Genomic DNA, 72,089 nt, shown 5'->3' with positions numbered 1-72,089 from the left:
ACAGATCAGTGAATTCTGACAGCCGGAACTCGGTTCTTCAAAACCTATCTGAAAATAATTCGAAGACTGTCCTTCCTGAATTACTTTTCAATGCACCTCCCTTTTCAAGTTTATGCATTGATACATTTCCACATTAAATCTTTGCCTTGCATCTAACCTGTGTTACTTTTTGCTCTAAGTGTTGATAGGGACCCTGAGATTCTATCCTCCTGCTTGATCTAGAGGAGCAGCCCTTATAAGGGCCTCCAGAGGATGCTGGTATATAGACGTGGAAATGTAAAGTGCACTCTCAATATCTCCATAATTATTAGTAACTGGGTAACAGACTATTAATTCTTCCCAGTTTAGGTATTTTACAACTAATTCACAAACCATTAATCAAGCATTGCACATTCCTGAGCATCACTCGATGAGTCAACATGCCAGAATAGAAAAAAATAACTCTTAACAACTAATTCAATCTTTTACCCATTAATAAGAAATCTGAAAGTTGCTTCACAAAACAAAGATAGGAGGTGTGGTACAGGAATATATTTGTCAGAATATTGGCTAACAAAAATATTGATCCCTACATATCGTCTACATAAATATTGCCCCATTGAAGTTAATATCAGAAAATCTACAGCCAACAGGTAACCACATCCAGCAAAAGAAATGCATTAAAAACTATGACAAATTAATCAAAAGGGCAGGAAGGCAAAAGCAAAAATATGTCCTCTTCCTATCTGAAAGTCCATCTATTTGATTGCCAGCAAAGCATACAATAACTTTCATCTGAGTCAATTTGCCAGTAACTGTATTAAAAAAGAACAATGAAGAAAACAGGGGCGGCTCCTCCATGTGGGCGGAGGAGCGTGTCCCCACTGCTTTCTCGCAGTGCGAAAAGCAGAAACATAAAATGGTATTATGAATACCATTTTATGCTTCTGATTCTTGGACTGCGAGAAAGCACACAAGTTTGGTTGGGTGAGGGCGGGTGGGTGATCCTGCTCTGGGCAAGGGAGGAGTGGCTTGCCCACTGTTGTGGGTGCTGACTGTTTGGTCGACCCAAGGGCCATCCAAACCAGTTATGCACACTCTCCTTTTTCTCCATGTAGGCTGCATGCAGCCTGCGTCGAGAAAACGGCCTCCCCTTCGATGACTGTGCGGTCAATTTCCAAGCCAATTACAACGCTTCCCCTGTAGTGTTGTGATTGGCTTAGGGGAGGGGAGGAAAGCTTTAGGATCTAAGATCACTCAGGCAATCACACTAGTGTGCCAAGTCTTGAACGATTTTCTTTCACAAAACAAGCATTGGAAAATATGTTGGTGACTTTACACAAGACTAGCCGATTTCATAATTGTGTATAGGAAAAATTATGACTTGTCGGTCGTATGCTCGATTCAAGGACATGTAGTGTAGTACACAGGGCCAGTCACACCTGCAACGAACATATGTTACTGTTCTATGTACCCACTAGACCACAAAGTGTTCACTCACTTTGTCCCATGACACACAGTTGCCTAGTCCAACATTTTAGAACTTTACATTGGGACGTGATTGTTTCACCCTTCTGGATTCAAAATATTAAGTATGTAATCACAAAGGTGTCCTTTGGACAGCACTCAACAACCCACTATGTCTATTAAAGGACCAAGGTCTCCAATTTCATCACTCAATCACATCAATTGCACTCAAAATAGTAGAATATGTCTGTATGCCCAAGACTACTATGATGGACAATACTACTAGGCACAGAAGATTAACATTATGTTATTCGTCATGAGACACAAAATCAGAAAAAAACAAATCAAACAAATGATGACACTGTATCATGAAGCATAAAAAACAAAACGAATTCCAAAAAATGAATTAAAAAAACACAATAAAAACAATAAACAACATAGATTTAAAATGTATGCAAGAGTACATAGAGTAGACGAAAGACTTTGTCTTAAACTGATCACATCCGTAGTAATTATTCCTCAAAGACTGACCGGGTTTCATACACTCTGTAGGCACATAAAAAGTTTCAGTGGTAGTATGGATTGTATTCCTAACAACTCAGGCGTTGATGTGTTTCGATTGGAAAATTATAATGCCAACTTTATCAAGACCAACATTTTATGACACCCTCAAGCTGATAAAAACTGGAACAGTTAAAATCACCTCATTTAAAATAGAGGGTTAGAGGGATATGTATATATCTCTTAAGTACCAGATTGTTGCTATCTCTAGACTTCAGGGGCAAACATCTCCTGTTCTCCAGGATGCAGGTCCATATATTGACCATAGGATGTATCTTTCTCCGATCTTCAAAGTATGAAAATAGTATAGGGCTCAATGATTTGAGGATTCTGTCGGTGGCAAAGGTCATACGTTTGTGGTACTAAGATTTTTCTGGTGGGCAGCAGCCTCACGGACTCCTTCTAGTAACTTCTGTATGGCGCGATATATATATAATCAAAATATTAAGAACACTCCCATCCTCATCCTGAGCAATTTACAGTCACCAGCAGTTTTTCAAACAAGTAATGACCTGAGGATTTCTGCTTGGTTGCTAGTCTGAGTGTTTGGAGCTCTCAGTCCAATTCTCCAATCTCAGTGGAATTCATATTGAGTGTTGTTAGAACTGGCTATTTCTGGTTGGCTAAGGCTGACGCCAAAGCTAGGCAGAAACCACCATTCTAGTCAAGGCAAGGAAGTCACACGCCAAGATAACCCCTGCTCACCCCCTTGGTAGCTTGGCAAGAGCAGTAAGGCTAAACTCGGAGGCAATGTGTAAAGCATTTGCGCCAGCACACAACAGCAACAACATACTAGGCACACCACAAAAGGAACTCCACACAAGGTTATTTATAAAATAACATTTGTATTGTAAAAACACATCAGATAGTATCACACAATATACATGGTGCCAACTGGCACGGGCAATATTCACAAGGGATTATGTACAGGACAGGGCCACATGGGCCACTGTCAGAATCAACACTTTTGGAAATGGAATATAGGATATAAAATCACTTCTAGAACTTAGAATAAGTATAGCACAAAATAACAGTTATAAATCATATCCAGTAACTACTGGGAACAGGTACCAGGACCTCACTAGGACCACCTCTACTAAAAAGAACAACCACCTAAGAATAAAATACATTTAGGGGTATAAACCAGAACACATTACCCATGATGCATGAAACACATTCAGAGGAGTAATAAAGGAAAACACATGATGCCTAAAACATTCAGAGGTGTAAGGACAACCACCTAAGTATCACACAGCGTTTAGGGGTCTAGGAAAGAACATTACCCATGATGCATAAATATACATTCAGAGGAGTAGTAAAGAGAAACACATGATGCATGAACCTACACATTCAGCTGTGTTAAGAATAAAGCACATGATGCAATAAAAATAAATTCAGAGGTGCAGCGCAAGAAGACACATGATGCCTAAAACATTCAGAGGTGCAGCGCAGGGAAAAGGAAGACACATAATGCATAAAAACATTCAGAGGTGCCAGAGCAATACAATAGCGCAAAAATCACATGATGTCTAAAAACATTCAGAGGTGCAGGAATAACACATGATGCAAGAAAACACATTCAGAGGTGCGAGAACCATACAATTGCTCAAATACTCACATAAGCCACTACCTGTGGCAGTCCCTAGGCCAACTGGCCTTCTTGGGGCTCAGACGCCCTGTGTCCAAATGTCAGGGCGCGCTGCCATGCAGCGCCAGTCCAAGCACAAGCCTAAACGTGGCAGGTGCCCACTACTTGCTGGGCACCTGGGAACACTCACAAGGGCCTAAACGCTGTAGCTGGCACTAAGTGCTGCGCAGCTGTGACTGGCCGGGCACCTCTGTGCCATCTCTGTCCCTCTCAATTCAATTCAATTCAATTGATTTATATAGCGCGCTACATACCCAGAGGGTCTCAAGGTGCTTGAAGAAGGGTGGGGAATTACATGACGAAAATCCAGGTTTTAAGTTGCTTTCTGAATGCTAGATGGTTCTGAGTGAGGCGAAGGTGAGCGGGAAGAGAGTTCCAGGTTTTAGCCGCCAGGTAGGAGAAGGATCTTCCTCCCATGGTGGTTTTGTTGATGCGAGGTACAGCAGCAAGGGCTTGATTGGAAGAGCGTAGCTGGCGGGAGGGGGTGTAGAAGGAAAGTGGTGTGTTGAGGCATTCGGGTCCAAGTTCGTAGAGTGCTTTGTGTGCGTGGGTTAGAAGGCGGAATGTTATCCTCTTATTGACGGGGAGCCAGTGGAGATTTTTCAGGTGACCGGAAATGTGGTCTTTACGCGGGATGTCTAGTGTGAGTCTGGCTGATGCGTTCTGGATGCGCTGGAGTTTTTTCTGAAGTTTTGCGGAGGTACCGGCCTATAGGGTGTTTCCGTAGTCCAGGCGGCTTGTAACCAGTGCGTGGGTGACTGTTTTCCTAGTTTCGGTGGGGATCCAGCGAAATGTTTTTTTGAGCATGCGAAGAATATTGAAGCAAGAGGAAGAAACGGCGTTGACTTGTCTGGTCATCGAGAGTGAGGAGTCCAGGATGACGCCCAAGTTCCGTGCGTGGTCCGTCGGGATGGGTGCTTTTCCCAGGGCCTCTGGCCACCAAGAGTCGTCCCAGGCGGAGGGGGAGGTACCTAAGATAAGGACTTCTGTTTTGTCTGAGTTCAGTTTCAGACGGCTGTGCTTCATCCATTCGGCTACTTCTTTCATTCCTGCATGTAGGTTGGTTTTGGCGGTGTTAGGGTCTTTGGTGAGTGAGAGGATCAGTTGAGTGTCATCAGCGTAGGAGATGAGGTTGAGGTTGTGTTGGCGTGCGATGGCCGCGAGGGGGCTCGTGTATACGTTGAAGAGTGTGGGGCTGAGTGAAGATCCTTGTGGCACACCGCAAATTACTTCAGTGGCCTCTGACTTGAATGGTGGGAGGCGGACTCTCTGAGTTCTACCGGCAAGGAATGAGGTGATCCATTCCAGTGCTTTTCCTTGGATTTAATAGGCGTTGTAACAGGGTACTATGACAGACTGTGTCGAAAGCTGCGGAGAGGTCGAGGAGGATGAGGGCAACTGTGTCTCCATTGTCCAGTAAAGTTCGAATGTCGTCTGTTGCTGCGATGAGTGCGGTCTCAGTGCTGTGTTTGGCTCGGAAGCCGGACTGTGAGGAGTCGAGGGATTTGTTGGTTTCGAGGAAGGCGGCGAGCTGGTTGTTGACAGCTTTCTTGATGACTTTGGCCGGGAATGGAAGGAGCGAGATGGGGCGGTAGTTTTTGAGTTCGGTGGGGTCAGCTGTGGGTTTTTTCAGAAGGGCGCTGAGTTCGGCGTGTTTCCAGATTTCCGGGAAGGTGGCGGAGTTGAAGGAGCAGTTGATGACGTCTCGGAGGTGTGGTGCTATGATGGAGTCTGCTTTGTTGTAGATGTGGTGAGGGCATGGGTCTGTGGGGGATCCTGAGTGGATGGAGTTCATCAGGCGGATGGTGTCCTCAGTGGAGATTGGGTTCCAGTTATTAAGGATGTTCAAGGGGGGTGAAGGTATGGTAGAAGGTTGGGTGGCTTGGTCTCCGGGTTGGTTGTCGAAGCTGTTGTGGATGTTTGCGATTTTGTTGTGGAAGAACGAAGCTAAGGAGTCGCAAAGGGTTTGAGAGGGAGTGATGTTGTTGGAGTTGGCGGTAGGGTTGGTAAACTCTTTGATGATGTTGAATAATTTCTTGCTGTTGTGGGCGTTGTTGTCTAGTCGGTCTTTGAATGCGGCTTTCTTGGCAGTCCGGATCAGTTGGTGGAGTATGCGGGTGGCGTTTTTGAAGGCGGCCCTGGTGCAGGTGTTTGGGTCTTTTTTCCAAACCTTCTCAAGGGAGCGACAGAGTTTCTTGGAATTCTTAAGATCATCGTTGAACCAGGGGGCGTTTTTGCTGCCTAGTTTGATTTGACGTTTTTTCAACGGTGCTAGGTTGTCGGCGCTGTTGGTTAGCCATTGAGTGAGGTTAATGGCTGCTTGGTTGGGGTTCGAAGAGTGGGCAGGGGGGCTTTGAAGAAGCGATGAGGAGATCTGGTCGATGGTGATTTTGTTCCAGTTTCTTCGCAGAGTAGGTTGCGGATGGTTGTGGGTTGTGGTCTTTTTGTATACAAAAGTGAACGCAGCTGTGGTGCGTCCAATGGAGAACTGTGGTGTGACTGAAGGAGATATGTTTGCTGGAGGTGAAGATAGGGTCGAGTGTGTGACCTGCATAGTGAGTAGGGGTATTAACAAGTTATTTGAGTCCGAGGTTGGCGAGATTGTCCAGGAGGGTGGTGGTGTTACTGTCGTTGCTGTTTTCCAGGTGAAAGTTGAGGTCTCCCAATAGAATGTCTTCAGAGGGGAGGGCGTGTGGGGTGATAAAGTCAGTGATGTCTTCACTGAATTGTGCACGGTGTCCTGGTGGCCTGTAGAGGAGGTTGCCTCTGAGTGTGGTCTTGGGGTCGGTGTGGATCTGGAAGTGAAGGTGTTCGGCGCTAGGGAGGTTGACGTCTGAGCTGGTTGAGATGCGGATGGAATTCTTATGGACGATAGCGATGCCTCCTCCTGTTTGGATGGTGCGGTCCTTACGGATGATCTTGTAGCCTTCTGGGATGGCAATGGTGATGTCTGGGGCTGAGGAGGCGTTCATCCATGTTTCTGTTAGGAAGGCGACGTCCGGAGAGATGGTGTCTATTAGATTCCAAAGGTTGATGGCGTGTCTGTGGACTGAGCGGGTATTGAGCAGGATGCATTTTAGGTGGTTGGTGTCAGAGCTCTGTTTGGTGTTCGTGGATGAGGAGTTGGTCTTGGTGCCGTCATACTTGCAGGAGTTGCATGTGAAGGGTCCATGGGTGTGTCCAGGCGCGGCTTGGGCGCAGTTGGGGAGTCTACCGGGGTTGAGGGCTAAGAGGGTGGAGGCGTCATATGTAATGCGGGTGGGCTGGGTGGGATGGGAGCCAGGGGGTCTGGCGCTGGGCGCGGTCCAGGCGCGGACGGGCGTAGACGAGCTTACCTTCGGCGCGCATGGGGCACGAACGCTGCGCGTTAACGCTGCGCGGGAATGCCCCTGTCTTATATGGTTGGTGGAGGGGGCGGGGGCAAGGGAGGATCAATCTGGGAGGCAGGGGCGGGGTGGGGAGGCTGGCTGCAGGCACAACAAACAAAATGGCAACGATACCCCTCGTGAAACTGGCCGAGATTGGGGCACAGAGGTGGAGTGTGCTAACGTCTCGGTGCAATCAGGCCAAATTAAATAAATAAGTAGCGTTCCCACGTTCACAAAAGCAGACAAACCCTAAACATGCAGGTTGTGCAAAGCGATCTCGGAATACAGTGCAAAGCGCAAAGCGCTACAATATCTAGGCACAAAGCAGGCAATGGGGGGAGCGCTACGATACCAGAGGCAGGCAGTAATCAGGTAGGCAGTGAGAGCAGCAATTTGGGGCGAGCAGGGAGCGACCGCTTCTCACGGTGCAGCGAGAGGGGTCTCAGGGACTCGCTCTCCATCTTGCGCCTAAACGGTGCAGCTGCCCACTAATTACTGGGCAGCTGGAGACAAACTGCAACGGGGCCCTCTCTGGCCCTTAGGCGCAAACTGCGCCCACTGCTGGAGCCACACAGGCTCTAAAACAAAATACTGCACACGTTGGAGCCACACAGGCTCTGACACTACACATAGTCCAACGTTGGAGCCACAGAGGCTCTGAAACAAATATGCCCGATGGAGCCCTCCCAGGGCTCTACAACGTTGGGGCGACCAGCTGCCAACCGGGGCCGCCCTTAACTGCACCACCATCGTGGAGCGCACAGGCTCCTTAAATCATCGTGGCCCCCGGAGCCTCTCAGGCTCTGACACAAAGCTATGCCCCTGAGCCACCACCGGCGCTTCACACTGGAGGGGAGTGGGCACCGGCAATGTGCCCTGACGCCCCCTGCTGCCCCAAACAGTCCCGGCCCCACTCACCGGCTTGCAGGCTTTCTCTGCGGGGCTCTCCTTCTCATCCCCTCCTCGCTGGGGGTCTGCAGCACTTTCCTTCGGCCACCCAGGAAGGCGGGGTGATCTCCCGACCTCCCCACACAGCACCGCCTTTCCTCCGGGGCTCCCTCCTGGTCATCGGAGCCCCACGGCATTCGGTGCTTGGTCCTGGCGGCCACGGGGACACTCCCCAGCTCACGGGAGCCCCTGGGCGGCCATCACTCTTCTCCGCCTCTTCTCCCCGCCGCCCTCTCTCTCTCTCTCGGGCTGCGAGGGCGGGACTTCCGGCCGGCCGCGCTGCAATTGGCCGGCCGGCCAACCACTTCCGGGTCGCTGCGGGCAGCGCAGTGGCCCCGCTTAGGCAGGCAGGCGGGGAATCATCATCCGAGGGGTGGGCTCCCTTGAGACAAACAAACAAAAAGCGAACTTCGGCGTGGGCAGCCGCGGAAGGCCACAACAGCGCTATCACGGGCTGAGGGGTAAAATCACAGCGCTCCCAGCGCTACAAATGAAATAAAGAGCTCATAAGCGCTCAGCCAGATAAAGCGCCTCCCAAACGCCACAGGCGAAATAGAGCGCTCTCAAGCGCTGGAAGCAGGACAAAGCGCTCCCAGGTGCTAGGGGGAATCAGGAAAAGTCCAGCAAAGTCCCCCCTCAGCCCAGGGAAGGCAGAGGGGTCCCCCAGAAGTCCACCAGGCATCCAGGGGCTGGGCAGCGCCCGCCCCTGGTAGATTCAAGTCAGAAACAAGATCAAATTGGAAGGGGACACAGCCCCTTCTTATACAGGGAAAAGTCTTTGAAGTCTTTGTGCAGGCAGTGTGAGAACCAGCTAGAACTGGTTATAGGGAAGTCCCTTCAGTATCAGGGACAGAGGTGACAGTCGCCCTGCGGGGGGGTGGAGCCAGCATTGTGGTCAGGCAGGCACAGCCCTTCTCTATCAGGTGCCAACTCCTCCCACTTCCCTGGCAGCAGATGCTGCCTTTCATCCATGGGCTGACTCAGACAACCTCCTGGGCTCTCCAGCCCCTGTCACCCTCAAACCAGACAGTCAATCCCCAAGCAGGCCCAGGCACTCCTGGACCAGGCTCACCAGCCAATCACACGCCAGACACAAATTACACAAATATGCCAACTTCTAAAAGTGGCACTTCTAGACTAGACACAATCATGCCACATATACCATTAAGCAGCATTCAATCTCACGAGTTCTCTCATACCAAACTCGCCCCTGCACTCCCCACACATCAGGAACTACCATGGGCATACATATTCCCCATTCATTCCTATGGGAGGGCAGGTCACTCACCACACATACACAGAGAGCTCAAGCACTTTACACTGTACCACAGTGAAAAAGTGCGCAGAGGCCTAAAATCACCACCACCAGGTTCCAGAAACAGGCTAGGAAAAAGCAAAAAGTCTCGGGGTGAACCTGCCAACAAGTGTGCTATTCATTTTCGACTTCAAACCAAGAGTGGCAATTAGCTATTAATATGTCATCCATTTAACTGAAATATCGCCTCTTCAAGGCAGATGTCTTTAGCCATCATTTAAAGCTCTATGGGCATTTGTTAGGGAGCTTAACAAATTGCCTCCTTCCTACCTTCATCTGGTACTACTCTCCTTATGTAAGTATATTCTAATCATTCCCTTATCTACACAATACTTCATTGCTTTCCAACTGGGTTTGTACCGATACATACGTAAATACATATCTATAAAATAAATGGGACTTCAACTGTCGTAATTTTGTTTAAAAATAAGAGTATCTACCATATGTTTATTTTATCTAAGTACTAAAGTACTTTAAACATTACATTGTCTGCTGTAAAGTTGTACTGCTCATCCCAAAAAAATCGACACCCTCATTTAAGGCTTGGTGATCTAGCCAAAAAGGTGCTGAGGCGGTGAGGTGCTATCTCCGTCAGTGGGTTATCGAAACTTGAGGGCCCCCCTGCAATGCGCATGGAGGGGGTCTCCCACACACCGGACCCAGTCAGTGCACAATGCTCAAGGAGGCTCCCTGGAGCTTGGGGCCCCCTATACCACTGGGGCTGCTGGGGCTATTGTTACGCCACTGGTCTACAGTAGTTCAGCCCAGCTGGACATCCATGTTTGCAGCTTCCCCCCGTTATTTGGATGATTAACTTTTCCCACAAATTCTTCTGCCAACATGGTAGAACCGCTTAAAAAATCAATAAAATAGAGTGACAGCCTGTCTGCCGCTCAGTGGAGGCATGGAAACAAATTTCAGTTTTTCCAAGATCAGCACACAATGCATTGGGCACTTATTGAAAAGGAGACAAACATGTTTCTGCCATGCAGGGAGTTTCCATTAGCACATTTCCACATTTCTGCCTTCTGGGCATGTCAGGGTTTATGTGCCACTCATATACAGCAGAAAAGTCGACAGAGATGACGGCAGAGAGGCCACATTAAATAAGTTAATGAGCCAATATCATTATTTCCTGTGTACGAACAGACATCAAAATGTTCCTGACAGTGATTGTTCTACTGAATATTGACCTAAAAAATATTGCAATACAAGAATACTCTCAGGGTTCAGCCATCAAGGACCAACATTACTCATTGCACAACCATCACCAGCAGTCAGGGTCAAGAATGCCTACCTGCTCGTAAGAAACTCAGGATCATTTTGACCGGCTGCAGGGTTTAGGGAAGGGCCCCCAGAAGGTGGGTGAATGCAACCAGGGATGCAGGCCTAGTCTCTCATGGGTGGTTGTACGCGCGAGGACAGACTCGGCTGTGAAGTGCGCCAGCAGAATTCAGAGCAGCGCACTTCACCAACGTTTTCACAGAGCGCGCATCTCCCGCGCCAGTACTTTAATTAGTCAAAAAGGTTAGAGTAGCTATTTTCTCTCAAGCGCAAGCGTAGTTTCTAGCTCAGGGTAGTGTTCGTTTTTAGAAGCGTTGGTCAGTCAGTTAGGTAATTAAGAGATTCGAAGTATTACGAAAGCATTCAAAGAAAAGAAGGAAAAAAGTACTGGAAGTAAAAAAAAAGCTTACCTGAAACCCTGTGGTATCCAGTGGGTACTAGTCTTCTGAAGCAACCTAACTGCAAGTATCAAGCTGTAAAAGAAAAAGGAAACGTTGTAAGACAATGTGTTTAATGCTTAACACCAAGTAAATACATTTACCACTGGGTAATAGGCAAGACATAATAAAAGAGCGCAAATATTTTGGAAGCTATTCCTTACCTGCATGAAAGAAGAGAAGCGAAAGCATTTAGCTTAGAGGATAAGAGAATATAAATTGAATAAGGTACTTGGAGATTCAGTTAAGTTAAGGAAGTGCATTAATGGTTGTCATGACATTGACTTACAGTTCACGAGAAAGAACACAAGAATAGAAACCTACCCAGAAAGGCGTAGAAGAAGGCAGTAGAGTGAACCAAGGAAAGGCGAGGCAGTCTCTTCTTGGTCCCCTCCCCTTTCCCCCGGCAGGGTGCACGTGAGCGCCTGTTGTTCAGGAGTTCGTGGGAAGGCCTGTTTAGGGAATTTGGAAAAAGTCAGCATTCTGCTCCTGGGTGTTTCTTCAAGTAAATCGTGAGTACCACGTTGGGTTCTTGACAAATACAGAGGACTGAATATTGAGAGACACAATATTGAAAGTAAGTACATATAGGGAAGTATAGTTTTTCTATTCAAGCTCCACATCTACATAACTTCAAGATATATGTGCCGCTTTGGTACATATATGTCAAGTTAGGGATAGAAAATCTAGACTTACCCGTCAATATTTATTTTCAATATTTTCTCCTTGATATTGTGTCCCATCAATATTCTTGGCTCGATATTCAGAGTGCACAACCTGACAGTGGAACTGGCAACAGGTCTACAATAGTAACACATCTGCTTCCCAGCCTTTAAATGAGGTGGGATGATAGAGAGTTAGGAGAATGGGACAATGGCTAGTTTTTGGTCAATGCAATGTTACTACCCAGCTGTAAATGAATCCATCTTCAGAAAATGGTATTTCATGTAACAGCTGGCTCAGTTTTTATTCTGCTGGCATAATTGGGAACACTTAGGGCCTAATTATGGGTTTGACGTTCCTACAGTGGATGGTGCAACACATGCCTTCTGCTGTAGGACAACCAATTTGCTGATTCGACCGCCCGCCAGATTAGGAGTTTATTCCTGGTATGGTGGGCGGTCTTGTGATGGTCTGACAGCAGCAGTCTGGCAGGCTCATAGAAGAGCCTACCAATCAGGCCGCCACTCTCAGAGCGCTGCCTGCACCTTCCTGCATGGTGTGGTATACATGCAAGAACTGGGGGGTGCAAATCCAGTGGGGACACCAACTGCCACCTGCACGCCCCCACTTAGTTGCATCACCACCACCCTTTTCAAGGCAGGCTCACCGCCATGAAAAGGGTGGTGGTGAGGCAACTTGAAATATGCTCGGCAGTACCGCTGTGGCACCGCCAGCATATTTCAGACTCTGACCACTGCACGAATGCTGTGGGATCCTGGATTCCTAGCAGTTGCTGGGGTCCTGTGGTGGTCTGACGGCCGTAGTCGCAATACTGCGGGCGGTCCAACAGTGCAACGGGGGTCGGACCGCTAACACAGGTTCGGCGATCCTATGGACCATTCAGGCCCTTAATCTTCGCACTTCAAGAAGTGCCAAAGTTTTGATTATTTTAGCTAAATATACCATGAAGCACTCCCCCACACCATGATGATCTCTGGTCTTATTGTTGTATACTGTATACTGTATATTATTCCTGACACGAGATGACACGTGGCTTCACTCGTGACATCTCGTGTCAATCGCTTTCTGTTATGCACATGCACAAGCCACTGCATCTTTCGAATATGTATGTCTGTGATGGTTTTAGAATGATGTGGCATTAACTGTTAGACTGGACTTACTCCAGACGTGTTTCCATTAAACTCTTCACATCAAGCTTCCTGTGTCCTCCAGTCTTTCCTACACTGGCGACGAGGGAAAAAGGACTTTATCTTTCTACTCTGGGAAAATTTCTTCATTGAATTTTGGAAGGAAAAAGCTAATTTTTGGCGTTTAATTTATTTTGATCTACTGAACGTTTTGATTCTCGCAGCGACACAGCGCAGCGACACAGTGCCTCAAGCGGATCTCAACAACGACTTAAGCAACACTCGCTCCCGCATTCAAGGTATTTTGTTAATTTTCAATTACCTCGATTTCGGAGAGCTTAGCGTCAGCGCGAGTCTCTGCCTGCTCGAGTTTCAGCTTGCACGCGCGCATGCGCGAGCTTCGTGGAATCGTCATACGCCTTCAAAAGAAGGCCATCGCCTGTACAAAGCTACGTTGAATCGTCATACGCCTTCAAAACAAGGCCATCGCCTGTCAAAACAAAGCAATTTCCATGGCGGCCATCTTAGATTGGTAAATTTCATCGAGTTGTGTTATATTTCTTTGTTTTTTTTTCTTTTTTGAAACCTACTTTACACGATCAATTTTCAACTCGATTTCATCAGAGGTATTATTTTGGATTCTACACTTTTTTCATTCATCAACTGTTTCCTGTTAAAGGTATTGTCCTCAATATTTATTTTCTTACACATCTAATAATTTTTTAACATTAAACATTTTGACATGAGTGGAATTGTCCCTCCTCCTTCGTTTTTGGCAAATAAAGGTGACCCTCCCATGGAATGGGAAATATGGGAACCTGTTTTCCTAGCCTATGTTGAGGTGATGGAAGGTACTGAATGCGAACCTGAGAGGAAATTATCTCTTTTAAAACATTGCCTTGGGGGGATTGGACTAAAAGAATTCGTTACTCTTCCACCTTTAACCAATCCTGGTGAAAAAGATGTGTATGAATGTGCAGCAGAAAAATTAAAAATTAGATTCGGAAAGATTTATTTTCTATTCTCGCAAACAATCTGCAGATGAACCAATTGATGATTTTGTATCATCTCTCAGATCTCTTGCCGTAACTTGTGATTTTGAACATATAAACTATGAACAGGTATTAAGAGATCAAATACTGATGAGAACAAATAATAAAAAGGTCAAAGAAAGACTTTGGACAACTTCGGATATGTCTCTAAATGCAGCCATTGACATTGCAAGGTCAATTGAACATTCCGAGAAGTTTGTAAAGGAGATAAGAGGGAGCGAAAAAGGAGATGTCTTTAGCGTTTCCAAAGAAGGAGAGAAATTTAGGAAACTGTTTACTTTTAAAAATGACTTTGCTAACAATAAGAGTGACTCAAAATTTAAGTACACTAAAAGTGATAAGAAGAGCAACACTCAGTGGATTTGCTTCAGATGCGGAAGTTCAAATCATTTAGCAAATTCTAAAGTTTGCCCTGCCCTTGATAAAATGTGTATGAAATGCAATAAGAAAGGGCATCTAACAAAGTTTTGTAAATCTACTACCAAAAAAGTTAATATTGTTCAAGATTTTGATGACTAATGAAAATGATATCAATACTGTCATTAATATTTTTGGTAGTGAAGGTGTAAGTAAATTTCCATCTTGCGAAGTGATTATAGATGGAAAGACAATTAACATTTTTGTAGACACCTGTGCATGGTATACATTATTGGGTTTAGATGTTGTAAAAAAAAATTGGCCAAACAAAATTTTACTTGAATCTGACATTTCCCCAGGGGGTTATACTGGACATAGGATTGAATTAGTAGGTTACTTTTGGGGGAAAATCACCTTTGCCGGTGAATCCACATATGGTAAGATCTATGTCGCTAAGTCTGGGCAACCTCTGTTAGGATGGCCACACCAAGATCAATTGGGCATTACGATAGATCCAAGAGCCAATCCTCCTGTTTACTCCGTTGCTAACACCAGTGATCCTGATCGTAATCTCATGCTTGATAAATTGAAATCTGAGTTCTCTGATGTTTTTAGTGGGAAACTTGGTCAGTTTTTGGGTTTCAAACACACTATTAAACTCAATGATGGTGTTGTTCCTGTTCGGCACAGAGTCAGGAACGTCCCTCTTACCTACAGGGATAAACTTAAAGTTCTGCTCAAAGACTTGTGTGACAAGGACATCATTAAGCCCATTGAGTCCTCCCCGTGGGTTTCCCCGATCGTTATTTCGGTTAAACCTAACGGCGAATTGAGGCTCTGTGTAGATCTTCGCAGTTTAAATAATTCAATTTGGGTAGATGCTCATCCCTTGCCAAATCTGCATGAGATGGTTTCAACATTAGGAGGTGCTGAAATTTTCTCGTGTATAGATTTGGCAAGTGCCTATCATCAAGTCGTTTTGGATGATGATTCCAAAAATCTGACAGCCTTTATTACGCCAGAAGGTCTCTTCAGATATAAACGCATGCCTTTTGGATTGGGTAGTGCCGCTTCTGTCTTTCAAAGGCTAATGAAAGAGACACTTGAAGGGTTGACAGGGGCAATCGCCTTTCAAGACGATATTCTTGTATTTGGGAAAAATGTAGAGGAGCATGATAATAATTTAAGGAATGTTATTTCCGCATTATCCTCTAAAGGTCTTACTCTTCGTCTTGATAAGTGTAAAATTAGAGAAAAAGAAGTTGAATACCTGGGACATTCCATAAGTGGTGCTGGGATCAGACCTAAGCAAAAACACATTGAGAGCATCATTAAAGCCCCGGTCCCAGTTTCAAAAGAACAATTGGTCGCCTTCTTAGGATTAATGGAATTCTATGCCAAATTTATTCCAAATTTTTCTTCCAAAGTTGATTCCTTTAGACCACTTCTAAAGAAGAATGCAAGGTTCTTATGGTCTGACGTAATGACGGAGGCATTTCAGTACCTTAAAGCCTTTGTTGTGAATGCACCCTGTTTAAGACCTTTTGTTATTGGAAAAAAAATGTACCATCATGGTTGATGCAAGTAGCACAGGGTTAGGAGCTGTGCTCATGCAGAATGACTGCGGAAAAGAATGGATAATTGCCTATGCTTCAAGGGCTTTGAGGGATGCTGAAAAACACTATTCAGTCATTGAAAGAGAGTTATTAGCGTCAGTTTGGGCAGCGGAACACTTTAAAACATTCTTGTGGGGAACAAAATTCACTTTTAAGACTGACCATAAGCCTCTTATTTACATGATGGCACCAGGTGGAGGTCGAACTTTATCGGCTCGCCTGGCTTCCAGGCTACAATCTTTTCATTTTGAGATGGTATATGTAAAAGGGAAAACTAACATTCATGCTGATTGCATGTCCAGGTTGCATACTTCTTGTGATGTTCCTTGTGATGATGATGAGTGTGAAGTAGCTTTCACTTCGCAAGACATTATGTTAGTGTTTGGGGAAAAGTTTGATTTGAGTAAGGAGTCCTGGGTAAGAGAAATGGAGAAGAGTATTGAATTGACTCAGGTTAAAAACTACATTTTACAAGGATGGCCAGAACAAAGGAAGTTTTCAGGCGAGATGATGAGCTATGCCAAAGTTCAGGATGAGTTAGCAATCGAAAATGGGGTTCTCATGAGAGGTGATAAATTCATTCCTCCCTTTTCCTTGAGAGATACTATCATTGGTATTGCCCATGAGGGGCATTTAGGAATCTCGTTTACCAGGAGACGCATAAAAGATTTTTTTTGGTGGCCAGGAGTGGACAGTTGTGTGTAACACTATGTCCAAAAATGTTCAGAGTGCGCTAACAGTGATAAGTCTGCTGTTCCTTTACGTCCTGAACCTTGTCCTGTGGAGTGTCCTTTCGGTCCTTGGCAAAAGTTAGGCCTTGACTTCATTGGTCCGTTTTCCGTGTTACCTGAACATGAGAAATTTGGCATGGTTTTGATAGATTATTTCTCAAAATGGCCAGAGGTAAAAATGGTTAGGGAGATAACAACCAGAAATGTAGTGGAGTTTTTGGATGAGGTTTTTTGTAGGGAAGGAATCCCAGAAGAATTAGTGACTGACAACGGACCACAATTTACCAGCAAGGATTTTCAATGTTTTATCACCAAATGTGGTTTTACGCACAACAAGATTGCTGTGTTCCATCCTGAAGCCAATGGCCAGGTTGAAAGATTTAACAGAGTTGTGAAGGAGGCTATCCAACTTTCTGTTAAAGGTCATTTGAATTGGCGTAATGCTCTTCAGTCTATGTTATTGTCTTATAGAACATCTCCTAACTCTGTCACTATGGTTAGTCCATTTGAACTTTTAAGGGGTCGGAAACCCAGTACTCGGTTAACTCCATGGTGGTTAAAAAGAAGTTTGAGTGACCATTGTGGTTTTTCAAAAGTAGATTATGATTTGGTTTGAGACAGGGTTAGCGCATATAAGGATAAGATGAAGGAAAGGATGGAGGCAAAGCAGGGATCAGTTAGTAAACATGTCATTAATGTTGGTGATTTTGTTTGTATAAAAAGAAAGGAAGGTGTTTTGAAAGGTGGTCAAATTTGGTCACGTCCCAAGGAAGTTATTGAAGTTTTCAAGCATGCATTCAGAATTGAGGATGGGAGTGTTTGGAATTTGAACAGAGTTTCCATTTTTAAAGGCAAAGATATGTTTGCGTCTGAGGATGGCAGTAGTTCTTTACTTAAAGGCAAGGATGTTGTTGTGTCAAGCGATGATAGCAACGTTTTTCTTGACTTTGAATCTGACTGTGGGATTCCTGGAAATGCAGAAATCACTTCTGGGGATCTTTTGAATGAGAATACCAATACTAGGGTTGTAAGGACCACTCCACCTATGGTACCCTCAAAAAATTGCCATAGGTCTCACCGTCTTCCTGCAAGATACAAGGATTTTGTCATGAATTAAGATAGAATTGTATGGGATTATTCTTTAAAGTTTTGTTATTATGTTTTTTTTGTTGTTTTCTTTTCATTTACAGAAAGGGAGGTGTGTTGTATACTGTATACTGTATATTATTCCTGACACGAGATGACACGTGGCTTGACTCGTGGCATCTCGTGTCAATCGCTTTCTGTTATGCACATGCACAAGCCACTGCATCTTTCGAATATGTATGTCTGTGATGGTTTTAGAATGATGTGGCATTAACTGTTAGACTGGACTTACTCCAGACGTGTTTCCATTAAACTCTTCACATCAAGCTTCCTGTGTCCTCCAGTCTTTCCTACACTTATCATCACCAAAATCAAATAAGAATGTGCGATTTGTTTCACATATTTTGCTCAAATAAATCTAGAAATGTGTCATTTTCTATGGTCTTCCACCATGAATCCAATTTTGTTGATACTTTTCTCCTCAGTGTGAACAAAACACTATAATCAACCACCTGAAAGTTTACGAGGATACTCACATAAATTCATGGAGTATGTGGAGGCTTAGTGTTACTACTGAACAAACTTCTAAAGTAATGCTGTCTTTAGAGAAGTTTCTGTGAAAGTGTTTCTGCGATTTGTCATGCTATTTAGAATATTTATAACATACCGTATAGATTTATAGATGATAGATGGCCACTCAGAACTCCGACGTGAACATCATCTCCGTAATTCACTTTTTACCCACCTATAATTTTATGTTATGAATGGCACCCAAAATCATCTGCTTCTGTCTTCAAGTAGTCAGGGTCAGAGGATAATGGGAGAGCGATACATAACATGCCCTCTCCTCCCTGACGCAAATATGAAAAATAAATATCTTACCTGCCATCCTTAACCACAAACCACGACATTCCTTGCCTTCCTTCCCACTCCTGCAGCTGTGCTTTCTGCTTTCGGCCATAGCAGATAAGCAGAGCTACTCTGACAGTCTCTCTTGGACACCAGTCAGCCTGGAATAGATGGCCTTTATGACATCACAACAGTTGTTAAACAGTCAACTGTTGTGATGTCATAGCAGGGAGTTATGACTTTCAAAAAGACCCCGATCAATTCCCAGCTATTGCCTCCCTCTGAGGACCTAGTCACCCCACCAAGAAACACGGGGCCTTTTCTTGAGTAACTGTAATGTAAACTGTACATTTGTATCCCTCCATCCCTTATGTATCCAGCACCCCGCCCCCTCCCAATTGATTGTATACTCTTATGATTTCATGCCTTTTATACAACTCTATGATTCTGTAAAGCGCTCTGATACCCTAACGGGTCAAGTTTGCGCCCTATAAAACACAAAAATAAATAAAAAAATAAATACGAAAGAGAAATATATGATAGTGATAACAAGCAAATACAACATTTTCAAAACACATCATGAGAACTCTACCTCTATGATGCTGACATTTCTTACACAGATTTCTCTTTTTAAATATGTTCTGCCCTTTATTCTCTTTTATTTATTTGTTTTTATTCATGTATTTGTATTTTATTACATTTATTTTCTGCTTGTCGAATATAGAATACATGATTTTTAATTTTACACTGCCTGCCTAGGAGACACAGAGAGGCTTCGGGGTTCAACGATTATTTATAATGAATGCATGGCTGATCTTTCTGCACTCCTGTCTTTATTGCCCGATGTAACATTTAGCCTTTTCCATTTTACTTCATTTTTGGATTCCTTTGCATACAATGACAGCAGAGCCTTTGCTATCGCGAATGTATCCGGGAAAGAATGCACAATTAGATTCCATCAGTGGGAAAATGACTGCTTGTGCAGAAACCATCAATTGCACAATGCTTTCTTTATACTGCGGACATTGTCAGCAACAATGGGAGGCGGCACAGAGGCCCAATTATGCCAGCCAGCACCGTGTCTCCCTAAAATAGCGGTTCTGCTCATCTAGCATGTTGTACAAAACCTGTTCACAAGGGAAGAACGCAGTTGATAGGCGAGTAATTGTCCCACTTTATTCTCATTCCAAGTTTTGCACCAAGATTAAAAGAAATATTTCATACTACTTCAGGAATAGCAGGCATGGCTGTTGCTTTCAGCTAACCAGAAAACTGTCATTCCAAGGAACACAGTTACAGTGTAATCTTTCAAACAGATTTCAAACTAAGCCACATTAATTTACACTTCAGCGACTTGTCCTGGGTAATCTGCTCTGTATGGTATACTGTGAAGCCATCTGTGCTATAATGTGATGCAATGGCACCCGATAGATAAGAAGTCCTCTGAAATCTATGGCTTTACTATTCAAGTTCTTGTGAATGGCATTGATTGTTTAGAGAGTGGGCTTTGCTCTGTGACTACACATCACGGCTGCAACAGTAATGTGTCAATGATGCCAAATGACCGGATCCAAGGTAGGAAAATGGCCCCTTTCACTGCTGTTGGGTCAGTAAATACAGGACTTATCAGGGTTCATGTGGACCCCTTAGAGATCGGGGTCCCGGTGTCACTGCAGCTGCTATACCAGTGGTAGCTACGCCCCTGGGCTACAATTGATGAATGACATGCAGCAGAATTTGAGTTTCTTTTACAGGATGATGACCCCAGTTGCTTGAATGAATTTGCCATGCAGTGCTTTCGTTTTACATATTGTCAATTTCAAATTCATGTTGATATCTTCGTGGCCAAAGAGAGTGAGATAATCCATCATGGACTGTTAACACAAGTGCTTGGTATTATGTGTCTACATACATGTATAAGATCATTTATTGCATGCAATGCAGAGGCTTAGAAATCAATATTTCATAGGGACCCATTTAATATTTCTCAATCTTTGTAGAAATGAGGGTCCATTGTTAGCTGCAGTTTGTAGGGTTTAATTAGTTAATTAGCAATCTATTTAGTAAAGATGAAACATTTCATTACAATGAGGGCTCATTGTTATTTTTCTCTTGCTAAAAAGTAGCTCAAACAATCTCTGATTTCAATTGCAGAATGTGTTTTTAAGAAAGCAACACCTGTTTTATCTGAAACCCGGTGTTCTTAACTACATAATTACTTTTCTTTTTGTTTTTTCCGACAGTCAAACAGTGTTGTCAAGTATTACACACTCTTTTCGATAAAAGTTCCTTGTTTTAGAGCACAGCGCTGTTTTCATAAGAATTGCACCAAAATAAACATGTCATATATAGAAAATACATTTCTGTCTTGCTATCTTGCAGTTATAGAGATATTAACAAACCGCTCAGCATTCAGCCTTCTGATTCATGATGGTAATATAGTTCATTTACATGTAGAATACTGAAATAGTGTTCAAATGCAGCATGCATGTATATTTTCATGTATTTATAATTTAATTTAATGTACCACATCATTTAAAAACCTAACAAAATTGAAACACCATCTTATCAATTCTCAGACAAATTAATAGCTCATTCCGAGCTTCTGCTTTGATATTTTTTCTTCAAGGGCACGCTAGAGTTATATTACCCTGGATCAGATCAGAAAATAACGTTTGTGAATGTATGTTATGTGCCATTTGGTCGTGCTGGAGATGTATCTTTTTTTTTTTTTAAATAACTGTGTTTATATGCTTAATTATTGCAATGTGATTTTGCTATGATGTGTTTGTTGTGTTCTTTCAGACTGTTTTGTCAAGTTTTGCCCTGTTCTGTTTTAATTGAGTTACAATGTTGCTTTGCGTGAAAAAATGTGTTTTGTTCTATTTTATCTGAAACCCTGTGTTCTTAGCTACATAATTGCTTTTCTGTTCGTTTAACTGTAGATGGAAAAACAGTGTTGTCCAGTATTACACACTATCTTCAATATAACGTTCCCTGTTTTAGAAAAAAACTGTGTGTTTGTGGACATTGCAGCAAAATAAACATTTAATATATAGAACATACATTCCTGTCTTGCCATCTTCCAATTCTGGCGATATTAACACACCACTCCGCATTCAGTCTTCTTATTCATGATAATAACATAGTTAAAATACATCTAGAATACTAAAATAGAGTACACATACAGCAGTTGTTTATATGTTCATGTATTTATAATTTAATTAATGTACCACATCATCTGAAAGCCTGACTACATTTAAACACTATCTTATTAAATCTCAGACAAATCAATATCTCATTCCGAGTTTCTGCTTCAATATTTTGTCTTTAAAGATGACAATTTGTGGCACACAAGTGTTACAACACCCACATCAATAGAAATGTGTTCATGATTATATGTTATGTGCCATTTGGTTGTGCTCGGCTGGATCACTGCGGTTAAGATGTCCCTGCTCCCCAAGATTTTTTGACTCATGCAAACGTTGCCACTCTTGACCCCACTTCATTGTCGTACAAAAGGGGGGTGGTGATGGACGGAGCATCTGAACCAATCAAACACTCACACCCAGTCAAGAGATCTGGGTTTAATCCATCACCGTTCTTTAGCCCACTCTGCCACCCCAGTTCAGACATGGCCATATGCAAATCAGTGTGACCCTGTGCCTCATGGGAACAGCCCTGCATTGTCTGCAGCTGCTACAGCGACTCCTGAAGACCTTTGTCTGGGGTGGTAAGCGCACACGTATGAATATGAAGCGTTCATATCTGCTTGTGACGAGGGGAGACTGGGCATCATTCACCTGAAGAGACATTACCAGGTGGCACAATTACACTTGCTGGTGGAATGGCAATGTCCTGGTCTCTGTTTAACAACAAGGGGTGGTGATGGACAGAGTTTCTGAATTAAGCAGAATACTCTCACCCAGTCAAGAGATCAGGGCTAGATCCAACACCGTTTTTTAGCTCACTGCACCATCCCAGCTCAGAACCTGGCTATATGCAAATTAGTCTGTTCCTGTCCCAGTGCATGATGGGAACAGGGCAAACCAAACTACCAAGCCAATTCTTACACTGGGAAGGAAACAAGCTTCCGGGGACCGGTTTCTGGCATTTCAGCCGTCGTCGGCCCGGCTTGCTTGAATCCTGATGGTGCAATGAGCAAGGGACTCACATCTGAGTATACCCTTCCACGCTTATGATGGACAAAATATTTAACAACAAGGGGTGGTGATGGACAGAGTTTCTGAATTAAGCAGAATACTCTCACCAAGTCAAGAGATCAGGGCTAGATCCAACACCGTTTTTTAGCTCACTGCACCATCCCAGCTCAGAACCTGGCTATATGCAAATTAGTCTGTTCCTGTCCCAGTGCATGATGGGAACAGGGTAAACCAAACTACCAAGCCAATTCTTACACTGGGAAGGAAACAAGCTTCCGGGGACCGGTTTCTGGCATTTCAGCCGTCGTCGGCCCGGCTTGCTTGAATCCTGATGGTGCAATGAGCAAGGGACTCACATCTGAGTATACCCTTCCACGCTTACGGTGGACAAAATATTTAACAACAAGGGGTGGTGATGGACAGAGTTTCTGAATTAAGCAGAGTACTCTCACCAAGTCAAGAGATCAGGGCTAGATCCAACACCGTTTTTTAGCTCACTGCACCATCCCAGCTCAGAACCTGGCTATATGCAAATTAGTCTGTTCCTGTCCCAGTGCATGATGGGAACAGGGCAAACCAAACTACCAAGCCAATCCTTACACTGGGAAGGAAACAAGCTTCCGGGGACCGGTTTCTGGCATTTTAGCCGTCGTCGGCCCGGCTTGCTTGAATCCTGATGGTGCAATGAGCAAGGGACTCACATCTGAGTATACCCTTCCACGCTCATGGTGGACAAAATATTTAACAACAAGGGGTGGTGATGGACAGAGATTCTGAATTAAGCAGAATACTCTCACCCAGTCAAGAGATCAGGGCTAGATCCAACACCGTTTTTTAGCTCACTGCACCATCCCAACTCAGAACCTGGCTATATGCAAATTAGTCTGTTCCTGTCCCAGTGCATGATGGGAACAGGGCAAACCAAACTACCAAGCCAATTCTTACACTGGGAAGGAAACAAGCTTCCGGGGACCGGTTTCTGGCATTTCAGCCGTCGTCGGCCCGGCTTGCTTGAATCCTGATGGTGCAATGAGCAAGGGACTCACATCTGAGTATACCCTTCCACGCTTATGGTGGACAAAATATTTAACAATAAGGGGTGGTGATGAACAGAGTTTCTGAATTAAGCAGAATACTCTCACCCAGTCAAGAGATCAGGGCTAGATCCAACACCGTTTTTTAGCTCACTGCACCATCCCAGCTCAGAACCTGGCTATATGCAAATTAGTCTGTTCCTGTCCCAGTGCATGATGGGAACAGGGCAAACCAAACTACCAAGCCAATTCTTACACTGGGAAGGAAACAAGCTTCTGGGGACCGGTTTCTGGCATTTCAGCCGTTGTCGGACCGGCTTGCTTGAATCCTGATGGTACAATGAGCAAGGGACTCACATCTGAGTATACCCTTCCACGCTTATGGTGGACAAAATATTTAACAACAAGGGGTGGTGATGGACAGAATTTCTGAATTAAGCAGAATACTCTCACCCAGTCAAGAGATCAGGGCTAGATCCAACACAGTTTTTAAGCTCACTTCACCATCCCAGCTCAGAACCTGGCTATATGCAAATTAGTCTGTTCCTGTCCCAGTGCATGATGGGAACAGGGCAAACCAAACTACCAAGCCAATTCTTACACTGGGAAGGAAACAAGCTTCCGGGGACCGGTTTCTGGCATTTCAGCCGTCGTCGGCCCGGCCTGCTTGAATCCTGATGGTGCAATGAGCAAGGGACTCACATTTGAGTATACCATTCCACGCTTATGGTGGACAAAATATTTAACAACAAGGGGTGGTGATGGACAGAGTTTCTGAATTAAGCAGAATACTCTCACCCAGTCAAGAGATCGGGGCTAGATCCAACACCGTTTTTTAGCTCACTGCACCATCCCAGCTCAGAACCTGGCTATATGCAAATTAGTCTGTTCCTGTCCCAGTGCATGATGGGAACAGGGCAAACCAAACTACCAAGCCAATTCTTACACTGGGAAGGAAACAAGCTTCCGGGGACCGGTTTCTGGCATTTCAGCCATCGTCGGCCCGGCTTGCTTGAATCCTGATGGTGCAATGAGCAAGGTCCCCGGGTATCCTGGTCTCTGTAGCGCAGCGAGCCTTGTAATGTGATTTATATGTTTTAGCGTGCCATAAACCAGAGTGCACGCTCTTGATAAGTTAGTGAAATTTCTATATCCTTGAAAGGAATGTATTCCGCTGCTGCTTCATCTTGTTTGTAGAAGTGAAACACATGTGTTCTTGGATCTGCTTCAGGGAAAATTATCCTTGGTAGAATACCTATGTCTGATGATATTCATGTGCCTCTATCACAAAAACTGCCCTACCACCTCTTGCTGATAGGCCATTTTTTAATAAGTTTTATAGTGATGGTTTTCCTTAAATTTAGAGATATGGTTGTAGCATCCTCGTCGGTTTCGTTAAAACCTGAAATGTTAAGAGCTGCATCGGCTGGATCGGCGGCAGCTCCACCGGTTTCGGTGTTGTTATTCCCGTTTAGGGATTTTTTTTGACTGAAAGTTTGCAAAGCAAGTTTCAAGGAAACAAAGATAAGATGCACCATATTTTGGAACACTGTATCCTTCAACGTTGAACAAACCAAAAAGCTAATATACAGGATTTTTCGTCCTACTCAGCTATGGCGGATATTATCCCTTTACCCACTCCAGACGTCTATTGGAGTATTACAGAAAAAGGGGTCTCTGAGAAAAGCATGACTGAGTTACTTTAGTATCTAGTGTTAAATTAGTGCCTTACCAAATGTTGGGCGTCATGTAGTGTAGTTCCTATATTCCCAATAGTCTCTGCGCATTGGAATAATATATCCAATAGATATGACGTAGGACTTAGGTCAGTAGGTCACTAGAAACTTTCTCGAATTCACAAGAAGGGATTAGTTTCTGACAACCACATAAACATGACAACTTTGTTTCCCTAGGACTGAAATAACTATCTTCAGAGTCGTGGAAACAATAGAAGTATTTCACTCAGTCAATCGTGCATGCTTCATTTCTACAGAGTTTGCAGAGAAATAGTGAGACAGGCATTTTCAATAAAAGGTTTATTGAACAGTCTTCTTTCTCATGCAAAAGAGGTGAATTGCTACAATCGTTAGACAGAATGCAAAGTATAATGCGTACAGCGAGTATAGTATTATAAAATAATACTGTAATAGCATTGTATGGTTTCTAAGCCATATAAAAATACATACATAAATAACACAGGCTGAAATACTCAACTGGTGCTTTTAAACTATACCTACCCCAATGTACCTAACCTAGGTCTAGTACATGGGAAGAAGTAAGTAAGGTATTTAGCATAGGTTTAGTTTTTACCAAGAATCTACCAAAGGTTTCTCTAGGTTCTAATCAGAACCTTAGAATGAAGGAGGTTTGGTATCTTTGTCTCGGTACTCGATTTCCCAACACCCCGCAAGGGGAGTCAGAAACACTGGATTTATCAGCAGAGGAGGGCAGCTTCCTGATCAGTGTGTCAGATGGAGAGTTGGCTTCCTTCGGCACTTGCTGTAGCGAGCTGCGTCGGGCAAGTAGGTCGACGAACTGCTCCAAACCACCCTGCTTTGCTATAGCAAGTGAAGGTATATTTATACCTTGAAGGTGTTTAGGAATGCCATGCTTGACGTAAAGTCGGGCATATGAACATCATGAACGAACCCCTAAGGAATAGATGTTCATTGTAAAACTAACTGCGTTCTTGGAGAAATAAATATTCAAGCAATGCGAAGTCCCTAACGGCTTAAGCTGGTTTTCCAAGAAATCGTTGTGACATTTGGTGAACGGATGGAAGTAGCCATGCCTGTATTTGCATCTTATTTATCAACAATGGTCTGTTCAATCAAATTGATAGCTGATCCAATTACAGTCAAACTATCTAACAACCATATACAAAGGAACCATTCAAATTATATGGTCAGAGTAAAGATGAAAAACACGGGGAATATTTTTTTGAAAAATATTTCTTTTTTTATATAAAATTGGTTGTTAGAATATTTGACTGTAATTTGATCAGATATCAATTTGATTGAATAGACCATTGTTGATAAATAAGATGCAAGTCTGAAATCTGGAAATTATCCTTATAAACAAAATTCCTTGCTGGCATCCTTAACATTAGATTATCAGTATTTGCCCAAGTCCTCAAGGGTATATTGGGTCTCCCACTTTCCTTTTTGCCTGTATTTAGGTTGCTTGGGCTATGCCTAAATAAGGGCTTGATTTCTATGCCTATATAAGGGAAGTGTGAATTGTACCTATATAAGGGCATGATCCGGGAAAATACATTAGGAATCTAAAACGCCTTACAACACCATTAACGTATTCACTAACGTCGAGGAGAGGGAGGGCTATTACCATAGAACTTTGTGCCGCTAAACAAGTCCTGTTATCTAAACGGGGCACTGATACTGTTCCGACAAACATGGATTGGCTACACAAGCTCTGGGCTCTACTCAGTATGTAAAAGCTGACCTCTATTGTAGAACATAAAATCCCTACCTTTGAAAGACACAGGGGACATGCCTGATATTTCTTTCTCACTACTTCGAGGAAATTTCTTGTGAGTATCTCGACTTACTGGTGATGACTTCACACCGCCTTAACCCCCACTGCGCTGAAGGAAAGTTGAAATATAGCTGCTCAACTATCTGCACATCTGTACCTTATTGTTTCTTGCTTCTGGTTCTCTCCCACCCCCTCCTACCTCCTGACCCCTCTACCTCCACCTCCTCCTTCCCACATACCTTTCTCCATCCCTTGTTGTTCCTTGACGGCCATTGGTTGTAGACGAGGGATTTGTTTTCTTGTGCAAAATCAATAACAATCAAGTAATCCTTAATTTGTCAACAAAGGCTTCTACATTACCAGCCAAAATCTCACAAGACTTTTAAGTTCCTCTGTCAAGTAACCATTTACTACTGTTTAAAGCAGTAAAATAGCACTGTTATAGCCAGTGGCGGCTAGCATCTAAGGAGGGTGGTGGCGGAGGGGGCAAAAATAAAAGTAAAAAAATAAAGAAAGAAAAAATAATCCCGCTTATTTTCTATGCTCGACGTTGTCCTCCTCCTCGCTTGGGTCTTCACCAGGCAGGCAGGCTCCAGGAAACTGTAGTAACCAATCCTGCCACTGTTCTCATGCTTCATGAGAGCAGCACCAGGATTTGATGGAGGAGCCTCTCTCGCCGCTCCTGAGGGCACTGGAGCCCTATGCTGTCTGTAACCCACCATCTAAGACAGCTGAGTTAGAGGGGTTTCAACTGCTCATGTGTGGCTGGCCGTCGCAAGATGGTTGGCGAAAAGACATGCACACTTTAAACCAAAATACACTGCCTATCACTGCTTTCTGCTGCCGCCTGACTGGCAAGCAGCAGAAAGCCCTGCCCCACCCTACCCCCCGTCGTGACACTTGGCTCAGGGCGGGGTTTTGAAAAATTAAATGGTAATTTATTACCCTTTTATTTTTCTATCTCTGGGCATTTCTTTTAGTGGGGTGACGCTACTCCACCTTAATGGAGGAGCCGCCTCTGGAGATAAAAAAGAACAAACATGCTTTGAACCTCTTAGTTGTTTTTTCATTTTCTTGTGTTTCATTTGTAATAGTTTTAAGATATAATGATTGTCATTTTCATGTTTTTAGTTATTTTTCATTTCAGATGTTTTTACATTAATGTATTCATGTTTATAATTATATTGTGTGCACTGCCTTGTGCCCAGGACCACTTCAAAGCATTGGTGAGTCTTCAAAGATATAGACCACATAGAAGGTCCATTCCTTGCAAGTTATGTTCTAACACGAGGCAGGGGTGATGAATTCTATTTATCTCATTATAAAACTCTGCATTTTTTCCATTACTACGCAAGGTTCTAGCACTCAGCCCACTATGATTACCCTACCTCCCTGAGGGACTGCTTTAGAGCCATGCGCCTGAATGGTCAATAAACAAAGTATCATTAGTATCCCAAATAGGTGGCATGCTGCCACGATTCCGCGCCTGTGCGGCAAAATCGCGAGTGGGCGGGTTTATGACGCCCCCCAGCCGTCATCAGCACACGAGCGCTGTAGTGCATGACGGATGGGGGCCGTCATCAGCATGAAAGGGGTTAAACTTCCTAATGTAAGTCAGAAGGAACAAGGAATGGTTCTTCGACTTCATGAAAAGTGTTCTGGGTGATTACATTGTCACTGTTGGTGTCCCTAAAGTACACTAGTGCGAACTTGCTCTTGCCCCTTCTCTTTAGACAGGATTCGAGTCCAACACTACACTCTCTATTGCACAATTCCCTCTCTGAGGGAGATGAAATCCAGTGTGTTTTGAATAGGCATGGGCAAAACATAAATTACTCTGGAATAAACCATCTAATATCGTGAACTTTGCATTACGCTCACTACACAAAATGTCAAAAACAACACCATTACACCATGGCCAGGATGTTCATGGCAATTGTGTTTTTTTCACAGTTTTTTAATATGGTCCTCAATGACACAATTCACACTAAAATATAAAGCTGAATAGTAGATTTGCATTTCCCGTAATTATGAATACATTTGTTTAATGTTCCCAAAGTATTTTGTAATGATGCGGATTGTGCAACACCCTAGTTTTAAAACTAAATTAATTGTTTAATTTTTGGACTGTCTGAGATCCTTGCCACTTCCTATTAGATCCGATGTTTTTTTTCTCACAACAGAAGCTAGTACCTTAACTAAAAGTGCAATTGAAAGCATGTCCTGAAGGAAATCCTCATGCACTGTTTCTTCATTTCACATAACTGTAGGTCAAACTGCCTGTATTAATTATAGCTCCTTTCACCTCTTGGTCACTTTGTTTGGTATGATTGCAAAATGTGCATCGTATAGTTGGAAGTTTAATTAGCGCTCGAAGTTCACATGAACCTTTGATTCACGAGAGCATAGGTACTCACAAACTTTCTCTCGGGGGCCAAATTTACAGTGTGGTTTGTGTCCGAGGGCCGCACCGGTGGGGGCGGGGTCAGTGGGGGAGAGGGCGGGCCTACAGCAACAAAAAAAAACTGCGACCATGAGGTTGAACACAGGTCCCTGCAGCAGACGCCTTCGTCCACTGAGCTACAATACCCGGCATACACACCTCTCTCTTTCTCTCTCTCTTTCTGTCTCTCTTTCTGTCTCTCTTTCTCTCTCTCTCTTTCTCTCTCTCTTTCTCTCTCTCTTTCTCTCTCCCTCTCTTTCTCTCTCTCTTTCTCTTTCTCGCTCTCTCTTTCTCTCTCTTTCTCTCTCTTTCTCTCTCTCTCTGTCTCCCTCCCTCCCTCTAGCTCTCTCTCTCTCTCTCTCTCTCTGCGCTCTCATGGCTGTCGGGGCCTCTCTTCCTGGCCCAGGGGCGACGGCGCTGTTTAAGCATCGAAAGATGCCTGGGGCAGGACGGCTGCGTGATCACAAAAGCACCAAACCGTAGCTTCTCTGATTTTTTTTCGCTGGAGTTTGCCATCCAGACTTCACATCACAAACGACAGGGGCCAAGTATCAGCGTGTTATCTTTTTATCCAAATATTTAGAAGTGGCAGCTCCAAAGGGGGCAGAGATTTCATGCAGAATAACAAGGGAGTATGATTAAAAGCCCCGACTATAGTTAAAGGCAGTTTACACTTTCTTCGAATGTAAAGGAACCATGTAAATCTGCTCAGTGGAATAATGCACATGCTGCAAGGGCTTGTGGACAGCCTGCAAACCACAGGTTCCAGTTCTGGCGCACCCCCTCGACCTTTCATCTCTCTGGGACCAATAAGAAGTCGACAATCCATAGATTACATAACACCAACTACCAATACAGCGCTTTGAGATTTTGCGTCTGAAGCGCTTTACAGGGAAACATACTAACAAACATACTTTTGACTCATTAAAAGCAGAGAATGCGCCCTTGTTAAGTTCTTTTGAAATTGGATCTGTGCATACGCAGCTGCGGGGAGGCTGGGCTCGTTATGAGCAACATTAATATGATCTCTGCAGAGTTTTGGACTCGGCGGATTAGCATATCAAAGCGGGAGCCCGAAGCAAGCGAATCCATCGATAGCCCCGGGCTATGACAGCTTCCAGGCGCGCGCACACAGCCGCACCCAAGCATTTCACAGGTCTTTAAAAGACCATTAGCATGTTAATGAGGCTATTTTCACCTCTCAGCGCCCCTGCAGCCCCACTCTGACTACGGCGGAAATCGCCCGGCCCCCACAGGCAGCAGAGTCTCGGAATCAGCTCTGGTTGCAGACAGCCTTTAAACCCCCCCCCAAAAAAACTCGGGTACGATGTCTGAAAGGTCCGCGGGCCACCGGGGAAGGCTTGCCGGGCCGCCAGCGGCCCGCGGGCCGTACTATGAGTACCCCTGCACTAGAGAATGGTTTCCTAAAGAAAGCAATCACAGACATCAGTCATCATCTCCAAAACAGGGCAATTGCTTTGAAAATGCAGGTTTGAAAATCTCAGGTTCTGCTTGAAAAGTATGATACCCACTGTCTCAGAGAATCAATTTCTGAAAAAGTGAAGCCTGTGACACATCTTCTAACCTCACAAGACAAATACCGATGGACAGTATGGAATGCGTTGTGACCTGAATTGTTATTATGCATACTTTGCCTTAGTTAGGTGAAATAACCTACATGCTGTGGAAGATTGAGTGTAACTCAACCTGCTGAAGAAACCTGAAGCTAGAAGGAAAAGGAACACCCTAGTAGCCCCACCAGTGCCTTTTACCATCTGGCCACCCTGCAATCTGGGGGTTTGACCTTCTTTACATCCTCATTTGAGGAATTTTTTTCAACATCATGTTGCCTGTTTGTCACATTTAACAGCCAGCGCAGTGTGTAGCGAAGCAGTGGGCTGCCCATCATACATGGACATACTTTTGAGCGGTGGACGGCTGGGACATTTGACTTGTTTACATCCTGCGGTCCATAACAAAGGACTGTTAAGCATAGTGTGTTCATGTGGCAATGTGTTGCCGGTGGAATTAATTGATGGAGCTACTTGTGCCTTGAGGGCTTTTTAACATTGTTTTCTTACTTTTATGGAGCTCTTAGGCGAGTAATTTACTGAGCGTATTTAAATGGTCTTGAAAATTTGAAGGCAGCTTGAATTTGGAAGCCCAAGCCTTTTGGAAAATTATCTGCTCACCTGAGGGGGTGAGGGTGAGCTCGTGGATGGAGGCTGAGGCGTGGAGGATGACGTCTTAGAAGTTACAGGATATCGTAACCATCTCCTATGCCTAATGAAAATTACCTGACATGGCGCACTGGCGCCCATTTTAGTACATTGGGATCTGTTGTGTGTAAACCTGCCAGGAGCACAATGTTGTGCTCACATTTCCAAGTCGCTGCCCTATATTTCTTCAGGATTCTTTTTCGCCGCTTTCTGCACTGGAAGTCCCCATAGATTAAGGTAGAAGCCTGCTGGGAGTCCAGTGGTCAGACAGAGGATCACTACCTTCTGCAGATCACTACTTGTTTCAGTTACTTATGGAACATATCATTTGGACCATTCTACACACACGTCTGACACGCAGGCATAGACAGGACTTGCTACTTCATACTGCTACGTGTTGAAACAGGAGGCCTTTTATGGTTTTAAGTCTTCAAGTATTTTCAGTTTGGTACAAAGCTTGGGTGAGAGATCGCTCACCGGTGACCTAAAATGTCATTGTTGAATATTGTCCTCTTTGCTCAAAACATATTTTGTGCTCTAGTGTTGTTTTGTTTTAAAGTCAAGATTTACTTATTACGTAATGATATGCTTAAGAATGCCATGTTGTTGTTTTTTTACCAAGATTTTTGGGTGTGAGGCTTTACTCTCAGTGGCAGGGGTGTGATGCGTGTTATGCACCATAGCTGTTGTAGCCCAATTGTATGGATTGTTTTTTTTTATAGTTTTGACAACGTTTGTAGGGTGTTTGGCAGTGGTTATGCTGAATTTGTGCTGTGTTGTCGGGTCGTGCACCCTGGTGCTGGGTTGTATGGTCATGTACCCTAGTGTTGTGTTGTAGGGTTGTGTGCCCTGGTGCTGTGTTGTAGGGTTGTGTACCCTAGTGCTGTGTTGTAGGTTTGGGCACCCTAGTTCTGTGTTGTATGGTCATGTACCTTAGTGTTGTGTCATAGGGTCATGTGCCATAGTTCTGTGTTTTAGGGTTGTGTACCCTAGTGCTTTGTTGAAGGGTTGTGCGCCCTAGTGCTGCATTGTAGGGCCGTGCACCTTAGTACTGAGTTGAATGGTCATGTGCCCTAGGTGATGTGTAAGAGGTACCCTCTGTTGTGTGTAGAAGGGGGTGAGTGAGGGTGTTACGACACATAGTGCTACGCTGGTGCATTTGTAATGTAATGTATGTAAAGTCTAGGTCTGTTTTTATATGTTCCTAGTCCTCATAGTGCTACATTAATGTAATTGTAATCTTGTAGGACTGCCTCTTTCTTATTCTATTTCTTCATTTTACTACAGTGATGTAATTGAAATATATCTAATGTCATAGGACTTGTACGTTATTACCTTGTGCTTAAGACATTAGGTGATGTGTATTTCATTTGAATATTGTTTGATAATATTAATTGTTTTCCCTAAGGGAAGGAGATGTGTTGTGACTTGAATTGTTATTATGCATCCTTTCCCTTAGTTCCATGTTTCCTGCTGCTCAGCCAGTATGGATGTGATGTAGTGGAATGCTGGGTGAGGTGGTTGAATGCTGGAGTGCCTGGTATGGTCGAGAGAGGGTCAGTTGAAGTGTGTGGGCTGAGCAGCAAGAAGGCTTCTCCTGGTGGGGCTAAACTTCCTATCTACTATTTACCATCTGAACATCCTGTAACTAAGTTTAATAAATTGTATTCTATAACTTGCTCTACGACTACACATGGACCTTGTTTGTATTACAACAGAACAGAAGTCACTGAATGATTCTGTTGATCAATCTTCTCTATGACAAGGCACGCAGGTACTTCCGCTTCCTTCATGAGTAATCAAAAGAGATTAACGACACAATATGGTAGTATAACAGGCAAATCACCCAAGACGAATTAAAAACAAATATTGAACGTTCTATATCAAGCAACCTTGCAAATCGTTTTTCATGCCTCAACGCATCCTCCTGCTAAATATTACAGGAGAGGAATTAAAATAACATCCTCTTTACTTTCTTCTTCCTATTCTTCTCTCCTCCAATCTATGTTCAATCGCCTGCAATGAATTAACAAGTTCCTAAAATGAAGTAGGACAATGTGAATGATGCTCTGCTGTGAATCTACCATCTTGGGATCGGCCAGTTAATAGGGTTGTCCAAAACCCCTTTCAGAAAGTCATGGTGATTGTTTGAAGATCAAAGGCAACAGGAGCCCACCACCATTCATGCCTTGCACTCTGGAAAACTTACAAACACCTATCTAAGTGACTGCATGTACGGAGGCACTGGCTCATTGAGGACCATTACACACAATGAAGATGTAGGGCAAGAACATTTAGTATACTTGTCTTTTTTTTTTTTTACAAGTTTATATAGTGCGAACCTTACCCGAAGGTATCAGAGCACTTTACATGAGCACCAGTTGCATTACAGAAAAACAAATTGGTTTTTTTAGGCACAGAGACATTAATTGATTACCCAAAATCACAGGATTTTGAGCCTTCCGCCAGACTCGAACCTGATCCCCCAGCTTTAAATCTGGTGGCTCTGGCCATTGAGCCACATCCTTAGTATTTTCCTCTGGCATACATACCAGAGAAACTACTAAAATCTTTTGACCCTGCACTAGGGGGTCTCTGCTTCAAAACGGCAGTTTGTACCACCATGAGAATTTTCTTAGTTGGAGTGGATCTCTCTTCAGCAGCTGGCGATCAATGAGAGTTGCCATTCATTGTGTACCACATATCTTCAAACCAGGAGGTGTTGGCAGCCATCTTGTGACTCGGTTGAAAAGAGTCACAAGAGAATAGATTTTTTTTAAAGTAAGGGGAAAGGATAGCAACACCCTGACCCCCTAGACTTCCGAGGGGGTGGACCCCCATACCAAAAAGCATTTAAAAAAAACAATTTCGGCAGGAGTCACGTTGGATTCGTTACTCTCACAGAAAATGAAAAAAATGAAGTGCAGGGTCCTGCGCTCCATTTAATTAGGCCCACAGGTGGGCCAAGTCCCGGGGGCATTATGTGAATTAAGATGGGGCCCGCATGGACCCCACAGTTCCTGGGACCACCATATCCCTGGGGCTGAAGATAAAAGAAATGCTAGGGGGCTGCACCCTCCCCACGCAGGCAAAGGGACCACGACCCCCCCAGAGATAATTCAGAGAAACGCAGGGGGCACTTGGCCCCCACAGCCCAGAGACTGCCACCTCCCCAGGGCTATATGAAGTAAAAATTCCTGTGGGAGTCCTACATCCCTCATGCAGCAGGCCCGCAAACCGCCACACATACAACAATTAAGGGGGGCCGTAGCTGAAACCTGGCCCCGGGGACCACCACTTCCATGGGGCTTACTTCACAAAGTAAGTGGGCTGCACAGCCCCCCTCCAGTAGCCCTAGATGGCCCTGAAGACTGCCACCCCCAGGGCCAGCTACAGCAATGTCGCGGGGTGCTCATCCCCGGGACATTGCAGTTTCTATGTCCTGAGGGAGCACCACTCCCGTCCAGCCATGGCAAATACCGCTATGCTTTGTGGAAGCAAGAGCAGTAAAAATGCTCTTGCTTCCATGAAGCGGAGCAGAATTGATTTTGGACAGAGGGAGCTGCATGATAGCATCTCCATCTGTTCAAAAGCAATGCCGGCTCATGCAAGAGGCGAGGAGCTGATGGGGAACTTAGGGGCCTTCAGCCTCTCACCGCTGTCCCCGATGAGGTGGCCTTGCCCTGGAGGATGGAGTCCTCAGGGTAATATCATCCGGGGAGGTGGTCTGCACAGGCCATCCTCCTCATTTAAAAAAAAACATTATGAAGGCCTGGCCCAGCAGAATAGGGTCCCCGGGCCGAAATAGGCCTGGGGAGGGACCTGCGCGACACCCTCCCCCTTTTAAAAAATGCAAATAAAGGCCTGGCCTTGGGGGATGGATCCCGGGGCCAAAATTTGCCCAGGGAAGGGGTGCCACGTGCCCCCCCCACCTTCCTTAATAAAAGTTAAAAAAAAGAAAAGGCTGAGTCTCAGGGGATGAACTCCTCTTGGTTTCAGAGGGCCCTTGGGGGCCAGCTACCCCTCCTGTTAACTCCAGAAAGTCCCACATGGTGGACAATTAAAAAAATGTCAGCACACATAGGCCAGGATTAGAAGGGCACTCGGGGCAATACATGCAACTCTCTTTTCATACTCTTTTTATACTCCTCCTCGGACACAGAATCTATATCTCCAACAAGGATAGTTTTTTTTGGGTGTTGGAGGATTGTATTCAGGAAAGTGGCGATCATTCAGTCTAGCCACATCTAATATTCTGCAATTGTCACACCATTAAAAAAAACATACATGCTATGCAATGATACTCATTTGAAGAAAACAGTACAAACATTGTTCTGACCAAACACATGCAACTAAATAAACGGCAGAGGCGAAACCGCAAGCAGGAGTTGCCACTAAGGAAATCAAAAGCTTTGCACTAGAATAAAAAGGAGAAATAAAACATTTAGATCACAAATACAAATGATGACAAGAAATAAAAGAGTTAACATGATAAAACATTATGAAGTATGCCCTTGGGGCAGGGCAGCATCACAAACATCTGATCTGTCCCCAAGGGGGGCAGAAAGCTAAGGAAAGATACTGCTGCCCTAGAAGGGAAAACCCCTTACCCCAGCCAAACACCAGTTCACACACACCACCATCTAAAAGCCAGACACTGATTTACATCCCACAGAGGAAAAAGAAAAAAACCTAGAGCTACAAATCCCAAGAAATGTGTAGTTCTTTCACAGACCTCCTGAACATGTGATGGTCAAATGACAAGAAAGAGGATAAAACAGAAGACAGACGGCTTACGCCCCTCGATGCAGGGTGCGTAATGCAAAATAGGTAAAGACGTGGGTGCTGTCCTTTGACAAAGTGTGTCACACAAAAGCAGGAGAGATCCTGATGCACCTTCTGTTTAAAAATCATTTTTCAGAGTACCTAATATACATGCTATCCTTGAGTTTATTTTCTCAATTTATATCAATAGAGTGTGACTATAAGGAGAACCCCCACATCAAATAACCTTATGAAGCCTTATTGACTGAATAGGCAACTAGGAGTAGATTGTGTACACTTTTGAAATCGCATGCATGGTGTGCAATATAACTTGATTTTATTACAAATGCCTGATACTTATTTTAAACTGTGATTTTTAACATGAGTGTGCATTACAAGATGCTCAACTGCATGGGAGAAAATACATACAGTGCATAACGCTATTGATTCTTTTTCGCTCCGCTCAGAAAAAAACAACAAGGAAAACGTCCAAAATACTGGTTTCTATGATATGCGTGCATGACCCCTTTTTGAATAAAAAAAAAGACAGATATACGCGGTGATAAAGGGCAGTTATACCTATAGGGATTAGCGCAAAAATAAGGTCCTGAAGAAAGCTGACCAACCCACAAGTGCGAATCTAACTGCTGACGCATGTCGACCTCTGATATACAGGGCCACCACTCACCTATAACATCACACTGTTTTTAACCTTGACAATAAACCAACTATTTAAAAAACTAGTAAGATCCAGCAGGCAATTTTAATTTCTTCTCACAATCCCTAAAACCACACAGCCTAAGAACTCCACTTACAATCATGTTGAGCCCACCCCCCAAAACTAGGTGAGCGGGACAAGGGGCTGATGATGAAGCACGCCATAGGTGGTGCCTGTACATGAGGATGGTAAAATACATCCTACAAGGGCACACTGATTGTCAATGATTTACATAGGTGAACAATCCTGCACCCGAGTGAGACAGTGGCAATTCAACATTCTGTCTTGTGGATTGAAATAGGATCCAACAAAATAAGGTAACCATCCTCAAGTATTGTTGTTTATATAAATTGAAGCTGAGTGTAAGCCCTTACATATACTTCTCACTCCTCCTAATTGTTGTCCTATATTAATAAAGAGCCAGTAAACCAACACGCCTCATAAACATTGTACTTATGAACAAATCACAACACTCAGGAGTAGCCAGTGGAGCGCTTCAAACCAGTTCGTCCATGGACCCTGGGATAACCCCATGTCGAATACCCTCAAGACCTGGAGTTGCGAAGTCCTCAGAATCTGAGGTAAAAGATCTGCACTCTGGAGCTGTGGGTCACAAGAAGTCCCCACCAAAACCCACAGTGACAGCAGCCTCTACTGTACCTGTCTGTTCATGTGCAACCTGTGTCTTGGAAGGGTGGGTTGCCCCTCACCACCGAGAGCATTGGTGATTGGGTTGCGATGGGGACAGTAGGTCCAGAAATCTCTGGGTGCACCATGGCCTTTTTGTAGATTTCAATCCGGACCCTGGCTACAGACAGCCTGGTAAAGAAATTTACTTTACCCTTAGACTGGACTTGCAGGAGAGCAGGGAAGGTCACGGAAGTAATTCCGCTTCTTCTTTACTTCCAGGAAGGATGCCCTCTGCATTTGAGCCTGGAGGGTGAAGTCAGGATTCAGGGACACCTTGGTATTGACCACAACAAATGGGCCGTGAGCACGGGCCTCTTGCAGGAGATGATCCCAGTCCCTGAAATAAAGCAGAGAGCCACTACCGGTTGCAGTGGGGCCCCAGGGCAAGGCTCCCAGGCCGACACCCTATGGTCTCGTTCCAAGGATGGAAGGTAGAGAGACCCTCTGGGCCACAAGTTCCTGGAGCTAGGCCTCAAGGAAAGCCAACAGTGAATCCCCCTCAGCATGCTCAGGTAGTCCAACAATGCAGATGTTATTACACCTAGCCCGGCTCTCTTTTTGGTCCACAGGCGCAGTAAAATGCTGGGGCTGCTCTTCAAGAGCCTAAATGTAATGATCTGCTGACTGAACAGCTGCCATCAGAGTCTGTACCCCAGTCTCCAAGGCAGTCACCTTCTCCTAAACCTTTCATGAATCTTCTCAGATAAGACCCAGCTCAATGGAAATGGAGGCAATGTTGCCCTCCCATCCCTCCCCAGAAGCGTTGATGGCAGCCAGGAGTTTATCAATGTTGTCATCCATATATGTGGTGTCTTTGCCGCCGACACCCTATTTCATACCCTGCAGGGGGAGGTGCCCGTAGCAGCAGCATCTTTAGAGCATTGAGTGCACTTCATAATGGCAACCAGAAATAGCAAGGACTCTTAAGGGATGCCAAAAGCAGTGCTACAGGCTAGTCCACCAACTCCCTCAATGGCAAAGGGGAGATAAATCAGTGGGAGAATGAGGTTCCTGAAAAACCACAGGCGGCCCCAAACCAAATGGGGCAGAGGGACAAAAAAAAGAAGTTAGAGGGGCCTGGAATGCCCCCACAAAGTCTCAGCAGCCAACCACCTTCCCACCTCAAAATATTGACATAGGGCATTGGCATCCTTAAATGCAGTTCACCTCTGCAGCCGATGAGGATAGGATGTACAACCAAACGTAGGAGCTTAAGGGCTCTTGGAGTGGTTGAGCGGAGGGCCAACCATCTCACTGCCCCCCTCAGCAAAGCCAGGAAGAAAGTGGGTGTATGGGAAAGAGTCATCAAGAAAGCAGGGAGAGGGCCAGCAGCAAAACTTATGAGCCCAAGGGCTCTGATGGCAGTATGGCAGGAGGCCGGCCAGATCACAGGCCCCCCTCACAAAAGAAGAAAAAGGGGTCATTAGGCCCACAACACACTGCTGAGGGCGTAATGTAGCCACTGCGATCAAAGGGGGGGCCACCATCTTGCCCAGCACTCTGGATCCATTGCAGGAGTGGCTCCAAACCCTGGCCCGCACTCTTGAGGCAACCCAGGCACATTGCCGAGGTCCCAGACACCTTAGGAAGTCTCCCCCAAGGAAGCGGGGAGGCAATGACCAGTGAATAAGGCCAGGGAGATCACGGGAAGCGGGGAGCTCTATCGCAGTGCTTCCTCAGTGCATGAAAGCTGGCTCCATCCCTTGTCCAATATATGTTGTTCGTTTTGATTAAAAAAAATGTAGATAATGTACATCTCTGTATGCCCATTTATTGCTGATTATTTGGTATGCATTTTCAGTAAAATCATAAGGATTATTAAAATGCCATTTTCAATGCATGACTTAGTATTTTATGCGGTGGGTTCCGATAGTGATTTGATTAGTACCTGTCTTTTCTTCATTTCTCTCTCTTATTTGCCGTCAGATAGACCCTTGAATAGATCAGTCTTAACTACCTCTTTAAGGTGCACCTTGAAGAGATGCAGGCTAGTTAGTAAGTTTTCTATGTTCAGTGCCATGATTTGATTTCTTGTGTCCCATGTTGTCATACACATTAGTACTGTACTGCACAGGACTTCCGTTCTACCTATGGGTGGGAAGTCAATGCAAGAAATGTCCACTATGTCTGTGATTGCTTTTTAATAATGCAATTTTTAAATGCAGCTTGTATTCCTTAAAGTTCAAAAAGGGTTTAAAAGAAGAAAAGTGTGTTAAATGTGTTTGTTTTGTTTGTTTAAGAGGAGGCCGCGGTATGTGGAGCACTTCCTCCTCTTATTTTTTTTACATTCTCAAAAGGAAGAGGGCCCAGGATGAGCCCCTACCTTTTGCAAATAGATTACCACCTCCTTTGAGATGTTGGTAAAATATCAATGTTTCCAACTGGATTTTAGTCGCAAAACATTGATACATTAAATTCTGATTCAATATTTGGAAGGGAAGTCTTCTACTCACCCTTTCCAAATAGCGATTAATTTCACAATCCCACTTTAGGCGTCGAAAAATCTTTTCCAACACCTAAAATGGGATCGTTAAATAAGAAAAAGAAATGTAACGGTCACAAAAGCCTAGTTGGGGCGTTTGCAACTGTTTAGGCCCTTAGTGCATCAGGCCCATAATTCAAGATTGAATGGACTATTCTCAATTGCTTTTTCTTTGGAAACATCAGGTTAACAAAACTTTGAATTGACTATGGGGAAATCGCTTCATCTCCCTGTGCCTACAAAAAACACATGAATGTGTCCTTGTGTACTGTAACTGGTGCTCATGTAAAGCTCTCCAATACCTGCAAATCAATTTTGCCAAATAAAAATCTGGGAAATTGAAATGGGGGGGTCCCTTGTGCTACAGGGGCTTGGGTTAAGACCCTGAAAATGCTTTTATTGAAATCCTGCATGAAAAAGAAATCTGTATATATTTGGGTGTAGCTAATTGTATTTCCGGATTCAATAATGTGACTAATGCATAACAGCTGCTCAGACTCGACATATGTGCAAGTGTCAGTAAGCCTCCTCAAAAGTATGTGAACATTTATTGAAACAATTAAGACTATGGGGAACTGTGGCACTTCTCATCATTTTGTCCCGGCACATTTGATATATTACTCAGGAAATTACAACTTTAACACACATTTGCAAATATCTGTCTATTGTTGATCCGACGGTTACATAATATTTAAATTCCCCTTTTAGTATATGGTGAATAAAAGAACATTGCGTTCTTTAAAAGGACGCCATTTTTTAATAGGGATTTTATTTGTTTACTCGGTCCTGAAGTGAAAGTTCTTTTTTATAAAGGCACTTCTCTTACTAACTGTGAGATGGCCACTGTCCACACACTTTGTAGACACGGGAATGAATGCAGACAATGTGGCATATTTCAGTAGCACATCCAGCTGCATGGAATTAGGGGTTTACATAACCCATCCCATGGTCCACGAGCTCCCACCTCAAATGCCGCCATTCAGATATACCATTGATGTCAAACATCCTTCTTGCGATCTCTATCCCACGGTTGGTCAAACATGCTAAGGATAAGCACTTAGGGGTAGATTTATGAGGCCGTTGCGCCTCTTTGCGCCGCAATTGCGTCACTTTATTTGACGCAACTGCGGCGCAAACAATGCGCCCTATTTACAACGTGACGCATCTTGGAGATGCGTCACGTTGTAAAGCACTGCGCCATAAGGAGGCGTTCCTGCGCAGGGGGGGGGCGTTCTTGCGTAGGAAGGCCTCCTGAAAGTGGCTGAGTGAAATCTATGAGATTTCACTCAGTCACTTTCAGGGCAATGCTGCGTCAAAACCCTGCGCCTGCTTGAAGCAGGCGTAGGTCTTGACGCAGCATTGTGCAAATGGTGTACCCCCGATACTTGCTGGAGCTGCGTCGCGCTTGCGACGCAACTCCAGCAATGCGCCACATTTCCGGCACAGATGCGTCACGCATCTGTGCCGTTTTTGCACCATGGTGCGCCGCATTATAAATGCGGCGCACCACGGGTGGCGGAGCTGAGGCGCACTGTGGCGCACGTTAACTAGCGCATCCCTGGGGATGCGCCAGTTAACATAAATCTGCCCCTTAGTCCATTTTGCTTCCAACCAAGAAAGGACACCATTGCTTGCAAAGTGTTTGTCCATTTGAAGAAACCTCAACATAGACTTTATCAAGCATTGGCAAAGCCACTACGTCTCACTTTTATATTAGTAATAGTGGTTCTTCAGTGATTTGATGAGTTTGACAAGCATTTGGTATTTCTTAAAATTTTAACTTCTCTGTATCCAACTTCCTTTAGCCTGTTAAAAAAACCTTATTATAATGATTCTCAGCATATTAGTTAGGAAATCTTCTGATTTATGTTTCATGGGTTTTACCCGAAGCTGCCCTTTGATATTACTCGGTCATGAGATGTTTTTATGCAAACTTTAATTATTCTCTCTTATACATTTCCCTTCCCACAAGAATAGTTATAATAAATTAGGGCTAATCATCCCACAAAAATATTCGGCACAACGGAAGCCTAGTTAGCCCTTTAAATTAACAGCTGGATGACCAGATGATATCCACGTGGGAAATAAAGTCTGGGTTAGTACCTCAGTGAATACCTCGCTCAGTAAGCAATGGTGATATCACATCTGAGCTACCAACAAGTCACTAATACCTCACACAGAAACAACAGCTATTAACTTTTGGGCTACTACCGGAGTACCAAACTTACTCAATAAACAACATCATTTTACACTCCTCAGCTACGGCTAACTTAATAGTACTTCACTCAGGTGTCAAAGCATTTACTGGAATCTGATCCAGAATTACCCTCGACAAACTGAATCTAGAAAAGTTAAAAAAAAACTAGAACCATAACCCTTTAAGAACATTAAGACGACTCACCCAAAAAAACAAGTATTGGAAATGCAATAGATCTCGCATTTGTTTGAGTTAGCGCAATTAGCATTGTAAATGGCATGGTGTTTTCTCTATTTGTAATGTATTGTATGTATGTGGTGTGTAGTGGGCTTATGTTAGTTGGATTGGTATTGTTAGTTGTGGAATTGTGTAGCATTGAATTGTGTAGTGTGAAGTGGATTTGTGTAGTGGAAATATGTGGCATGGTGTGCAGTGCAATTATGTGATTAGTAATTATGTGGCATTGAGTGTGCTGGAATTATGTGGAGAGGAATTGTGTGTTATGGAGTGTGATTATGTGGAATGGTATTGTGTGTTCTGGAGTGGTATGTAGTGGAGTTTAATTATATGATGTGCAGTTGAAAGTTGTACATCACTGTATGTGAGGCGAATTGTCGCCCCAGAACCGACGGCACTGCTAAGTGCTGACCGCACAATTTAAACCACATCACGTTCAAATCCTCATTTTTTCATTTTATCATTTTTCATTTTTCACTTTTTCATATTAGTTTTCTTCAAGTTTTTATATGTTCCACACGTCAGACAACATGCCAATTTCCTCAGTTTTCTCATGTTCAAGTTTGTCTATCCAGACCTTATTCCAAGAACAAGTACTAACGCCAAGATCCATCAGAAGCAGTGTTTTATTAAACCAATGCATTTCGGGCACTTCCAGCCCTTCCTCAGGGTAAACTGAAAATCTTAAATAAACATTTATTATAATAAGGTACAATATTGTATAGGCAGAAAATCCTTAAAATTCATTATCTTGTGATTCCCATTAAAAAACCACGAATTTACTATGTTCTTCGTTCTAAATGCCAGTACAATGTAAACCAGTCGAAAATTTCAATTATTTAACATTTTCAGTTCACCCTGAGGAAGGGCTGGAAGTGCCCGAAATGCATTGGTTTAATAAAACACTGCTTCTGATGGATCTTGGCGTTAGTACATGTTCTTGGAATAAGGTCTGGATAGACAAACTTGAACATGAGAAAACTGAGGAAATTGGCATGTTGTCTGACGTGTGGAACATATAAAACCTTGAAGAAAACTAATATGAAAAAGTGAAAAATGATAAAATGAAAAAATGAGGATTTCAACGCGTATATGGTTTAAATTGTGCGGTCAGCACTTAGCAGTGCCGTCGGTTCTGGGGCGACAATTCGCCTCACATACAGTGATGTATTACTTGGGTGCCAAGAGGGCAAGGCACCACACCCAATGAGCTTTGAGGACTAAAATGGACGCAAAAGTAGGACAAACAGATAAAACGTGTGTGCATCCCCTACCCTTACAGTGCAGTTGAAAGTTGTGCCATGATGCAGAATTCTGTGGTTTCGATTTGATGTATCTGGTGGGTTGTGCAATTTTGTTGTTGAGTTCAACTACGTGGATTTGTGCTGAATTATGTGGTGTGGATTGGAAATGTGTGAAGTGTAATTGTGTTGTGTGGAACTGTGTGGATAGCTTTGCCTATAGTTTTTTGTATTGTTGAATATGTGTGGTTTCTATGTGTTATGTTTACACCTATTTGTTGTGCAGGGGTGTTCAGTATAGTTTTGTACATTTGAGTAGAGTGTAGTGTCATGGAGTGGTGTGTATGAATACACCTACTAAATGCTCCTTAATGTAGGGATATAATTTGATGTACTAACCCACCACATTTTAAAGAAATACATTTCTGATTTGTAAAGAGACCTAGGGCCAGATGTAGGGGCCCTAATACCGGTCAGAAACGGCCGATGTTGGCCGTTTCCGATCGGTATTAGTCTTTTCAGATGTAGGGGGCCTACCGAATCGTTAATTTTACCGATTCGGTAATTTTACCGATTCAGTAAATATATCGATTCGGTAAAATACCGAATCAGTATATTTACCGAATCGGTAAATCCATATGTAGCTGGCGCTCCTAAGAGTGCCACAGGCCCTTAAGAGTCAGTATTTTACCACACAATACTATTGGGTGGTAAAATACCGAATTCAGGTGTGCATGCACATCTGTGCATGCCCACCTGTGCCATGTGACACACAGACATGCCCTCAGGGCATGTATGTGTGCCACATGTCACACAAGCCTGTACTTGGGGTGCTAGAGGGTGTCAAAGTGACACCCCCTGCCCCCTTGCAGGATTCGGTAATCATCTGATTCGGTAAATACCGAATCAGTATTTCCCATTGAGTCCTATGGGCTTCAAGGCCCATCGGAATCAATGGGCAATACCGATTCGGTATTTACCGAATCGGTAAATACTGAATCTTACAGACTCGCTATTCCTAAATGCGGATTACCTAAATCTGCCCCCTTCCCATTTACAGACTCTTAAATACTGATTCGGTAAAATTCAGTATTTAAGAGTCTGTAAATGGGAATTACCTACATCTAGCCCTATCATTTTTACAAGATGATTATTTTACAATTGTCATTCCAAAGATTTCCATGGCTCGGCTAGTGCACAGCCTCTTAAAGCCTAGTAAGGTCCTTGGCTCAGCTGTTGTTGAAGCATATTATCAAGAACTGCGTTAAAATTATCGTCGCTTTAGCGGCAGGAAACTGCTGCTAAAGCGGCGATAATGGGCTTGATAACATGCCCTTGTGAATTCCCATGGAAGCCCATGTTAACACCAGACCCTGGGCTTCTTTAGGAATTCACAAGGGCATATTATCAAGCCTATTATCGCTGCTTTAGCTGCAGTTTCCTGCCGCTAAAGTGGCGATAATTTTAACGCCGTTCTTGATAATATGTCCCTTCATTTTCCTTGCTTATCCTCCTCTAGTAAACTCCCAGATAAAGGGAGCTGCTTTCAGCAGGCGAATCACACATCCTAGTGACTTCACATGTAAGAGCACTGAACGGCTTTCCACCTCAGAAGCCAGAGGAAAGCATGCCATTCCATCTGCATTGAATGGGGATTGGTTTGGAACGAACTCAGACTAATATTCGGCTTTTAGTGTATAAAGCGTGTACACAGATTCAAATTTACAGCACATATGGGCCAGATGTAGGTCCCCCAATACCAGTCGGTAACGGCCGAAATTACCGAATTTAGGTAGTTACTGACCAGTATTTGGCTTTTTAGATATAGGTGGATTTTTTTTAGGATTCGGTATTTTACCGAATCGGTAATTTAAGGATTCGGTAAAATACCGAATTCTTAACATACCGATTCGGTGAATTACCTAATCCAGGATGTAGGGAGCACTCAAGTTGGTGCCTTCCTCAGTGAAGGATTCGTTATTTACCACCAACTACAAGTTGGTGGTAAATAATGAAAACCTTAGAAAACATTTGTTTTGCTTTTCCAACAGTGCAATGTGGCAGACATATATGTGTGCCACATGTGCACCCATACAAAATTGAGGGGTGCAACAGGGTGTCAAAGTGACACCCTGCCACCCGTCAATGTTTTCCCCCTTTTACCGAATCGGTATTTACCGATTCGGTAATTGCCATTCATTCCTACGGGCCTCCAGGCCCATAGGAATGAATGACATTACCGAAACTGACCGATTTGGTAATTTTTAAAGAAAAATTACCTACATCCCAGTTACCTATTCTGAAATATCGAATCGGCATAATTCAGTATTTAAGAATAGATAAATTGAGATTACCTACATCTGGCCCATAGTGTCTACTGTACTCCATAAAAAAGAGGACCTTTTCTGAGTAGGATGACACTGTCTGAAAATCAATTTGGCTCAGAAATTAGTAGGATCATACATTTCAATTTATGATTCTTGAACCCCCGGATGATCTCCCCTCTTCACACAATCTCACTCAGCCAGCTGCAAGAAACTGTAGGCAGAGGGCTTTATAAATGTATATTTATATTGTCTTACACAGTGAACTTGTACCAACAAAACACGTGTCAGTTTACTATTAGTCAACAATTCTCACTATAATCGTCAGAGGCTTCATCCTGCTCTATCTGCAGTGGCATTTCAGTGCATGTCTTAATTCATCTACTGCAATCAACTGGGGGTATTGTGTGCGGGGCAATGGCTCTCACAGACAACGGAAATCAAGATCGTATTTTTATTTTTAAAACAGGGTTAGAAAATGCTGCCACCGACCACCTGTGCTTGGCACAGCACAACCACGAGACAACTCATCTCTATCTCCACTTCATTTCCTTTTCACCCTCTTCTCTTCATCTCTCACTCACTTTCTTTTTCAACAAGGGTGCAACAAGATTTAACAATGTGCCTACACTACCGATCTTGTGATATACGCTCCACCATGAAGCCCGCCAAGCCCGTTGTAACCCTTACGGAGTCCGCAAGGCAATGCTATCACTGTACTGTATGTATATATAAAACTTGCTAATAAAAAATTGTTGAAATCAAAAAAGAAAATGCTACGTGCTTGTTTCCTTCTACTCTGCTTGGAGATAAGTGGACTTCTGGTGGGACAATTAGGTTCTGCAACTGTGTGATTCCAAAGGCATCTTTGTGAAGTCTGGCTTTGCTCCCAACACCAGACGATTGTTAGGTGCAACGGGCGTCAGAAGGAAGGAGGCACCGCATTTAACGTGTCCAATCGAATATTCCAGAATAGCAGGTAAGACTGAGCAAGCAGAAGCTGGCTGAAACCCTGGGAGTTGGGCAGAGGATACATTTGCTGCATAAACAGCAGCTGTTGCACCAGCCAGCCCACTCCCAGCCGGAGCCTTTTCAACAAATTACAAAGAAAGAAAATCAAACAGCAGAAATAAAATAATACCTTAAAACATGACTCGTTCACAAACTTAGGCGCCATGTTACCAATACATTACGATGAATCTTACAATTGTCCATGGCTGTAATAAACACCTCCAACTGTGTGCAATTCATTAAATACTACATCAATAATGTATTGATCACAGGCAATACAAAATGCTTCAATTAATGCAGCATGTAGTTAATAAAACAATATCTGACACTTTAGTGGGTATTGTGATCTTTGTTTGCAAGGATAAAGTGATGGGGGAGGCTGTGAGGAGTGCGCGACGCCGCATGACAGACAACGAAATGCACTTTCTTACAGTTCTTTTAGAACAATAAAAGGGGTAGAAAGTCGAAGGGAAAATGGAGAAAGGCGACAGTAAGAAAACGCCAGAGCACTTGTTGCACATCTCGGTAGTGCTCACACACAACAAAATCTGCAAGGGCTTTTTTCAAAGGGGAGCACAATACAGACTGGTAGGTTCAATCAAACAAGTCAGGCGAGCTGCGCATTTTGTAAATATCACACTCGGCCGCCATTGCTAATAAAGAAATGAAGCGCTGCAGTGGGGCAAGGCGTGCATTTTGAAAATAAAGGTGTTCGGCCGCTATTGGCTACTACTCGGAGGAAAAAAAGGCCATCTTGCCAAAAAAATAGAGATGAAGAGGTGCAAGTTAGGCGAGCCGTGCATTTTGAAAATATCACGCGGCCGCCATTGCTAACAAAAATATAAAAGTGGACTTTAATAAAAATAGAAAAGCAGGCGCTGTGCTGAAACCTAAAGCGCAGCACCCGGAGGTGGGGCGGCGATGAGGAGCAGACAGTCAGCAGAGAGTGGAAAAAGGGTGCCGTTGCTGGAAAGCATGTCGTGCCTGCAACAGGAAAAAATCATTTAAGTAAATAGTGCTCACAGACTATAAATACAACATACCAAGTAATAACACACATAAGAGGACCAGTCCTCCTGGGAGGTTTCAAAAGGAGAAATGGTGGTACTAAGGAGAGACTATTAAGCCTATTCATGGATCAAAAGCAACCATTTAGAACGGACAGTAACAGGAGCCAATTGAAAAGATGGGCAGAATGGGTGGAGCTTCAAGTCCATACCTGAATACAGCATGTCTCGAAGAGGCAGCGCAAGACCTAACAAGACTTCCTAGTCAGAGGAAAAAACATTGAATCAAATTGTGCCAAATCAGTGTTGAACAAGTGCACAGAAGAAAATAACAATTTCATGCCAGAAATGCTCATGAGAATCACATGAGTGTTGCCATACAGACACAATTGCGTCCAAGAAATCCATTAAGGGTGGCTTTGTGTAAGCAATATGGGTTGCTGAAACACTTAAAAATTAGGACTCTTTGAGAAATAATATGGACAAACCTGTACAAATATAATTTGATGACAAGTGTTTTCTCTTATCTCAAAGTTCCCTTAAAAACATGGCAGTTTATCTTGAGATAGATCCACCAGACACAATAAAATCAAATAACTCTGGAAAGAACAAGTGGAGTACATTTTAAAAACACAGGAAATCTGATTGGGAAGCCCGTTAACACACTTCTGCATAGACACTTTTCCAAAGTAACTTGATGTAGTTCCTAACACTTAAGTGGTTGAGAAGACGTTAAATAGAAATATCAAAGTGAAAGCAAGACTTTCCAGTTCATGCTGCTCTAGCTGCAAGTGCAGCAGAGTTGTTTGATTGGGGAGGGGCCTACCATTTTGTGGGGAAAGCTGGGAAAATCTATGGAGAGATACAATGACTAGGGGGTTTACCTCCATGAGGCATGAGCCTGTTTTTAAAAGTGGTTGGGATTCAAGGCATCAGGGGAGGGGCCTGAAGGGGAAGGGTTATAATCCAGTTAGAAGTGTAAAAAGGGACTGAGAGATCAGTCCACATGGAAATACAAGAGTGGGTGGGAAGCTTGATCCTGAAGGGCTTTCTTTGTTTGTTCAGTAGGCAAGTGACAAGTACTGGGACAATGGGTAAAAGGATTATGGACTAAATGAAAGGGGAGAAATAAATTACAGGATTAGAAAGACTGATCCTGATCAGCATCACTTTTCTATCTGCAAGAACACAAGCCCCTATCCCAAAGATCCTTGAGCTATAATGAGTTCAAAAAACAACTTGACAAAGCAGTTTTATTTAAAGACCTTCTTGGTTTCAAAGAGACTCACGTCTTAAGCTAGTGAGACTCTGGGTTATGATAATATCACCCAAATGACGATTCTGATTGATCACTGAATAAAATGACTGTACCCACCATTGGACAATGCTTACTCTATATCACGAGGGAATCTGTCACAGATATGTAAATATATATAAAATGATTAGCGTTACAATGATATGTGTTCCCTCAAATCACTCTTACAATATTGTTCACCAAAAAGGATTGAAATCCCTATAGGGCAGGGAAATCCAGTGTATCTACCACCAATAACCAGACTAATAAAGTGGTATGATGAAAAGATTTAAAAACAGGTGACAAACTAAAATCAAGCATACTTCAGTGGGCAAAAACCTTATGGCAGAGGTTGGAGGAAAGCTATGCTATACTAGTGTGATTTTTATAGAGCAAGCTGTCACCCAAAAAAAGGTTTCCTGACACTCCCTGAGTGGCAAAGGAAGGTATAATTTGGAAGCAACAGAAAAGTTAACAAAGCCAATTTTTTATCATATTCTTAACATCAAAAGGTCACTGATGTGAGGAAGATGATTTCAGCTTTTGTCAGCAAAGGGTGACATCCTAATCTAGAACAGAAGATACATCGAATAGCAGCAAGATAAGGAGAGAGGACCTTAAAAGTTGAGCAGGTGTAAAGAAGTCGAGCCTTTTGTGCAGGGTTTTGTGACCAAAGCAAAAAATTATAAATAGAGCCTGTTGTGCACGGATAGTCAGTGATGGGAATTGAGGTTGATAGACATAGCAGCATAGATAGAGAAATTGAGTACTGGCCAAGATAAAAAGCTTTGAACAGTTGCAGTCTTTTCATTAAGTAGCTGGGAATGCCTACAAACAGAGCATTGTTGTCGTCTAAACCACTGGACCAAGGCTTGAATCACTATTTTGCAAGTCTTCAGGGATAGCTAGGTAAATAACTTGTGTAACATCAAAAAAGAACTAGAGTTTTTAACAGCACACCATTAGTCATTATTTAGTCATTTATAAGTATATCTCATCTGTGGGTATGAATAACCCCAATTACTTTACTCAGGGACAATATCAACACTGCCAATCTAGGAATTGGAATCCAAAACAATTAGTCTTCTTGTTTCTCAGTAATCTTTATTTCTAAATTTCAATTGATTCATATAAAACTACCAGCACACAACCTTCCGACACGTGTTTCCTCTTTTTCAAAGACTTTTTCAAGGCATTCACATAGGTATCAAAGACGTCATGGTCATGAAGAAACTAAGCCTGGTAGAGCTTGTACCGAAAATATTCGAAATCAAACTCTTGGATTTGGGCCTGTGATCATCTGCCAATTCATGGAAAACTATCAACTGCAGACATTTTTTTAAACCTAGACAATTAAAGGAATTTAGGGCCATGCATCTTGCGTGGATCCCACAAGGTTTACTTACTCACAGTGCCATGCAAACCTCAAACTTTGCCTGAATCACACATTTTCCTTACATTTCTGTGATGGAAAGTACCAGAATCTGCAGCAATCCACAAAATTCCTACCACCCAACGTTACCCCACATATGATGATAAAACTCTCTTCCCTCTTGTGTGTCCCCTTGCAAGGGCTCCCATTGACCTTAGTTTGATCCCCAGGTGTTTAGTTTTAAAAAATTTGCAATTTTGCCAGGTTTACCTAAGTGCCGGTTGAGCTAGGGCCCAAAAACCACTGCTGCCTACTTTGCCAAAAAATGGTTTGTTTTGAGTGGAAAAATTTGATGTATCCATGTTGCGTTTTGGGCCCTTTTCTGTCGCTGGCACTAAGCCTACCCACATAAGTGAGGTACACTTTATTTATTGTGAGACTTGGGGAATTGCTGGTTGGAATGAAGTTCATGACTCCCCACAGATTCCAGAACTTTCAATCACAGAAATGTGAGAGAATTGTGTTTTTTATTCAAAGTTTGAGGTTTTTAAGAGGTTCTGGGTAAAATACCCTGTTGAGAGCCATGCAAGTCACCCCCCCCGCGGATTCTCATAGGCGTCTAGTTTTAAAAAATTTGCAAGTTTGCTAGGTTTTCCTAGGTGCTGGCTGAGCTAGGTGCCAAATCCACAGCTACCCACATTGCATAAATAGAAGCAGTATTCTGTGTAAAAAATGTGATGTGTCAGAGTTAAGTTTTGGGCCCTTACCTCATGCAGGATCCAACACCAGTGAGGCACCATCTTTATTGGAGGACATGTGGGAGCATAGAATAGTAGAACATTTGTTATTACACATTAGATTTTGCTGCATTTGTGTCTTCCAAATGTAAGCCAGTGCGTAAGAAAAAAGACATTTTGAAAAATACCCTCTATATCGTATGCGGTATGTGTGCACACAAATTCAGAGATGTACAAATAACTCCTGCTCCAAACTTCACATCTTGTCCCCATTTGAGAAACACATAGATTTTCTTAATACACACTTTTCACTCTACGTATTTCACCATATAAATTGGTCTATACTTGGTACACAATGAAAAACCGTTGTACAGTGCAGCTCAGTTGTTGGATCTGGGTACCTTGGGTTTTTGGAGAACCTGCAAACTCTGTATTCCCACAACCAGAAGAGACAATTACTTTCGTAAATTAGCCATTGTGACAAAAAGTTACAGATGAAAATGTTGTTACAAATGGTCGTTATTTACATACTAATATTCAATATTCCTTTACTTCGACTGTTAGATTATTTGGAAAAATATTGAGGCATGTATACATATGACCCATTGCTGATTTTGGAATTTTCTGAAATCTATAGCTTTTCTTGATCACCCATGGGTTTCACACTGGTTTCCACCACATGCTGGAAGTAGGTTGAGAGCACAAAAATAGGCTATGTCTTTGTAAAATATAACAGGGTTTTTCACTGTAAAAAAATCTGAATTAGCAATCTTTAAACAGCACACATTGGCAAACCCACTAAAAGGTCTGTTCTCGGCAAGCTGGCACAATGGTTATTTATTTATTTTTTTATAGCAAGCGCACACAAAAAAAATAATGTAACGTACTGCTGCCTAAACATGGTGGCTGCATGTTTGCAATAAAAAAATATTAAAACATGAACCTTTGCACATAATTTAAGTAGAACTATACAGGTGCTTCCTAACAGACAGGTGTCCTTACAGCAGGCACAGAAATCCTGTTTACTTTTAATTCACATGATTGAAAACATGACTGCTACTGGAGGAAAGAAATACTGCCTTGGTTTTGACTTATAGTTAGATTTCGAGATAGCGTACAGTGAAATAAAACGTGGTGAAAACAAAGCTTTTCAAAATATAAATATTGACCTATCAGCAGTGGCAATAAAATACACCTATGTTTCAAATGAAACACACGTGACCTGACCAAATGCCACCCCTCTCAGTGCAAGGGAGTCAATGGCTGATTTATATTCATCTATTTATTCATGCTGTATGCTGTCGGGGTTGAAATCAAAATGTGAATGACAGCTGAATGGTCCAATGGTTGACGAGAGCTGACCCTAAGCCCCCTTTATGTTTGTATGTCTATATGTATATACATATGTATGTAGGTATGTTTTATTCATGATTTCTTTTATTACATGAGGCTCACAAAACAACTGAAGCTGTCGCTACCATACCTAAAAAAGGAACTTCAATAATCAACATATGAGAGCAAGTCTTAATTTAGCATTATCGATATTCCCCAGCAGCCACACAGTCACAGTAGGGATGCAGATACAGAGCTTATGCTCTGTATTCTATCCCTCTGAACATCCTAATGCAGGACATTTATCATGGCTGCAGAAGACTTCAAAGGAGCTACAAAAAATAATGTTCCTTTTCATCTTTCACTTCATAGTGTTCAACCAGGACACCACTCACCCCCCACATTCAAAGCCCTTTCTACCCACACTCTGAACTCGTGCTACTCTGAATTTACCCTGTAATACTGACAATGGAAAGTGCTGAACGTGGCCCTCCCTGCAGGGTCACACCCAAACTGTTTGCCTTCACCCCTTCTATTTTTCTGAATTCGTTTTTGTTGGCCTTAAGATTCTGTGCATTTTACCACTGATAACCAGTGCTAAATTGCTTGTGCTATCTACATTAAACATGGTAAAATATACTTGCACCTATTTAATGTAATATATTCAATTTACATATTTACTAGTAAAATAGTATACCTTATACCCAGGACTGGTAAAATATATGCTAACAGTGGGCATGCAGCACTTATTGTGCTACCCACTTAAGTAGCCCCTTAAAATATATGTCCCAGGCTGCCATTGTGGCCTGCTGGCAGTTCTAAACTGCCAATTTGACTTGGAAGAATAGCCCCCTTTGCAAGCCTAAAACTTCTTCTTATTACATATGTCACTCGTTAGAGTCCCTAGGCAGCCCACATGCCAGAGCCTACTGTCATTAAAAGGTTGGAGATGCACTTTTAAGTTTAACATGTCCTTAAAGGGAAAAATCCGCAAAGTAGGTTTTTTTAGAAATTGCTGGGGCCTCCTTCTGTTTCCAGGCAGCGGCCAGTGTAATCTTGGCAGCTCCGAGACAAAGCCACATGATCTTCTTGTCTGCCCGAGTCTGGTGCTCAAGGCCGGGATCACGCAAGCCTGGCAAGATAGAGGCCATAGAGTCTTCGATGGGGTATTGAAGGATGTCCCTTATGTGTGAGAGAATTTCCTCCCAATAGGGTCGGATCACTGGGCAGTCCCACCAGATATGCGGGAAGTCCCCAAGTAGCCCACATCCCCTCCAACATTTATCGGAGGTGGCCGGGTAGAAGCGGTGGAGCCTGGTAGGACATAGATACCATTGCATAAGAGTCTTGAGGTGAGCTTCCCGCAAATGGAGCCAGTGGTTAAATGTCGTCAGGTCCCGCCATAACGCCGACCATTCATTGTCGGAGATATCTCTCCCTAACATTCCTTCCCACTGCTCCATGTATCGAGGCCTGGGCGAAACCGCCGATTTAAGCAGGAGCTGATATAGGAAGGAGATGACGCCCTTCATGGCGGATGTCCGCAGTATGAAGGCCTCGAATGGAGACGGAGGTCTCGTTGCCGCCTTCAGGACCCCAGGGGACGTGGCCCAATGGAGCATCTGTATATGACGATATCAGTCGGATTGGGGACCCCATAATCTCTCACGCAGTTAGCAAAAGTGAGGGGCTCCAGTCCATGAAATAGGTGGGTCAGGGCCCTGCATCCACCCTCCATCCAAGCGTCAAAGGGCCCCTCTCGATATGCCGGCGGGAAGGCCGGATTAAAGTGCAAGGGCGTGAACGGTGATGGGAACGTAGTCCAGCGTTCGTCCGAGGCTAAGGTGTCCCACACCTTTAGCGTGGTACCCATAGGCGTACTAATATAGGCGTTGAGGGGCCGGTCCTTCTTAGGCTTCCAAGCCAAATCCCAAACCGATCTGCCTGCAACACTCCGGTCCATATGCAGCCAATGTTTTTCCGACATTTGCTGCGACCACTCCACCAACACCCTCAATTGCGCCACTTTATAGTAAAGCTGTAAGTCGGGAAGTCCTACTCCACCCTCGGATTTCGGCCGACGTAGCACCGAGAACGATAAACGTGCACGGCCCCCCTGCCATACAAACAGCAATATCTGCGTCTGGAGACGCCGGAAATAGTCGCTGTCCAGAGGTATGGGCAGGGCTTGAAATAGATACAAATATTTAGGGAGGAGAACCATCTTCACAGCATGAATTCTACCCAGCCACGACAGAAATTTGGGTTTCCATCTGTCCAGTTCAGATCGGGTCTTCGCCAACACAGGTGGGAAGTTGGCCGAAAACAGTTTGCCCACAGTCTGAGTCAAGTGGACCCCCAGGTATACAATCGAGCCATCGGCCCAGGCTAGAGGCATCAGAGGACGCACGCATTCCATTTCGGCCTGCGAGAGAGTAAGGTTCAGGATGTACGACTTGCCATAGTTAACCTTGAAGCCGGCCACCTCCTCATACTGCAGCAAGGTATCCTTGATACAGGGCAGCGAGCGTTCCGGATTCGCCACGGAGAGAAGAATGTCGTCTGTGAAGAGCGTGATCTTATGTTGCTCCCCCGTGAACGGAATGCCCCGAATCCCCTCCTGCTCCCGGAACGCCACCGCTAAGGGCTCAATGCTTAGCGCGAACAGGAGGGGAGAAAGAGGGCACCCCTGCCTCGTGCCTCTAGAGTGCGGAAAAAATGCCGACATGTGGCCATTCACCACTACTCGAGACCTGGGGCTGCAGAAGTTAGCTCTCACCATGGTAATAAACTTCTCCGAGAAACCAAAGGCTGCCATCGTATTAAATAGGAAGCCCCAATCTACACGGTCGAAAGCCTTTTCGGCATCCAGCCCCACCAGTACCGCCGGTAAGCGGAACTTGTTCGCCTTTTCAATTAAATGTACCACCCTGCGCGTATTATCGTGAGTCTGGCGCCCCTTGATAAATCCGGACTGGTCAGGATGAATGATTGCTGGCATCAGGTCTTGTAGCCTGTGTGCCAAGATCGCCGAGTACAGTTTGGCGTCGATGTTAAGGAGTGCTATGGGGCGAAATGAGGCACAATGGGTGGGGTCCTTCCCCGGCTTCGGCAAAACCGTTATTACCTCCTCCGCCAGGGAACCGGTCAAGGAGCCGGACTCGGCCATGCCATTGAAGAGGGACACCAAAAAATCACACAGGTCCGTGGCGTATGTTTTGTAAAAAACGGCAGTATAGCCGTCCGGCCCCGGTGCCTTGTGTAGTTTAAGGGCTTTGATAGCCTCCAGTACCTCCTCCCTGGTGATCGGAGCCCCCAGCAGCTCATTCCATTCTTTTGATATCTGGGGTAGGGGCAAGCGTCGTAAATACTCCTTCTGGGCTTCTGCGTTCAACCTGTCTCCCGCGTAAAGGTCCGCATAGAAGCGACCGAAAATGGCCGCCTTTGCCTCGACCCGATGTTGCACCCCACCCGCCGCGTCCCGAATCCCTCCGATACATTCACGTTCCCGCCTGTCCCTCAGTTGGCGTGCCAGGTGCTTCCCCACCTTATTCCTGCAGGAATAGTTTTGCCGTCCCAGCCGCAACAGCGTCAGTTCGGCCCTGTTGTTGTAGTGGGCCCTCAATTTCCCTCGGACCGCTGTCAAGGGTCGGAGGGTCACCCTCAAAGGATTGAGCTTATGAGCCTGTTCGAGGTCCGCTAGTTCAGTCTCTAGCTCCTCGCGGTCCTTACGCCGTAACCTATTGAGGTTTGCATTGAGGCCCAGGCATGTACCCCTGATGGAAGCTTTAAAGGCATCCCAAGTATTGGACACCGAGGTATTGGAAACAGGATTAAGTTAAAAAAATTCCCTGATGGCCGTCCGCAACGCCTTATTAGAGGTGTCATCCCTCACCACTGAGGCCGGGAAGTACCACTTCCGTTGCCCGTCGCAGGTCGGTGACCAACGGAGGCAAAGCACCAGCAAACTGTGGTCAGAAAGTGAGAGTGGGAGAATGGCGGCGTCAAGAACATCTCCTCTAAGAGCCTGGCTAAGGAAGACATGATCCAACCGGGAGTAGGAGTGGTGCACATGGGAGAAAAAGGTGTAGTCACGTGTGGTGGGGTGGAAAAAGCGCCAGCCGTCAACCAACCCCAGCTCCCCCACCAGCCGCTGTGAAGATGCAGAGAACACCCCCGTATCAGCCCTATGGACCCCAGAGCTATCTACAGTCTTATCCCAGACCAAGTTAAAGTCCCCCATGAGGAACAAGTGCCCTTCAGCAAAGTCACCCACCCTTTGCAGCAAACATTGTAAAAACTGACTCTGGCCAGCATTGGGAAGATATACCACCACAAAGGTACTCAGCCGTCCCTGAACAAGCCCCTTTACCATTAACCAGCGGCCATCCTTGTCGCAGCTCACGTCAATAGTCTGGAAGTGCAGCGCAGCGCGGAAGAGGAGCGCCACCCCTCTGTGTTTCGTGGATGCCGAGGCTCTGTATATAAGGGGATACACCCTATGCCGAAGGCGCAGTTCGTCTTTGCGTGCCAAATGGGTCTCCTGGAGCCCCACAACATCCAACTAGTGATCAGTCACATACTTCCATACTTTCTGCCGCTTCTGCGGTGAGTTTAGGCCTTTAACATTTCAAGTCCCTATACTAACAGGCATAATGGAACCATAAACCAGAATCCTCTAAAGCCATCGCATGGATCCCCCTCCCAACAATCGAGATCACATCCGACACACGAAGCCCTGAAGGATGCCCCATCCCTCCCCCCGTGTACCAACATCCTGACAGTTAGACCCCATTAAACGTGCCCTCCCCCCTGCCCTCTCCACGCATTCCACAACCACTCCCCCCATCCCCACCACACAAACCACGGAATCCTCATGTTGCCACCAACGCCCCCCACTGCTACCCCCCCCCACAGCCCCCCAACCCCCAACCCCCCTCAAACAAAAGAACAATAGGAAAGAACTCAGGATGCAACATCCAAATGTACTTAACACTCCCAGTAGAGGGTAGAACGAAGAAGTCCTCCTGGGCTGGGGCCGGGGGCCACAGCGCATACCCCCACGGACCGGGGTGTCTTCTCCAAAAGTACATTCAAACCCACGGAACCGATAGCCCCTCGTTCCTCCGGCGCCGGCCTGCTACTGGTCGGTGATTAAGCAGCTCCTGAGCTTTGCTGGGAGGAAGCCAATGTTGCCGAAGCCACCGAGGCCACCGCAGCCCCTCTCTCCTGGAGGCTAGTAGATCGGTCAGGTCGTCTGGACTCTAAATCTGGGCCCACCGTGTGCCAGGACGAGGAGCGCCTGCGCCTCCTGGGGGAAGAGCCCCCTCCCTCCTGCGACGGGGACACATCCTCCAAGCCCAAGAGATCTTTTGCCACCTGGAGGGAGCGGATCTGTGCCAATCTGTTCTCCCATTGAAAAATAATGCGGAACGGGTGACCCCAGGAGTAGGAGATGCCGCGCTCCCGGAGAAAGGCAGTCACCGGGCAGAACTTCGCCTCTTCTGGAGGGTCGTCGCAGCCAGGTCCTGGTATAACAGTGGTCTATGGTCCCTAAATTGCAACGAGGCGATGGTGCGGGCCTTCCGCAGGATGCGTTCCTTCAGTTGAAAGTCATGAACACACACCAAGATGTCCGGCGGAGGCCCCCCCTCCTTGGCAGTCCAACCCTGTGCACCCTGTCCATCCTAATTTCCTGGACATCGTCATCGCCCAGCACCTGCAGCAGAAGGGCCTGGACATAGCCCCGGAGGTCTCCCGCTTCACCGTCCCACGGTACCGCTCAAATGCGTATGTTGTTTCTGCAAGAGCGGTTTTCAAAATCCTCCGTGTGGGACTGGAGGTCCAAGTTTTGTTCAGTGAGGCGGATAATATCCTGTTGTAGCTTGTGCACGTCATTAGCCACGCTCAGGTCATGATCCTCCAGGGTCGCCACCCGCTCCCCGATGCTATCCACATCCCTCCGCACCTCACGGAGGTCCGACGCCAACTGGGTGCGCAGCTCCGAAATGTCGTCTCTGATGGAGGAAAAGAGCTCCGTCATGAAGGCCTTGGTCGCAGGAGCCTCATCGTCCCACTTCTTGGGCGACGCGCTGGACCCGGGGGACTTCGGGTGCAGGGTAGCCTTCGCCGCTCCATCTTTCCCCGCCTTCCCTTTGTTGCGGGATGCATTCGACATTTCGGTACCTCTTGAGTGTCGCGGAGTGCCGTATGCTGTCGAGAAGTATCTCGCACTTCGCCTGTCCGTCTCCACGCTCCGTCAGTCAGCACGATGTTGCCCTCCAAGTGGCTCACACCAGCACTTGTAACGGTCCTCACCAATAGGCCCCAGAGTCCTCGCCAGGCGTCTTCAGTACTCCTCTCTGGGACCAGGGAGATCAAGACCAGGAGCAGTGCAAGAGTAGGGATCAGCGACCCACTATTCACAGTCCAGCCGTGCTCGTGTGCATCCTTCTTGCGCGGCTGCCGTGAGCTGTAGGCGCCAAAAAACTCCGCCACGTGGCAATCACTCTGATATCAGCTCCCAGGGAGGCCAGTCAGTCCCACGCCGGGCCTACCCCCACTTCCGGGGCAGTGCAGCAGCAGGAATCCTCCACCAACCGGGGCGTCACTGAATGGCTCGAGGAAGTCCAGGGCGTATGACCCCGCTTCTGTCCCCCCACAGTCTGCTGGGCCTCCAGCAACCCTCGCTGCTGGGCTACAGCGCCAAATCACTCACCCCTCCGGCTGCTCTCTCAAGGGCGCAGGGTGGCCGAATCAAGCTCCAGGGGCCAAGGCTGCTCCACCGTAGGTCTTATCCTCTCACCTTTATCTCCAAGAGCGCTGCCGCCCGTATCAATGTCCGCCTGACGCTGCAGCCGGGATCTCCATATATTGTAAATCCACTCAAGGCGCCGTAGCGCCACCGGCACCCGCAGCCCGAGACCGGGAGCACAACAGTGGCAGTTGCGTGTGGGGAGCCCGCGGCCGGAACCGCTCCGTCAGAGCGCTGGGAACGGCACGGGGGAGGGGCAGCCGCAGGTCCTCCGCGCTCTTCCAGGACCGTTGCCCGGTCCGCAGCACTCCTCGCCGGTCCCCACCTCCAACGTGATGTGAAGGCGCCTCACCTCTCCCCTGCACCGAGCCTTTCCTCCGGCTCAGCCTTCACTGTCCCGGCGCAGGCCGGAAGTCCGGCCCCCTCCGCACTTCAGGCCTGGGATCACAGGCCCACTCCAGGTCGCCTCCAGGCCGCAGTGCGCCGCTGCCGCCGACGCTTTACCCAGGGCTCCGCGGCAATCTCCGAGAGTCCGGACCGGGCCCCCCAGGGTCCAGGCTCACAGCAGGGTCGGAGCAGGCGGATGGCAGGTGGCTAGGACGCTGGAACAAGGCTAAGATCGGGCACGGCACCAGAGGGACTCAGAAGAGCGTCCTACTCCGTCGCCATCTTGGCCACGCCCCCCCAAGCCATATTCTAACTTAAAGTGAACACAAATAACCACAGACCATTTTGGTCTGTTGGGCCTCATCCCTAATGGACAACTTGAGTTCCTTGATGTTACTCTCACCAGGTAAGTCGCACGTTATGCGCACCATTGTAAAGCTCCAGGAAGGTGAGATGGGCCTAAAGTATAGGGTTGCTGAGTAGAAGAACAAACGGCCAAGCAGGATCAGGTTATTAGATTGATCACTGTGAAGCTATGTGGTACTCTGCTACACTGACCAAGATTGGGGCCTACCACAGGGCTGTGATTCCTGAGTCAGGAGACAGGAACTGTGTAAATCAATCAATCAAGATTTATGAAGCATAGCTAATCACCCAATACTGTATCCAGGCGCTTGCAGGCCCTGGAGGCTTATTTGAACAGCCATATCTGGATGGTCATTCAGAGTTCCAGAAGTGAGATGATGGTCCAAAGTGTTGTGGTGAGGCTGTTCCAAGTCTTTGCTTCAATGTGGGAGAAGGACCATCCTCCACCTCTGCTCCGGTAGATGTGGGGAGTATGAGTTCAGGAAGTGATTAATGTAGGTGGGTTCTTGGTTGTGTAGAGCCTTGTGTGCATGGCTCAGCAGATTGACTTGGCATCTCATTTGTACGTGGAGCCGATGGAGTTGTCTGAGGTGGCGTGTAATGTGGGTTCATTGGGGAAGGCCAAAGATGAGTCTGGCTGCAGTGTTCTGTATGGTATGGAGTTTTGTGGGAGGTGTGCAGCGATGCTTATATAGAATGAGTTGCCGTAGATTAGTTAGCTAGTGCTAAGGGCCTCTGACACGGTGCATCTCAGTGTAGGGTTAGCCACTTGAAGAACTTATGTAGCATGCATTGAGTGAGGAAGCAGGCATAGGAGACAGCTTTGGTCTGCTATTTCATGTTGAGCTTGTCATCGATTAAGACTTTGAGATTTCTGGTGGGGTCGGAGGGAGTGGGTACTAGGTCTAAACGTCCACCAGGAGATGTTTCATGTGTTTCTGCTATTGCTGAGGATAAGTACTTCCATCTTGACTGTGTTCAGCTGCAGGCAGCTGTTTTTCATCCAGTCAGCGATGCTTGTCATGCATTTATGGAAGTTGGTTCTGGTGGTGGTGGTGGTGGTGGTGGTGGTTGGGTCATCAGTGAGTGAGAGGATGAGTTGGATGTTATCCTCATAGAAAATTATGTTGGTTCTGTGGGATCTGACGATATTGGCCATGAGCCCTTGGGGACACCGCGTGATCTCCTTGGGTTTGGGAGTCAAAGGAGTGAGGTGGATCCTCTGGGTTCTTCTGGTGAAGAAGGAGGTGATCCATTTGAGCACGTCCCCTTGGCTGCTGATCTGGTGGTTCTTTTGACCAGCATTTGGTGGGATACGGTGCTGAAGCCTGCTTAGAGGTGAGGAGGATCAGAACTGCTGTTTTTCCTTGGTCGAGGAGGGTTTGGATGTATTTGGTGGCTGTAATCAGGTGGTTTTGGTGCTGTGATTGGAAGACTGATTGGGAGGCAACAAGTAGATGGTTCTGCTCCAGGTGTGTCATGAGTTGCTTGTTGATGATCTTTTCTAGCACCTTCACTGGGAATGGAAACAAGGAGATCTTTTGGTTTCTGAGAGTGAAAATGTGGTGTGGGCATGGGTCTGTGGGAGCTCCTGAGTGGATGTTTTTCATGGTGGAGGTGGTGTCCTGGGTGGGGAGGAGGTTCCTTGTGGTCAGTGTGCGGTTTGTGTTGGCTGCAGTGGTGGTGTATCTGCTGAGGAAGTCTGTAGGTGTGGGTTGGAATTTGAAGTTTATCTATATGGGTGCAATTCTGTTTAAGAAGAAGTCTGCAAGTTTGTTGCAAAGGTCCTGTGAGGGTGTGATGTAATTTTCACTGCCAGCATGGATAGAGAATTCCATAACAGTGTTGTTGCACTAGTTTTGATGCGTGAGGCTAGGGCTGTCTTCTTTGTTGCCCTCAGCAGGTAGAAGTAGAGGTGGAGAGAGGTCTTGAAGCTGCCTTGTCAGAGGTGTTCTTGTTGGCCCAGAATATCCTCTTCAGCTGTTTGCTGTCTTGTTTTGCTGTTCTGAGTTCTTGGGTGTACCAACTGACCTTTTGAGAGGATTTCCTCTGGATGTTGCACCTCGATGGGGACAAGGCCGTTGGTGCCATTGGTGATCTAGGCATTGACGTTCTTCACACTCTGTTCGAGGTTGGTGGTATTAGTGGGGTTGGAGGTGTTGAGAGAGTGTGTCAAGCTGGCCTCTGAGCTTTTGTTTCAACCCGGTGGGGGTGCTGGTTCTCTTGGTGGTGGTGATGTGGGAGCCCAAGATTCTGAAGTGGACGATGGAGTGATATGTCCATGTGATCTCTGTAACGTGGCTGTATTTGATGCAGTTGCTGGAGATGAAAATAGGGTCCGGCGGGCATCCTGCGGTGTGTGTAGAGTCATGAATTATCTGGGTCTAGCTGAGGCTGCTTATACTGTTGAGGAGGTGTGCAATATTGTTGGGTCATCAACATAGTTCTTTGAGTCAAAGGCTAGGGGCACAATGCAGTCTGAGATGGTGTTACAGGCCTGGGGGTCGGTATGCGAGGGTGCCTCTGATAGTTGTCTTCTCAAAACAAAACAACTGCCAGTACTGGAAAGAAAGCTTTTTGTTATTGACCAAAACAACTGCTATGAATGAAACATGGCAGTCTAATATCTCTATTCTTGCTAATTTATTTTATCAATCAGAAGGCTTTTTCATTTTTTCAAGAACATTTCTGTGCATATACGAATAACAATATACAAAATATACAAATATATACAAAATTTTACAAAAACAAGTGGACACCAAAATTCTTATGACATTAGCAACACAACCACACATAAACCTATCTCACTACAGTCACTCAAATCACATTCACTCATTAGAACAAAAAACTAAAACAAACCATACCTCTGAGGTATATGTCAATGCAAAATATTTACAATACAAACAGTTGGCAAGGATGAAAAAATCTTAGATATACACAAAATTCTATCAATTAGAACAATTATACTCGGTTAGGATTCAGTCCATCTAATCTGCTGACAGTTGACCATAAAAGATCGACGCGTTTTGAACTCCCTATTTTGGGGGGTTCTCCTCAGGATCAGTATAATTTCTACAAAACAAAAGTTGTATATACCAAGTTAGACTCTCTCATCTTTCTAGTTCTAGAGCACTACCTAGAGCAGCCACCAGCCGGCTTAGAACAACCTACCTTAACCTCCTATGTAGGAATTCCCTCGTTGTTGGTATAAGTGATTATGTATGGACATTGAAACACAAAAAGTATGAGCACGAATGACAAAATTGTTTCCTGCGCAGTTTGAGATCTCAAACTCAGGTAACATGAAACAACGTTAAATGCTCACCTCACAAGCTGTTGGAGTCGATTAGAGTGTCTGTAAAAAGGGGGGGGAATAATATTATAGATTAGATTAGATCCCCCTTGAAAAGGAGCTTGGTAGACAGTCTGCTATACTAATAGAGGTCACCTACCCGGTATGGGCTTCGGAGATTTTTCACCGGGACACGCTTGCATGGCTGGCGTTTGAATCAGTGAATGCTCGCACGACTGGTGTTTACATCAGTGAATGCTCGGTTTGCTTGGGCTGTAACAATTGTCAGATGTCCTGTAACTAACGTCCGTAAGTTATTAAACGGGCGCTACATCCATGTCTGAAATCAATACAAGTACCGGGTAGCAAAGCTATTGCCGATGTTACCAGAATGATTAATTTAAACTTAATTCACGGGCTTCGGGGGCTAGCTCAACCGCGGTGTCTCCATTCTGTCCTTCTACACGGATCAGTTTCTGGTCATGTGACCTCCTGTGTTATTTAAAGGGGAAAACTCATATTCAAGTGCTGGGATGTGAGTCCATTCTAATCATAGATGGCCTAATTCTGAAGGAGCAGGTCTTTAAGAAAAGGCCTTTTGGTTCACGGTTATATGAATTAAAACAATTAACTGGCAGAACGGAACAAAACAAATTTTCGCAGAAACAGAGGCATTATGGTAACCGTAGTCTGTACTTCTATGGCAAGATGGATAAACGTCCGACGGATAATTTCCTGGTGTGGTGAAAAGCAGTGGAGTCACTCAGAGGGGACACTGGTGGGGACAATAAGAGGCTTTATTCGCAGGGAGCAATGGGGTGCTATATTAGGGACCAAATCAAAACGGGTTCCTATTCAGGGATTTATTCTGAAAATTTTTGAAATTTCATTCAATCCTGAAGTGGCAGTGTTATATTTCATTATGAGGAATGCCTCCCACTGCGCCAACCTTGAGTCTAATTTGCCTCCTCGTGTATCATTCTCGATTTTCGAGATAATTGTCCAACGAAGATCATTTTCGTTATGTCCATGAGAGGTCCAATGTTGAACTAATGGTGCATTTAAGACCTGGCGTCTTATTCTTGATTTGTGTTGGGTTATTGGCTGCGGCACCTCCTGTGTGGTGTTTCTAATGTACAGTTTAGGGCATGGACACCAGATACCATATATTACGTTCTTTGTCAGACAGTTTGTGAAGGTTAGATGTTTCCAATGTGTTCTTTCAAAAGTGAATACAGACCCTTCCTCGGTCGATGAGCAGCAGATGCAGTTGCCGCATTTGTGGTGTCCAACTACTGGGGGTAGTCCCAGCATCCCTCTCAGCTTTGCCCTCGGTTCCCGGGGTAAAGCTGCTCTTACAAAATGGTTTGCCACGCTTTTTTCTTTTTTAAGCGCAAACAAAGGTGGTTCATGAAAATCAAAATGTAAGTCTTTTACTAGATGCCAGTTCTGCCTTACCATCTTGCGGAATTGGTGTGTATTGCGTTTAAAGGTGGTAACGCACACAATCCTTTTTTGTTCCTCATGTGTTCTCTTTTTTAACAATGTTTCCCTTGGGACCCACCAGGCTCTTTTTAATGAATGTTTAAGAAGTTTCTTGGGGTACCCTCTCACAAACAACCGATCCATAAGTGCGTAGGCATGTATAAAATACTCCTCTTTGTTCGAACAATTTCTTCTTATTCTTAAAAACTGCCCAAGTGGCAAGTTCTGTTTAAGGCTTCTTGGGTGGTGACTTGTGTAGTGCAGGCTTTTGTTCCTATCCATAGATTTCCGGAATAGGGTAGTTCCTAATGTGCCTTCAGTAGCATATATTTTGACATCCAAGAAGTTGATTGATGTATTGCTGGCAGTATGGCTGAATTTGATATCTTCAGTTCTCATATTAAGCCATGTGATGAAATCATTTAGCTTTTCTTGTGATTCTGACCATATAAAGAAAACATCATCTATATAACGCATATATTTTGTAATGTGTTCTGCGTACGGATTGTTATTGTAGATGAGCTGATTATCATTTAGTCCCATGAACAACACAGCCAATTCCGGTGCGAAGGGGTAGCCCATGGCTACCCCTTTAGTTTGAAAGTAGAATTCAGTATCAAATTCAATAATTTTTCTGTGGCCAAATGAAAGGCCCTTTTCTAAAACTGTTATTTCGGAAGGAGAGAGCTCTCGATCTGTCAAATTAAAGAGGGATGACTTTGTCGCTAGTTCCTGTAGTGCTGGCGTCTGGCGTATTTTACCGGGACATGTTACCAGAATGATTAATTTAAACTTACTTCACGGGCTTCGGGGGCTAGCTCAACCGCGGTGTCTCCATTCTGTCCTTCTACACGGATCAGGGAAGATTCAGGAATAAGTTTATAACCTTCTCTGACACCACTTCCTCCTCATCTGGGGTGAAACTGACAGTGAATTAAGGAGTAATCCAAGCACTAGGGGTAACCAACAGAACCAACAACAGAATCCTCAATCTTTTTTAGCCAGAGGCCAACAGCGGGGAAGAGGAAGGTCACGTATGGGAAATCAACCATGGGAAATGAGGACCAGACGCCAGCACTACAGGAACTAGCGACAACGTCATCCCTCTTTAATTTGACAGATAGAGAGCTCTCTCCTTCCAAAATAACAGTTTTAAAAAAGGGCCTTTCATTTGTCCCAGTAAGACCGACGGACTTTGTCAAAATGAAATTAGAAGCTATAGAGTTCTGTAGGAAATTACGTCTGAAAACATTCTTTAGGGACACACCCGACTTAACTAATACAGAAACCACAGGTTTTCGACCAAATTCTTCATTTTGTCCACCAGCTCATAAAATTCCGAAGGAGGTACTCACTTTTGAAAGAGCCATCCTGTCAGGTATTACAGCTCTGGAAAAAAGAAAACATTTCGTACATTAGAACTTGAGCAAAAATGAAAAGGATGCAATTTTTTCATTAAAAAATGACAGATCGCTTGTAATAAAGCAAGCTGATAAAGGGGGCGCTGTAGTCCTCTGGGATATTAACAAGTATAAGGAGGAGGTCCGGCGTCAACTAGATGATCCCACTTGTTATAGAAAAATCACTCATAACCCAGTCATGGAATTACAAAATTAACTCTTTAAAATCCTTCAAGAGGGCCATGAATTAGGGATCCTTGGACCAAAAGAACTATCTTTCTTACAAAATAAAAACCCAAGAACACCGGTCTTCTATATCTTACCTAAGATACATAAAGATCCTAAAAAGCCCCCTGGTCGTCCGATAATTTCAGGTTGTGAATCGCTGATAGAACCAGTCTCTAAGTACATTGATTATTTTTTGAAACCATTAGTTGGGAATGTTCAAGCACATCAAAAAGATACAGCTTCCTTCATCAACCAACTAATATCTATTGCATTTGATGTCAACAAACAACTCATGGTGACAATGGACGTTGTGTTCCTTATATACACAGATACCTCAAGAACAGGCATTAGAAACCTTGGAAGTGTTTCTGAACCAAAGAGAACAACCTAGCAGAGTTCCCACAGATTACATCATGCAACTGGCCAAATTTGCTTTGCAGAAAAATTATTTTGAATTTGATACTGAATTCTACTTTAAAACTAAAGGGGTAGCCATGGGCTGCCCCTTCACACCAGAATTGGCTGTGTTGTTCATGGGACTTTATGAGAATCAGTTCCTCTACAATAACAATCCGTACGCAGAACACATTACAAAATATATCCGTTATATAGATGATGTTTTCTTTATATGGTCAGAATCACAAGAAAAGCTAAATGATTTCATCACATGGCTTAATATGAGAACTGAAGATATCAAATTCAGCCATACGGCCAGCAATAAATCAATCAACTTCTTGGATGTCAAAATATATGCTACTGAAGGCACATTAGGAACTACCCTATTCCGGAAATCTACGGATAGGAACAAAAGCCTGCACTACACAAGTCACCACCCAAGAAGCCTTAAACAGAACTTGCCATTTGGGCAGTTTTTGAGAATAAGAAGAAATTGTTCGAACAAAGAGGAGTATTTTATACATGCCCACGCACTTATGGATCGGATGCTTGTGAGAGGGTACCCCAAGAAACTTCTTAAACATTCATTAAAAAGAGCCTGGTGGGTCCCAAGGGAAACATTGTTAAAAAAGAGAACACATGAGGAACAAAAAAGGATTGTGTGCGTTACCACCTTTAAACCCAATACACACCAATTACGCAAGATGGTAAGGCAGAACTGGCATCCAGTAAAAGACTTACATTCTGATTTTCATGAACCACCTTTGTTTGCGCTCAAAAAAGAAAAAAGCGTGGCAAACCATATTGTAAGAGCAGCTTTACCCCGGGAACCAAGGGCAACGCTGAGAGGGATGCTGGGACTACCCCCAGTAGTTGGACACCACAAATGCGGCAACTGCATCTGCTGCTCATCGACAGAGTAAGGGTCTGTATTCACTTTTGAAAGAACACATTGGAAACATCTAACCTTCACAAACTGTCTGACAAAGAACGTAATATATGGTATCTCGTGTCCATGCCCTAAACTGTACATTGGAAAAACCACACAGGAGGTGCGGCAGCCAATAACCCAACACAAATCAAGAATAGGACGCCAGGTCTTAAATGCACCATTAGTCCAACATTGGACCTCTCATGGACATAACGAAAATGATCTTCGTTGGACAATTATCTCGAAAATCGAGAATGATACACGAGGAGGCAATTTAGACTCAAGGTTGGCGCAACGGGAGGCATTCCTCATAATGAAATACAACACTGCCACTTCAGGATTGAATGACATTTCAGAAATTTTCAGAGTAATTCCCTGAATAGGAATCCGTTTTGATTTGGTCGCTAATATAGCACCCCATTGCTCCCTGCGAATAAAGCATCTTATTGCCCCACCAGTGTCCCCTCTGAGTGACTCCACTGCTTTTCACCACACCAGGAAATTATCCGTCGGACGTTTATCCATCTTGCCATAGAAGTACAGACTACGGTTACCATAATGCCTCTGTTTCTGCGAAAATTTGTTTTTTTCCGTTCTGCCAGTTTATTGTTTTAATTCATATAACCGTGAACCAAAAGGCCTTTTCTTAAAGACCTGTTCCTTCAGAATTAATCTATCTATGATTAGAATGGACTCACATCCCAGCGCTTGAATATGAGTTTTCCCCTTTAAATAACACAGGTGGTCACATGACCAGAAACTGATCCGTGTAGAAGGACAGAATGGAGACAGAATGGAGACACCGCGGTTGAGCTAGCCCCCGAAGCCCGTGAAGTAAGTTTAAATTAATCATTCTGGTAACACCGGCAATAGCTTTGCTACCCGGTACTTGTATTGATTTCAGACATGGATGTAGCGCCCGTTTACTAACTTACGGACTTTAGTTACAGGACATCTGACAATTGTTACAGCCCAAGCAAACCGAGCATTCACTGATGTAAACACCAGTCGTGCGAGCATTCACTGATTCAAACGCCAGCCATGCAAGCGTGTCCCGGTGAAATATCTCCGAAGCCCATACCAGGTGGGTGACCTCCATTAGTATAGCGGACTGTCTAGCAAGCTCCTTTTCAAGGGGGATCTAATCTAATCTATAATATTATTCCCCCCCCCCCTTTTTACAGACACTCTAATCGACTTCAGGTGAGCATTTAACGTTGTTTCATTTTACCTGAGTTTGAGATCTCAAACTGCGCAGGAAACAATTTTGTCATTCGTGCTCGTACTTTTTGTGTTTCAGTGTCCATACATAATCACTTATACCAACCACGAGGTAATTCCTACATAGGAGGTTAAGGTAGGTTGTTCTAAGCCGGCTGGTGGCTGCTCTAGGTAGTGCTCTAGAACTAGAAAGATGAGAGCTTCTAACTTGGTATATACAACTTTTGTTTTGTAGAAATTATACTGATCCTGAGGAGAACCCCCCAAAATAGGGAGTTCGAAATGCGTCGATCTTTTATGGTCAACTGTCAACAGATTAGATGGACTGAATCCTAACCGAGTATAATTGTTCTAATTGATAGAATTTTGTGTTAATCTAAGATTTTTTCATCCTTGCCAACTGTTTGTATTGTAAATATTTTGCGTTGACAGGGACATATACCTTAGAGGTATGGTTTGTTTTTGTTTTTTGTTCTAATAAGTGAATGTGATTTGAGTGACTGTAGTGAGATAGGTTTATGTGTGGTTGTGTTGCTAATGTCATAAGAATTTTGGTGTGCACTTGTTTTTGTAAAATTTTGTATTTATTTGTATATTTAGTATATTGTTATTCGTATATGAACAGAAATGTTCTTGAAAAAATGAAAAAATGAAAAAGCCTTCTGATTGATAAAATAAATTAGCAAGAAAAGAGATATTAGACTGCCATGTTTCATTCATAGCAGTTGTTTTGGTTAATAACAAAAAACTTTCTTTCCAGTACTGGCAGTTGTTTTGTTTTGAGAGTATAGTTAGGCTTAGCCTTACTGTTGAGGAGCCAAGACCCAGTTTTGTTCCTCTGATAGTTGTCTTGTCATCCGCACGCTTCGGATCCATATGCCCCTACCTCCCAGATTACTCTCTCCTCCAACACACCCCATCCCATCGCTATCTAACAACACACATCCACTCCCTCACATCCCAGCCAACCCCCTACGCCTCATGCACCAAGATTTACAAATGCACCCCATCTCATCATACAGATCTAATGCGCGCACAAGCGTCTGCTTCCCCCAATCCTATCCTGAACACGCACCCCCTACAGCCCTCATTCCGCTCCCAGCTACATCCACTACTTCTATTCACCAACAACCTACCCTATCACATAAGTTATCCACACTAACAGTCCCCCCAACCGCATATACACCACCACACATTACCCTACACATGCCCATCCAGGTTAGTGAACAACCCCACTCATGCATCTTGCAATCACAACCTCCACTCACATTCGCCCTGGATGCTTGATTCCAGTCTAGGAAAGACATGGCTTGGTAGTTCGGGCTGGACTGTTCCATGAGGCACAGGGTCAAGGCTGATTTGCATATAGCCATTGTCTGACCTAGGGTGGTATGGAGTGCAAAAAAATGATGGATTTAGGCCCAGATCTTTGTACTGGGGTGAATGTAAGACATTGTTCTGCATTCTGTCCATCAACTGTGTTTTTTGCAATTTTCACCCCGAGTGGGCTGGGTATGCTCAGACGTGAGTCCCAGTGTTGGGGTTTAAGGGGACCTGGTGCCTTCTGTCTAGTTTCCCATTCAGCGGATTTAGCTTAAAGTGCCAAGTGCATATGCGAATTTATGGATGCTCCCTAGGGCTCGCTTTATAAGGGGGCTGCCAACAGGAAAACGGTGCTTGGTTTCTTCATTGGTCCCTTGCCGTGTGTTTCCTGTTCCTGTGGTTCTGCCTTGTTCCCTTTCCTTTGAGTGCTGTTCCAGCGGTCTTTTCCAGTGCTGGGTTTTGATCCCCTTTTCTCCCTGTTACCCTGTTTCATACCTTTGGGCATTACTGAACCCTTTTTCGGGACCTGTTTTTGATATTCGGTGACTTTCTGGGGTTCGCGGCTGCGTTTCCTATGAGTTCTGGCGTCGCGTTATTTACCCATTTTTGTATCCAAACCATCTTGTTGTACGTTGTGTTTGGGTGGTTTCACGAAGGAGCTGAATAACGGCCTTTTTTTGTGCTACCTTCGTGTTCTTTTTTAGATTCCAGGGTTTTTTTGGGTGTCTTTCGAATTCCCTCGATGCCTTTTTTCCCCTGCCCCTTTTTTGTCTTAAGATTGTGAATTCCACCCCCTTTGACATTTTCGGTGATTCCAGAGGGGGTGTGGTTGGTCTGGGGTTACGCAAGAAACAACCAATACGATTGCAGTGGAGTGGAAGAAGTCCTGTTTCAAATCAGGAGAAGAGAAACCGCTGTACTCCGGAAAGTGATAAACCAGTAGTCAGGTAATATTTAGTAAAATGTTTTTTAGGTGCTCAGGAAAACACCTTCCGGTTCCATAAGGTGTGGCACAAATAGTAAGAAGAGGAGTCTTA

This window comes from Lissotriton vulgaris, chromosome 10 (assembly GCF_964263255.1).
Source record: "Lissotriton vulgaris chromosome 10, aLisVul1.2, whole genome shotgun sequence".
Taxonomy (NCBI): Eukaryota; Metazoa; Chordata; class Amphibia; order Caudata; family Salamandridae; genus Lissotriton; species Lissotriton vulgaris.
Note: the sequence above shows the minus strand (reverse complement) of the source record.